The sequence below is a fragment of the Rana temporaria genome, chromosome 1 (genome assembly GCF_905171775.1).
Source record: "Rana temporaria chromosome 1, aRanTem1.1, whole genome shotgun sequence".
Taxonomy (NCBI): Eukaryota; Metazoa; Chordata; class Amphibia; order Anura; family Ranidae; genus Rana; species Rana temporaria.
The window spans coordinates 683,708,601-683,761,287 of NC_053489.1; the positions used below are offsets into that span (position 1 = coordinate 683,708,601).

Genomic DNA, 52,687 nt, shown 5'->3' on the forward strand with positions numbered 1-52,687 from the left:
TGGAGGGTATGACAGTGAGCAGTATGTACAGGAGAGGAGTGTGAGGGGTATGACAGTGGACGGTATGTACAGGAGAGGAGTGTGGAGGGTATGACAGTGGGCGGTATGTACAGGAGAGGAGTGTGGAGGGTATGACTGTGGGCGGTATGTACAGGAGAGGAGTGTGGAGGGTATGACAGTGGGCAGTATGTACAGGATAGGAGTGTGGAGGGTATGACAGTGGGCAGTATGTACAGGAGAGGAGTGTGGAGGGTATGACAGTGGGCAGTATGTACAGGAGAGGAGTGTGAGGGGTATGACAGTGGACGGTATGTACAGGAGAGGAGTGTGGAGGGTATGACAGTGGGCGGTATGTACAGGAGAGGAGTGTGGAGGGTATGACTGTGGGCGGTATGTACAGGAGAGGAGTGTGGAGGGTATGACAGTGGGCAGTATGTACAGGATAGGAGTGTGGAGGGTATGACAGTGGGCAGTATGTACAGGAGAGGAGTGTGGAGGGTATGACAGTGGGCAGTATGTACAGGAGAGGAGTGTGGAGGGTATGACAGTGGGCAGTATGTACAGGAGAGGAGTGTGGAGGGTATGACAGTGGGCAGTATGTACAGGAGAGGAGTGTGGAGGGTATGACAGTGAGCAGTATGTACAGGAGAGGAGTGTGGGGGGTATGACAGTGGGCAGTATGTACAGGAGAGTAGTGTGGAGGGTATGACAGTGGGCAGTATGTACAGGAGAGGAGTGTGGAGGGTATGACAGTGGGCAGTATGTACAGGAGAAGAGTGTGGAGGATATGACAGTGGGCAGTATGTACAGGATAGGAGTGTGGAGGGTATGACAGTGGGTAGTATGTACAGGAGAGGAGTGTGGAGGGTATGACAGTGGGTAGTATGTACAGGAGAGGAGTGTGGAGGGTATGACAGTGGGCGGTATGTACAGGAGAGGAGTGTGGAGGGTGTGACAGTGAGCGGTATGTACAGGAGAGAAGTGTGGAGGGTAGGACAATGGGCGGTATGTACAGGATAGGAGTGTGGGGGATATGACAGTGGGCAGTATGTACAGGATAGGAGTGTGGGGGATATGACAGTGGGCAGTATGTACAGGAGAGGAGTGTGGAGGGTATGACAGTGGGCAGTATGTACAGGAGAGGGGTGTGGAGGATAGGACAATGGGCAGTATGCACAGGAGAGGAGTGTGGAGGTTATGACAGTGGGCACTATGTACAGGATAGGAGTGTGGAGGGTATGACAGTGGGCACTATGTACAGGAGAGGGGTGTAGAGGGAATGACAGTGGGCACTATGTACAGAAGAGGGGTGTAGAGAAAAGCACAATAAACACAAACAATTTGAGAGGGGCTCAGCAGATAAACAGCAACTGAAGCTGTTGCTGATAAACACGAAAAGATTGTTGTAGAGAGTACCGTTGGGTCTATGAACTATGAGCATGAGGATGGGGGGTACTCAATAATATGTAGTTCACCACACTGCAAGTCATACAGAACACTGAACAGCACAGTGAATAAGGGGGAGGGGTTAGCGTGTATAGTGTTATAGCATCAGCTATCGTTCCCTGAAAACACTGTGTAATTTTAAATGGTATATCGTATACAGTGTCTTGAAGAAGTATTCATACCCCTTGAAATTTCCCACATGTTGTCAGGTTACAACCAAAAACGTAAATGTATTTTATTGGGATTTCATGTGAGAGACACAACACAAAGTGTCACATAATTGTGAAGTAGAAGGAAAATGATAAATTGTTTTCAACATACAAACATGTGAAAAGTGTGTCAATACTTTGTAGAACCTGCTTTTGCTGCCATTACAGCTACAAGTCTTTTTGGGGGGTCTCTACCAGCTTTCTGCACATTCTTCTTCTTTGTAAAATATCTCAAGCTCTGTCAGATTGGATGGAGAGCGTCTGTGATCAGCAATTTTCAAGTCTTGCCCACAGGTTCTCAATGGGATTTGGGTCTGGACTGTGACTGGGCCATTCTAATACATGAATAGGCTTTGATCTAAACCATTCCATTGTAGCTCTGGCTGTACTTTAGGGTCGTTGTCCTGCTGGAAGGTGAACCTCCGCCCGGTCTCAAGTCTTTTGCAGACTCTAATAGGTTTTCTTATAAGATTGTCCTGTATTTGTCTCCATCCATCTTCCCATCAACTCTGACCAGCTTCCCTGTCCCTGCTGAAGAAAAACATCCCCACCACATAATGCCGCCACCACCATGTTTCACGGTGGGGATGGTGTGTTCAGGGAGATGTGCAGTGTTAGTTTTCCCCACACATTGCGTTTATTGTTGAATTTTGGTGTCATGTGACCAGAGCGCCTTCTTCCACATGTTTTCTGTGTCCCCTCCCCCACATGGCTTCTCACAAACTGCAAACAGGACTTCTTATGTCTTTCTTTCTCCAATGTCTTTCTTTTTGTCACTCTTCCATAAAGGGCAGATTTGTGGAGAGACCACTAATAGTTGTCCTGTGGACAGATTCTCCCCCCTGAGCTGTGTTACCATGGGTCTCTTGGCTGCTTCTCTGATGAATGCTCTCCTTGCCCGGCCCGGTCAGTTTAGGTGGACGGTCATGTCTTGGTAGGTTTGCAGTTGTGCCATACTCTTCCCATTTTCCGATGATGGATTGAACAGAAGCTCTGTGAGATCTTCAAAGCTTAGGATATTTGTTTATAACCTAACCCTGCTTTATACTTCTCCACAACTTTATCCCTGACCTGTCTGGTGTGTTCCTCGGCCTTCATGATGCTGTTTGTTCACTAAGATTCTCTAACAAACCTCTGAGGACTTCACAGAACAGCTGTATTTATACTGAGATTAAATTGACTTTATTTACTAATTAGGTGACTTCTGAAGGCAATTGGTTCCACTATATTTTAGTTAGGGGTATCAGAGTAAAGGGGGGGGGGTGAATACAAATGCCCCTCCCCCCACACTTTTCACATATTTATTTGTTAAAAAATGTGAAAACCATTTATCATTTTCCTTCCACTTCACAATTATGTGACACTTTGTATCGGTCTATCACATAAAATCCCAATAAAATACATTTACGTTTTTTTTTTTACTCAAATGGGAAAACAAAACGGTTGCTGTAACTGCTTTTAAGGCGACAGCTAAAGTTCAGCTTTTATTTGTCACGTCCGTCCAAATCTGTCAGTCCGTCCACCACTACCCTCTCCCCAGACTGACAACGCTGCCGGCCAGCTTGGTGTGGACTGTTAGGCCTCGTACACACGACCGAGGAACTCGTTGTAAATGAAACATCGTTTTCCTCGGCGAGTTCCTTGTCAGGCTTGTCGAGAATCTTGTCAAGCTTTCTTTGCGTACACACTTTCAAGACCAAATCTCGTTGTTCTCAAACGCGGTGACGTACAACACATACGACGGAACTATAAAGGGGAAGTTCGATTCCACTGGCGCCACCCTTGGGGCTGCTTTTGCTAATCTCATGTTACTGCGTGTTAAGTAAAAGTTTGGTGAGAGACGATTCGCTCTTTTCAGACTGTTACAGCGTGACGAATGTGCTATCTCCATTACAAACGCTACTTTTACCGAAGGTCCGCTCCCGTCTCATACTTTATTCTGAGCATGCGCGCGTTTCGAAGCATACACACGAACGTGTTTCTCGTCGTAAACCAGCCCGACGAGAAACGCGACGAGGAAATTGAGACTCCCGAACAGGGCCGATCCTGACCTCCCTGGGGCCCTGAGCAAAATGAAATGTCACATTAAAGTTGAGAAGCGGGTGGGGGGGTTTTGCCGAAAATGACATCACATTAAAGTTGAGGATCGGGGGGAGGGGGTCTTCTGTTGTCGGAAATGACATCTTACATTCAAGTGAGAAGCGGGAGGTGCTGACTTCTTACCTCTTCTCCCATACAGCCAGCGAGTTGAGAAGCGGGGTGAGGGGCCGAAAATGACTTCTCACCAGGCGGGGCCTCTAGTAATTTGGGGGGGGCCTCCGTAGCTTTGCGGGGCCCTAAGCGGCTTGCATAGTGAGCCTATAGGGCGGATCGGCCCTGCTCCCGACGAGGAAAAAGAGAACTTGTTCTCTTTTTTTCTCGTCGAGATCCACGACTGTTTTCTCGACGAAAAACATACACACGACCGTTTTCCTCGGCAAAGAAGCTCTGCCACCAACTTTCTTGATGGATTCTGTCGAGGAAAACAGTCGTGTGTACGAGGCCTTAGGTCAGGGGGTGTTAAAACGGGTAACAGGTGGGGTGAAATGGGGTCTGGGAATCAGGCTGGCAGGCAGATCGGGGTCTTTGGCTTTTTTTTTGTATTGGTTGCTAAAGGCCCTTGTCCCAGCACTGTCTACTGTTTTGCATGTATCATACATCCTAACATTGCAACTATTGAATCTGATTTTCTTCTAGTCTCCAGCCGCCCCAACATAATGAAACTTCCAGCAATGGAATACAGCACAATACAACTGAAAATTCCATACAACTGGGAAAACATCACAGTCTTCCAGGTAAGGCACTGTGTCTAACCAAGAGGCATGGACCCCAATGAGTAGACATGGGCGCCGCCAATAAATTTGTTTACGTTCCATTTCGTATTTGCTGTTAATTCGTATTTCGTAACTCGTGTCCGAAATTCTATTTGGATTCGTAGGAAATTGGAATTTTCGTTAACTTTTCATAACAATTACGAACGTTCACTGTGATGAATTTAAAAAGCAAAAAATACCTTTCTCAATATGGCAGTCATCAACTCATTACTGCTCATTGTGAGGGGCTCCCACCATCCCTGTGCTGTGCGAAGGTTCATAATTGTTCACAATGAATACCGTATATACTCGAGTATAAGCCGGCGTATACCGCGCACTTTTTTCCCCTTAAAATCAGGGGGAAATCATGGGTGCGCCATATGCGCCGATCCCCGCTGTCTAGAGCCGAGCCGAGCATTCGGCTAGGTTCGGCCACGCTCGGCTCCGCCCGCCGCAGCCTAGAGCCGAGCCAAGTGTACTGCGCACTCGGCTAGGCTCAGCCACGCTCGGCTCCGCCCGCAGCCACGCGAGAGGAGCCGAACACGCAGGAAATCCGTCTCCTCTCGGCGCCAAATCCAAAAACAAACACCGCTGCAACCCCGGGGAAGGTGCGGATGGACACGCTGGACAGAGACGGACATGCTGGACGGAGACGGACACCTGGATGGAGGCCACAGATGGAAACCCACAAGGCTTGATGGCAGGGCTGGACTGGGACAACAATTTGGCCCTGGACTTCATCCAGACCGGCCCACTTTAATTCAATAAAATGCTGCCCCCACCCCCCGAAAAAGGCCCCTACATCCATTATTGTATATCATGAGAGGGTGAGAGAGAGGGGAATGAGAGAGAGAGGGAGGGTTGAGGGAAAGGGGGTGAGAGGGGGTGGGTGAGAGAGGGGGGTGAGTGTAAGAAAAAGAGAGTGAGTGTAAAAGAGAGGGGGTGAGTGTAGGACCCCTTTTTACACTGAGGCGTTTTTTAGGCACTTTTGGGCTAAAAATAGCGCCTGTAAAGCGACTTCCGCTGCAGTCCCAGTGTGAAAGCCTGAGTGCTTTCACACTGGGGTGTTGCCAGGGCGTTAGAAAAAGTCCTCTAAGCAGCATCTCTGTTTTAAAAAATGGCCCACTGAGCCATCGGCCCACCGGGAAACTCCCTGTAGTCCCTATGGCCAGTCCATCCCTGCTTGATGGACTCCGCGCAAGGAAGCCGCAGACGGACACCCACAAGGCTGGATGGACCCCGTGCAAGGCCGCAGACGGACGCCGGACAAGGCCGCCGATGGACGCAGGGCAAAAAAAGTTTTCTTTTTTTTCCTTAAACTACCTTTCTAAGCTTGGGATGCGCGTTATACGCCGGCGCGCGGTATACCCCAAAAAATACGGTATATATACTGTTCTTTCAGTCTGGAAACTTGAGAATGTCCATGGCAACCAAAAAGTGTCCCTTTAAGTCAAAAGCGATTTTAGACCAGCTAGAAAACAGCGATAATAAATTAGAATCACTTGCAGAATTGAGCGATAGCGATTTGTGGGGAAATTCTTCATCAAACATCAAGACAATTCTGCAACTGAGTAAATTTCTGTGTTTTTGATTTTATTACATTATTGAATAATTTTTATTACTATTATTATATTATTATTTGTTATAATTATTTATAGTTATTTATTATATTATAATTTATGATTTTTTGTTTCAAACTTTATCATACCCGAGATGTCTACTAGACTTCCAAAGAATAGAGCCCCTCGCAAAAGCCAGGGGGGCCCATAGTCAGTAGGCAAGCGACTACCCTTGCTGTCCCCTCCAAAAGCCCCTGTCTGGGTTTGGTCTGTCATATGTAGTACAATATGGTTCTGTATATAGTACTGTATAGAAATGTAACGGAACCCCAAATGGGACAGGGGTTAACGCCATTTAAGATATTCCATTCCGAACCCAAGACAGCTTATCGACACTCCACAATCAGGCGACACGACCCATAATGATTCCCCCAGAAATGAGACACACAGCTCTGTTTGAGGTTCAAAAATGAATAGACACTTTAATGAGAAAATCAAGCTCTTTATATACAGTCAGTAACCAAGAATGAACAATGACTCAACTCCACCCACAACAGTATACAATGTTTCCTAACAAGCCCCCTCAATACACATTCCTTTAGAAGACATCATTTACATGAGATAATTAACTAATCATTTACCCAGACAAGGTGACTCTGAGATATGGCGGGGAAGGAAGGGGGGAGTTGTTCATACAGTCCTGATCAAAAGTTTAAGGCCACTTGAAAAATGGCAAAAAATCATATTTTACATTGTTGGATCTTAACAAGGGTCCAAGTAGAGCTTCAACATGCAACAAGAAGAAATGAGAGTGAGACAAAACATTTTTTGAGCATTCAATTAATTGAAAATAACGAATAAACTGAAACAGACTGTTTTTCAGCTGATCAAAAGTTTAGGACCACACCTCCAAAAAAAAAACTAAACCCCCCCCCCCCCAAAACAGAAATCCAACTTCCAAACATAAACTCAGTAATGAGTAGCTCCGCCGTTATTGGTTTCTGCATGCTTGATGCCTCGCGTTTCCATGAGGTGAGTGGGAACATTTCTACAAGTGGTGAAGACAGCCGCATGAAGGCCATCTACTGTCTGGAACTGTTGTCCATTTTTGTAAACTTCCCTTGCCATCCATCCCCAAAGGTTCTCAATTGGATTTAGATCAGGGGAACACGCAGGATGGGCCAAAAGAGTGATGTTCTTCTCCTGGAAGAAGTTCATTGTCCTGCGGGCATTGTGTACTGTAGCGTTGTCCTGTGTCGTTACCACACAGACGAGGGGCCCTCAGTCATGAGGAATGCTCTCTGCAACATCTGGACATAGCCAGCGGCCGTTTGACGCCCCTGCACTTCCTGAAGCTCCATTGTTCCACTGAAGGAAAAAGCACCCCAGACCATTATGGCGCCCCTTCCACTGTGGCGCGTAGAAAACATCTCAGGTGGGATCTGCTTGTCATGCCAGTAACGTTGGAAACCATCAGGACCATCAAGGTTACATTTTTTCCCATCAGAGAATAAAACTTTCTTCCACCTTTGAATGTCCCATGTTTGGCGCTCTCTTGCAGAGTCCAAACGAGTAGTTCTGTGGTGTTCAAGGAGACAAGGTTTTTGAAGACGTTTTTTGTTTTTGAAGCCCTTCAGTCTCAGATGCCCTCTGATGGTTATGGGGCTGCAGTCAGCACCTGTAAGGGCCTTAATTTGGGTCGAGGATCGTCCAGTGTCTTGATGAGAGACCCTGCTTATGCAGTTCAGCAACCCGACCACATTCAAAAAGGGAGAGTTTATTTGCCTTTGCCATCACAACGTGTGACTACCTGACAGAGAATGACAATGAATCCACATCTTTGCACAGATTTGGCCTTTTAAAGGCATGTGGTCCTAAACTTTTGATCAGCTGAAAAACAGCCTGTTTCAGTTTATTCGTTATTTTCATTAAATTGAATGCTCAAAAAATGTTTTGTCTCACTCTCATTTCTTCTTGTTGCATGTTGAAGCTCTACTTGGAACCTTGTTAAAGCGGGAGTTCACCCGGAATTTTTTTTTAACATTAGATTGGGCCTAATTACGGGAAGCAGAATGGGGTGTTTTGTTTAAAATCAATGCAGTACTTACCGTTTTAGAGATAGATGTTCTCCGCCGCTTCGGGGTATGGTCTTCGGGACTGGACGTTCCTATTTGATTGACAGCCTTCCGAAGGTCGCATACAGCGCGTCACAAGTTGCCGAATGTCGGTGCGGCTCTATACGGCGCCTGCGCACCGACGTTCGGCTACTTTCGGAAACTGGTGACGCGCTGTATGCGACGGTCGGAAGGCTGTCAATCAAATAGGAACGCCCAGTCCCGCAGCCCATACCCGGAAGCCACGGAGAACATCTATCTCTAAAACGGTAAGTACTGCATTGATTTTAAACAAAACACCCGATTCTGCTTCCCGTAATTAGGCCCAATCTAATGTTAAAAAATTATTTTTTTGGGTGAACCTCCACTTTAAGATCCAACAATATAAAAATATGATTTTTTGCCATTTTTTAAGTGGTCTTAAACTTTTGATCAGGACTGTATAACAGAAAATGGACAAGCTGCTTCACAAACTTGGGGACACATGGACTCCTAGGAGGCTTTTCAGATTGTGCTCTGGGTATAGAGTATACTGGATAATCAGCTTAGTTTTATAGACTTTTGAAAATACAGGATTGCATGAATCTGATATTCCTTCCAGGTGAATATCTCAGCCAGGAGAGCGTACAATCATTCCTTCAATGTGAATGAGTCTATCCAGTTCCCACCCAATCTGAGAGAATATCAAATCCGCGCCCAATGTGGAACCAACTACACCATCACCCTCCGAGGACTGACATCAGCCGGAGACGAGGAGATCACAGCATGGAATACTGAAACTGATATTGGAGGTGACTTTATAAGGGACTGTATGATGATTGTATACATTTTCATTCATTGTTATTGTCAGGACTTAAAGGATAAGTTAATAATTTATGACCTATTAAATCCTTATCCAGGATGCAGCAGCCCCCGTGAGCTCCCTCCCGAGCCTCCAGTGTGACAGCGGTCTGGGGATCTTCTCCCCAAACCTGCTGTCACAATTTTAAAAAAAATATGCCCTTGTGTGGGACTCCGCTCACCCAGCAGCGTCATTCGTTCACAAGGTTCATTGACTGAATGCACTACAATTACTGTCGGCCATTGCGGCTGTCGACTTGTAGTTCTCTATGAACTACAAGAATAGGCATGCGCACAGGGTGTGCCAGGTGTGCCCAGGCACACCCTAATCACCCTTTTTAGGACAGATTTCTACTGCCTAGGTTCCCCCCCTCCTTCTCCTTGCAGCGCTGCCGGCTTCTCTACTCTCCTCTTCCTCTGGCTGTTGCTGCAGGGATGTTTTAGGATGAGTAGGGTAAGGGGCTTGTAAATATGTAACTTACCGGCCCCTTCCCTTACTTCGCGAGTGATCGGTAGTATGTGTTTGAGCTTTGGGGTGCACACCCTAATGCAATAGGCTACGCACACCTATGACTACAAGGACGCTGGTGAGCGCTCTAGTAGACCATTGATTCTTTCTGTCATTCAGTAACTGCCTGCCCATACGAGGTATGGGTAGACAGCTACACTGACAGTCTGCAGAAGCCTTGCATTGAATCCACGATCTGCTGATCACAGGTGCAATGCTTTACAGGCTCCTAATAAAAAAAAATATATTATTAAATTAACATTTTTTACCTGCAAAAAACATATGCATTTCCTATTGGTGAACTCAGCCTTTAAAATAAAAACAAAATGTTATCTTGTTGTCAATGCGAGGATGAACTTTTTTTTTCTTATTCAGCCGGCGGGTGGAGCTTTAGGCTCTTTTTCAGCAACTCCATAGAAATAAAACTTTGTTGTATACAGAGCTCAATAGCTCAAATTGAAACTTGCACTCATATGAATAGGCCAGAGCATTGGCTGATCATCCCTAACTTCCTGCTAATATAGAGATATGGAGAGTAGAGAGAGAAGGCAAAGAGCTGAAACTACACTGCTCCGATCTGTACATGGTGGTGTGTCATGGCGGCTGTACCTGTGACCATCAGGATGTCTTACGACCACTATTACACCTCACCGAATATCTATGAGGATGGGGGAAATTATCATAGAAATCCAGTGTCTTATATATAGGAAAGTACCATGACTAAGTGGTTAAGTGCTGTACTAGGGTAGTTCTTCTGGGCTGTGTGCAAACCCCATTAGGGACCTCACACATGTTGAGTTTGTATGTTCTTTGTATGTTATTTTTTTTCTGGATGATTAAATGTGTCACCCATTGGATGATAACAGACTTCCATCTGTACAGCCATAGAAACCAGTGGGGGAGGGGAGTGGGGGAAACTGGCAGAGCTGTGGGGAACGAGAGGGAAACTAGGGGAGAGCACAGGGGGGCAGGAGAGAGGACAGGGGCCCAGGGGGTGCATTAAGAAGCTGGACAGGAGGGGCAGCAACATATAGAGGAAACAATCCCCTCCCTCTTGCAGCTGCTGAATGCAGGAATGGAAGATTGAGAATTGGGCATTCAGCAGATGTAGGAGGAAGGGGATTGGTTCCTCTATATGCTGCCGCCCCTCTTATCCAGGTGTACAGGAGATCCATAGGGGCCCCCTGGGGTATGTGGCTGGGTTGACCCCTGTAGGTACCAGCACCCACTGCTTCCTTATGAACCTTTGACAGAGGAAGCTGTAATATATCGAAGCGGCAGAAGTACCGTATCTATATATGATGCTGGAATTCCACGTAAGAAATTTCAAAAGGGAAAAAATGTAGGCGTTCATCCAAATACCAGAACAGCCAAAGTTCAGTGTGAACCTTTGGCTCATACCTATTTGGATGGCGCTCTGAGTAAACTAATGAGCAATTCTGAGAATTTGTGTCTGATTCAAGTTATTACAGTTGACCAAATCTCTTTATGTTTATGACGGAAATCTTATCTCTGTATCATTATATGTAAGTTTCGGTTCCCCAGTTTGAGTGATGATAATGAACTGGTCATTTCTAGTAGAGAACTGAATTAACAACATAGATTTAATATTATTTTTTCCTTCTCAGATCCTCCTCGTCACCTGGAGAATACACTGGGAGAGGGTTCCACTTTACAGCTGTATCCGGTCCTTGATGTGAATGGACCAATCAGGTTAGAAGTTAGTGCTTGTCTAGAAGTGTTACCTGCTGCCTAGTGTATGAGACTTAGTTACTTTTCTTTAAAAACAGTAGAAAAGCCCCGTCCCCTACCAGCATGCTGCAGAGAAGGACCCTTGGTCTCTGTAAGAAAGCAGTGGTCTCTCTTTAGAGGTTTGATACGCCTCTTTGCTGAGTCAAAGCCAGAGATCTCCAATCAGCAGAGAGCATGATCTTTGCACATTGTAGAATTAAAGCAAGAGGGCCCGTCTCTGCAGCATGCAGGTAGGGGACAAACTTTTCAACTAATGCTCCATACACACGGTCGGGATTCCAGGAATTCTGACAGAAATAGACAGAGAGTAGGTTCTCTATTTTTCCGTCAGTATTTGCGATGGATTTTTTCCTATTGGAAACTCCGACCGCGTGTATGCGGCATTAGGGTTTGGCTACTTTCTAAAGAAAATGTAGTGTAAGGCTTTGCACACCTCTTTGTTTTCATGCCCCTGGAATGTATTTTGTTGATTCCTTGATGGATTTATAACATTTGTTTTATTATAAAAAGGAGTGGAGACACCTCCAGTGTAGATAGGAATAATTGTCCTCATATTGGTATGAATGAGAGCAATTCCCATTTCAAATGGTCATACAAGATGATGGTTGTATTTGTTGTTTAAAATTTGGAGAATTACTCTCTGATTGGATGGTCTGGGCATCAACTGTGGGAAGGGTGAGAAACTTTCTGGGCCTTTATACAAGTTGACTATTGTACATCAGCTTAGGGACCTTCTCGTCTGATAACACCATGGTCTTTACCATCTCAGATAGGAAGACCCTAGCCATAGCTAGGAGATACTGGAGTTATCCTCCCTCCCAGTCCTTTCCCTCTGGGAACAAGAAGTAATTACAGCGCTCTAGTGCTGCACTAATAGATGAGCAAGCCATTTGAATTCCCCTCCACTTGGGTTGGTAACCCCACAGATATTTACAAAGTCTACTTACAGGTCAGTCCTTAACTTATTCTTCATAGTAGGGTTTGCCACATGCTAATGAGCCATAGGCTATGTGCAGGGTTACTTCTGAATCCAAGGACAGGTTTCCTTCTTAGTCCAAGGACAGGGTTCCCTCTGCGTCCAAGGACATGGTTCCCTCTGAGTCCAAGGACAGGGGGAGGAGTAGAAGCAGATCCTCTCCTCTAAGTGGTTGTGCGGGCAGCAAGGGGAGGGGAGAAATGTCAGAACTGGCTGTGATACGCCCAGCTCATCTCTCTCTCTCTATCTGGAGCTCTCAGTGAGCTCCGATCCCTCTGCTGATCTGTCCCACTCGTGGCCAGTTTTCGCACTCGCGGCCGGATCTCGGCCGGCGCTGTGCTGGTGGTGGGGGGGTTGGGGGATCCCTGTTATAAGGTAATCTAGGCGCCTCTAGGCGCCACCTCTTGCAAACCCTTTGGTATGCCCTATGGCCAGTCCAGGCCTGCTGCGAGCTGTGATGGCCGCACGGTGCCCCTGTTGCCCATGCACATATGCAAACTTTTACAGGTACATGCAATGATCAAAGCATTGCTATAGATCCAAGTACATTATAACCTCTAACATTTTGATTGGTTCTTAGTCCAAGAAAATATTGGTCAGTGGATGTGACTAGCATTGAGCTTTAAGGTTTGTGTATTTAAAAAAGTTAATTTCAATACATCTATAAATATTTATAAGACCATGTCACAAATGTCAGATCTTTGATTAAGTTCCTTCCATCTGCAGTTCCTATGAAATCATTGTCTACATGGGCCAGGATGGGAATTTAAGCAGTAATTGTAAACAGTACAGTAACACCCCGTACAACTCCAACTGGAATCTGAGTCATTATACAGCGGCTGTTCTACCGGCAAACACCATCACCGAACCCAGAACCTTCATTCTTGGGGACAACCACCATTATAATGGGTTCCACAATGCTCCTCTTATCCCCAAGCACAACTACACCGTCTACATTCGGGTCACCAGCCGCTGGCAGAAGGTAAGTTGCTTCCCGACATTATCATGCCAGGAATTTCTGGCGGTGTCCTTGCATTACCAAAATCCTCCACATATGAGATGTATGTGATATCATTATAATTACGTAAAGCACAAGAAAGATAAGCATCTCTCTTGCCATAAATAATCAGCTGGTATAATGGTGGCCTTGTCGTGGAGATAATGCTGTACGCTATGTGCACCCCATATCTCCTGTGCTAATAAACACACATTTCCTCTAATGATATAATGCATCTTTTACCTATCACTCTATTTCCCTTATATCCCCAAGTAAACAGACATCACCACAGCTTACGTCTCAGTTCCATCAGCATGACTCCCCTCTGCCCAGCATGCTTGGCTTTTTATTCGTAAATGACAAAAGCTATGACAAACAGGAAGTAATGACTCCAGCAGCCAATCGCTTCCTCCATGGGAAGTGACATCACAGGATATGACCTAACAAGAAATCCTTCCAACAGGATGAGTTAATACAAACAACCAATGAATAATGGCTAAAGGAGTCCTATGGGTGTGTCTGAGCAGAGACAGGGTGTATTGCCTTTCCTTGATTCCACTAAACAAAGGAAGCCGCATGGCTGAACAAACATTGACTCTGTTTCTGACCATAACAACTTAAAGACTCCTGTATTTCCGCTGATAGGGATCCTTTATTCTGCGTTGTTCCAGAGAACAACGCATACCCGGATTATACTACCGTTTCTTGTGGATGGGAGGCTATCTGCAGATGCACGCTACGAATCTTGACCTGTGCTGATCAGACACAGCAGAGACAAGAGCGTACATCCACCTATAACCGATAATAACCGATAATGTCCTTGCAGAGCGAACATATCCCCTCAGACGATCGTCTATGCTAATGCACAGGGGCCCTTTCGCTGGAGGACATACCCCCACTCTGCAAACACCTCTCTCCAAGCCCAGGAAGTTTTCCACTACCAGACAGGACTCAACCAGCGTCAGTCTACCCCAGTCAGCTCTTTAGAGTGGGCTGCGGGAGTACTTAAACTGGGCGACACAATGACAATACAAATTAACCGGTTTAGACCCGGACCATTATGCAGGTTAAGGACCTTGCCCCTTTTTGCGATTCGGCACTGCGTCACTTTAACTGACAATTCGGTCGTGTGACGTGGCTCCCAAACAAAATTGGCGTCCTTTTTTTCCCACAAATGGAGCTTTCTTTTGGTGGTATTTGATCACCTCTGCGGTTTTTATTTTGTTGTGCTATAAACAAAAATAGAGGGACAATTTTGAAAAAAAATGAAATATTTTTTACATTTTGCTATAATAAATATCCCCAAAAAATATAAAAAAAAACATTTATTTTCCTCAGTTTAGGCCGATACGTATTCTTCTACATATTTTTGGTAAAAAAAACGCAATAAGCGTTTATTGATTGGTTTACTGTATTTACTGGCGTATAACACTCACTTTATTACCCTGAAAATGGAGGGTAAACTGTGTCTGTGTGTTATACGCAGGGGGCTGTGGAAAGTTATTTTCCTGAAACTTCCCTCTTAAAGTTAGGGTGCATGTTATACGCCTGTGCGTGTTATACGCCGATAAATACGGTACATGTGTAAGCTGCTGAGGCCTCGACAAGACACACCAGTATTATCTGCAGTCCTAACGCTGTACATTTTGAGAGCCTCCATAGTAGGAGTACATATACAGTATAATAATGGATAGATAGAGGGCAGGTTTGCCTGGAGTGAGCCCACTCCTTCAAGGCGCAGGATCGCACTGGACACCCAGCAGAAAGCACAATGGCAGTGAAGGTGTCCAGTGTGTCCCCCCACCAAATAACCAACGGTACAAACAAATGGCAACTGCCCCCAGGGCTGCAGAGGTGGGGGCGCCGAAGCTCCCCTCCCTTCTCCTTGTCTGTGTCCAGAGGCGGAGCGCATGTAGCGGGTGCTGCAGTTCCCCATACCGCTTGCCCTCTCCACTGGCAACTGACAAGAGCGCATACCTCCCGCTGTCCCTGGAATCCGGGCTGGGTACCACAGCGGAGCCTAGTACCCGAACACGTTATTTCATTTTGTCCGGTGTGCATGGAACAGTCTCCTGTCTGCCCCACCCCCTCTGCGTGTGTCGGCTTTTCTCCCATAGGCGGTGTGATGAGAGGCTTCTGGGTTGGCCAATCATCCGTGCACTTCCAGAAATGCTCTACGAGTGCCACCCTCCAAGTAACCAAAGATGCCACATATGCCCCGCCCCCTGTAATGTGCTTCTGCTCCCAGCACGCCCGAGCTACAGGGATCTATTGGACAAGTACTGATCTATGGGGACACCTGCTGTGGGGGGGCTCTGATGGGGGACACCTGCTGGGGGGCTCTGATGGGGGACACCTGCTGGGGGGGCTCTGATGGGAGACACCTGCTGGGGGGGGGCTCTGATGGGAAACACCTGCTGGGGGGGCTCTGATGGGAGACACCTGAGGGGGGGCTCTGATGGGAGACACCTGAGGGGGGGGGCTTTGATGGGGGACACCTGCTGTGGGGGGCTCTGATGGGAGACACCTGCTGGGGGGGCTCTGATGGGAGACACCTGAGGGGGGGGGGCTTTGATGGGGGACACCTGCTGTGGGGGGCTCTGATGGGAGACACCTGCTGGGGGGCTCTGATGGGGGACACTAATGAAGACTTCTTAGGGGAGCATCTCTGTGTTTGAGTCATAGCCAGATAAACATTTGTAAAGGGGAGGAGTTAGTAAGATGACCATGCCCATGTGGGGGTGCCAGAAATATTTCTACGCCTGTGACCCTAGGATCTGCCCTGACTGCCCCCAACCTTTAACTGAGAATGAGAATGTGTATTATGGTGATCTATTCTTTCCTTCAAATAACTCTTCATTGTATGGAGGGAGATGGAAGAAACCTCACTGGCTGCTGAAATATAAACATGTAATGTGTGACAGTGGTGTTGCCTTAATTCTAACAAATGAAATAACCAAAAAGTCTTCTTCTTCCTCTTCTCCTGCAGGTAGAGACGTCATCTTGTGCTTTTGCTGGCTTCATTGGTATGTTGGTTCATAGATCCTCTACTGAATATTGTAACATTACTTATTGTATACAATGGCTCCCTTACACTGCTGGAGATATCTGTGTTGGAGGGGCGAGCCCCACCTAGAGAAGAATCATGAGGTGTCCATTAGTTATGGCCTCCTCAGAAGGGTTAACATGTCCCATCAGCTCCCAATATGGGGGTGTTTAGTCTTACAATTAGTCTTATTTCTCGATACAATAGTGTATATTATTGTCGATGCATTTTATATACTGTATATATAGAATGAAAATTGCAGAAATTTGTATATTTTAAAACCTCAACGGCGGATGTACAGTGCCTTGAAAAAGTATTCATACCCCTTGAAACCTTCCACATTTTGTCATGTTACACCCAAAAACGTAAATGTATATAATTGGACCAACACAAAATGGCACATCATTGTAAAGTGGAAGGAAAATTATAAATGTTTTTCAATTTTTTGTTACAAATACATATGTGAAAGTGCGGGGGGGGTGCATTTGTATGACGCCCCTTTTACTCTGATACCCCCAACTTAAAACTAGTGGAACCAATTGCCTTCAGAAGTCACCTAATTAGTAAATAGAGTCCACCTGCGTTTAATGTAATCTCAGTATAAATACAGCTGTTCTGTGAAGCCCTCAGAAGCTTATTAGAGAACCTTAGTAAACAAAAAAAGGCATTATGAAGGCCAAGGAACACACCAGACAGGTCAGGGATAAAGTTGTGGAGAAGTATAAAGCAGGGTTAGGTTATAAAAAAAAGTCTCCCAAGCTTTGAAGATCTCACGGAGCTTCTGTTCAATCCATCCTCGAAAATGGAAAGAGTATGGCACAACTGCAAACTTACCAAGACATGACCGTCCACCTAAACTGACCGGGCCGGGCAAGGAAAGCATTCATTAGAGAAGCAGCCAAGGGGCCCATGGTGACTCTGGAGGAGCTGCAGAGATCCACAGCTCAGGGGGGAGAATCTGTCCACAGGACAACTATTAGTGGTCTCTCCACAAACCTGCCCTTTATGGAAGAGTGACAAGAAGAAAGACATTGGTGAGAGAAAGACATAAGAAGTCCTGTTTGTAGTTTGTGAGAAGCCATGTGGGACTCGAAGTTCCCTGTATTAAGAGAGTTGACTCCCATTGCTTTCAGATAACAGACACAATCGGTAGTGGCCGCTGCTCCATCGGTCGGGGGGTGGCAGACAGACCTAACCACAGACCCACCCCCCCTCATTGCTCCAGCCATCCTACCCACCACCCCACACTACCCCCATCACTAAAAATGCAAAACTGTTCAATATGACAATAATGGTAAGCAGTGGATTACTTACCTTCGAGGTGTGGGTGTCCTTCAGCTCTTTCTTCTTAATTCCACTGCCTCCCCTGATTCTAGACTTAGTTGACAACACAAAAGCTGTGTTCAGTGTAAGAGAAGAGGGATCTGCTTGCTCCGGTGGCGGCTTCCCCCCTCTGTATCCTCCATGTCACGGCTGTCACTTCTCCTCCTGGCCAATTGGGTCTTCGGACTCCCGGGCCAATGTGGTCTAATGCCTCGTACACACGAGCGGGTTTTCTGATGGGGAAAAAGCCAAAAACCGCAGGACAAAATAAGAGAACCAGCTCTCTTTTTTCCCGTTGGGATTCCCAGGCAGACTTTTTTACACCAAAAAACGTATTTTGCAGTTTTCCCGTCGGAAAAACTCAGGTGGAGCATACACATGGCCGGGATTCCCGGCCAAAAGCTCCCATCAGAGTTTCTCCGTCAGAAAACCTGCACGTGTGTACGGGAGAGCAGGTTCTCGATTTTCCTGTCAGGATTTCCGACGGACCTTGACCCTTCGGGAATCCCCACTGTGTATACGAGGGTTTAGGACTCCCAGCCAATGGGGTGTCAGGACCCGCTTTGTGATTGGACGGGAGGAGAAACAAGAAGACCAGGGTGGAACAGGGTGGGCTCAGGGAGCCTTAAGCTCTAATGATGTGCTTCTAAAGAAAAAAAAGAGAAAAAAACATTAAAATTCATGGCCCGGATTCAGAAAGAATCGCGTATCTTTAGGCGGGCGTAGCGCATCTCATATACGCTACGCCGCCGTAACTTAGAGAGGCGAGTACCGTATTCAGAAAGAACTTGTGCCCTAAGTTAAGGCGGCGTAGCGTAAATGGGCCGGCGTAATTCAAATGAACAAGGCAGCGGGCGTGTTGTATTGAAATGAGCCGTGACCCCATGCAAATGAGGGGCCGAACAAACGGCGCATGCCCGCCCGTGGACGTATCCCAGTGCGCACGCTCAGAATCACGTCGCAAATACTCAATGCTTTCAATGTGAACGTAACCTACGCCCAGCCCCATTCACGTACGACTTACGCAAACGACGTAAACCATGTAAAATTCGACGCTGTTCTGACGTCCATACTTAACATTGGCTGCGCCTCATATAGCAGGGGTAACTTTACGCCTACAAAACACCTTACGCAAACGACGTATATCAAGGCAGCGGCGCAAGTACGTTCGTGAATCGGCGTATCTAGCTCATTTGCATATTCTATGCGTAAATCTATGGAAGCGCCCCTAGCGCCCAGCGTAAATATGCACCCAAGATACGACGGCGTAAGAGACTTACGTCGGTCGGATCTTGGCCAAATTCCGGCGTATCTGATTCTTTGAATCAGGTGCCGAGTCCTTTGTGAATCTGGGCCCATGTGTCCGGCACCCCTCATGAGCGGCCGCCACTGGTCACAATGTATCTGAGGAATGAAAAAATGTATTTTCTATTCCACAGCTCTGACTGCAGAGAAGACAGACGGGTCCTTCGTAAGGTAAGTGCAGAAATCTCTACACCAGACACCAGAAATAATAATATTTTATTGGTCAAATTGATGACAGATTGCACACATTGGGGGGCATTAACAACGAGTGGTGCCGGCAAAAATCCTAATCTGAGAACAGAGCAGATCCTTTGGAACACAAGACCCCTTATTAATTAAGAGTAATGATGAGCTGAATGTACCTGGGTTACTCCAGAACAGGTTCACCAAACTTTACTGGACATGTACCAAAGCAAAAGAAAATCCTCTTTGATGAGGAGCCGTGATTTTAATCCTCCTTAGACGTAAATATAAAACATGTAAAATACCTGGACCTGGGGGTGCCCTGACCCTACCTGTGAAGTGGCCCATCTGTACAAATATACAACCTACCACAGCAACACTGATATTTACAAAGAGAAACGTGTGTTTAAATTGTCTGTAAATGACAGTTCTATATATTTTATTCTATAAACAAAGCTGTCAGGTACTCCCTTCATCTATTCCAGTCCCTTATCCTAGATGAGGGTCTGGTATTCATGCTGCGATGGAACCGTCCCACTCTTCGTTTGACCTTCCAGGCCGAATGCTCAGACAAGGGACTGGTATGGATTTGGGGGGGTCCTATGCATTTTTTCTTGTTCTTATTTTTTTTGCATGAGGTCCTCCAAAAATCTTTACCAGTCCCTTGTTTGAGCATTCAGCCTGGAAGGCCATGAAAAGGAGGGATAGGTGGACATCCTCCATCATGAACCAAATGAGGCCACAAGCCCTCAACATGGGGAGGGTAAGTCAGCAGGGGGAATCCTCCTGGCAAAGCACCTTGTCCCCATTCTAATAAGAACAAGCCATGCTTTCCCACAACCTTGGTCCTTTGATTGTTGGTGGGCTTAGCAAAATCTGAAATTCTGCTTTAAATATAAAGGAGTCCCAAGATAACCACTCCCCCCATGTGAATAAGTAGGGGGATAGCCTTATCAGACAGGGAGAGTAAGGGAAACAGTGGGTGAATAATATTACGGTTTTAGTATTTACATTATTGCCTGCGCACCACCTGACATTTAAAGTGTAAGTTTCTTCTGCTCAGAGATAATGAAAGGAAGAACTAACACTGTACACCCTCCCCACCACCCTGACTGATCAAAAGCTGGTACATGATTGATGTAACCAATCAGAATCACTCTGGTCAATTCCGGTAGCCCTGCAGAAAAAAGGGAATGAAGAGGGAGGATTTGTGTGTCCGCACAAGTCTGATCGGTGGAGTCCATACAGGCTGTGTGAGGGGTGGGGGAGGCTGGGGGGACTGTCAGCACAAGTCTGATCGATGGAGTCCAGGCAGGCTATGTGAGGGGTGGGGGAGGCTTGGGGGTCTGTCAGCACAAGTCTGATTATTGCAGTACATGCAGGCTGTGAGGGGTGGGGAGGCTGGGGGGACTGTCAGCACAAGTCTGATCATTGGAGTCCAGGCAGGCTATGTAAGGGGTGAAGGAGGCTGGAAGGACTGTCAGCTCAAGTCTGATCGGTGGAGTCCAGGCAGGCTGTGTGAGGGGTGGGGGAGGCTGGGAGGACTGTCAGCACAAGTCTGATCATTGGAGTCCAGGCAAGCTATGTGAGGGGTGGGGGAGGCTGGAAGGACTGTCAGCACAAGTCTGATCGGTGGAGTACAGGCAGGCTGTGTGAGGGGTGGGGGAGGCTGGGGGGACTGTCAGCACAAGTCTGATCATTGGAGTCCAGGCAGGCTGTGTGAGGGGTGGGGGAGGCTTGGGGGACTGTCAGCTCAAGTCTGATCGGTGGAGTACAGGCAGGCTGTGTGAGGGGTGGGGGAGGCTGGAAGGACTGTCAGCTCAAGTCTGATCGGTGGAGTCCAGGCAGGCTGTGTGAGGGGTGGGGGAGGCTTGGGGGATCATTGGAGTCCAGGCAGACTATGTGAGGGGCGGGGGAGGCTGGAAGGACTGTCAGCTCAAGTCTGATCGGTGGAGTACAGGCAGGCTGTGTGAGGGGTGGGGGAGGCTGGGGGGAATGTCAGCACAAGTCTGATCATTGGAGTCCAGGCAGGCTGTGTGAGGGGTGGGGGAGGCTGGGGGGACTGTCAGCTCAAGTCTGATCGGTGGAGTACAGGCAGGCTGTGTGAGGGGTGGGGGAGGCTGGAAGGACTGTCAGCTCAAGTCTGATCGGTGGAGTCCAGGCAGGCTGTGTGAGGGGGGGGGGAGGCTTGGGGGATCATTGGAGTCCAGGCAGACTATGTGAGGGGCGGGGGAGGCTGGAAGGACTGTCAGCTCAAGTCTGATCGGTGGAGTACAGGCAGGCTGAGTGAGGGGTGGGGGAGGCTGGGGGGAATGTCAGCACAAGTCTGATCATTGGAGTCCAGGCAGGCTGTGTGAGGGGTGGGGGAGGCTGGGGGGACTGTCAGCTCAAGTCTGATCGGTGGAGTACAGGCAGGCTGTGTGAGGGGTGGGGGAGGCTGGAAGGACTGTCAGCTCAAGTCTGATCGGTGGAGTACAGGCAGGCTGTGTGAGGGGTGGGGGAGGCTGGGGGGACTGTCAGCAAAAGTCTGGTCAGCGGAGTTCATGCAGGCTGTGTGAGGGGTGGGGAGGCTGGGGGGACTGTCAGCAAAAGTCTGGTCGGCGGAGTTCATGCAGGCTGTGTGAGGGGTGGGGAGGCTGGTGGGACTGTCAGCACAAGTCTGGTGGGCGGAGTTCATGCAGGCTGTGTGAGGGGTGGGGGAGGCTGGGGGGACTGTCAGCACAAGTCTAGTCGGCGGAGTTCATGCAGGCTGTGTGAGGGGTGGGGGAGGCTGGGGGGAATGTCAGCACAAGTCTGGTCGGCGGAGTTCATGCAGGCTGTGTGAGAGGTGGGGGAGGCTGGGGGGACTGTCAGCACAAATCTTATAATTAAAGTCCAGGTAGGCTGTTCTCCCAGCACATCCAGAAAACTGCATACACGGGGGTGCTCTCATGCCTAGTTTGGTCAATTTGAAACAGGAGAGCAGAGAGAGCAAAGGAGACATTTTAACACAAGTGCATGGTACAGCAGGCATATATCAGTAATAGGAAATGTTGGGTTTACATATTCTTTAAACATCCTCTGACATTGTTCTGCTTCTTCCTCTTGTCCTCTGATTCCAGCGTGTTGTCACTTTCTTCTCTGGGGCTCATTATCACAATGCTGATTTTGAAATTTCTGGCTCTGGTGGGACTCGCTGTGATCCCGCTGACCCCCTGGATGGGGATGGGAAATCCAGCGGTGAGTATCTGACTTCATACAAAGTAACACACAGAACACGGTGATGTCATAAATCATCTCTTGTTGTCATATTTATATCATTGGTTCCCATTCATTAATCTCCATAACACTGAGATCAGATATAACTGGAGGACATTTAGTTTGCTCTGTGCCCTGCCGATCACACAATTCAATGTCAGACTTCCTTTGAGGCCAAAGTAATTCTCTATATCTTGAATAAAAGATTCCGCGCTTAGTGTAATATGAACTGCTACCTCCCTGTAAAAATATTTCACCAAAATTAAAACTCACAGAAAAAGGGGGGGTTTGGCGCTGTTCTTTGGAATAAATACGTGTATCGAGCAGGGTGGGAAAAGGCCCTGCGTATATGTGATAATTTAATAATGTGCTGTATGTAAACACCAAAAAGCTCCCAGATGATGTCCGTATGACGAAACGCGTAAGACGGGACTTACTTGATATGCAATACGTTACATCCGGTACTTCTGTTTTTTTGCAATATGATCCTTGAAACGCACGCTCGGATCACAGAGATCATCGTTTTTTTGGTCCTTAAACCAGTTGCAGCTCCCTTTTTTAATTATAAGAATTTTAAATACAGTTGCAAGAAAAAGTATGTGAACCCTTTTGGAATGATATGGATTTCTGCACAAATTGGTCATAAAATGTGATCTGATCTTCATCTAAGTCACAACAATAGACAATCACAGTCTGCTTAAACTAATAACACACAAAGAATTAAATGTTACCATGTTTTTATTGAACACACCGTGTAAACATTCACAGTTCAGGTGGAAAAAGTATGTGAACCCCTAGACTAATGACATCTCCCAGAGCTAATTGGAGTGAGGTGTCAGCCAACTGGAGTCCAATCAATGAGATGAGATGGAAGGTGTTGGTTACAGCTGCCCTGCCCTGTAAAAAACACACACCAGTTCTGGGTTTGCTTTTCATAAGAAGCATTGCCTGATGTGAATGATGCCTCGCACAAAAGAGCTCTCAGAAGACCTATGGTTAAGAATTGTTGACTTGCATAAAGCTGGAAAGGGTTAAAAAGTATCTCCAAAAGCCTTGCTGTTCATCAGTCCACGGTAAGACAAATTGTCTATAAATAGAGAAAGTTCAGCACTGCTGTTACTCTCCCTAGGAGTGGCCGTCCTGTAAAGATTGCAAGAGCACAGTGCAGACGGCTCAATGAGGTGAAGAAGAATCCTAGAGTGTCAACTAAAGACTTACACAAGTCTCTGAGATATACTAACATCCCTGTTAGCGAATCTACGATATGTAAAACACTAAACAAGAATGGATTTCATGGGAGGAAACGTTTAGTTTAAGTTATTGCTGCCAAAGGAGGTTCAACCAGTTACTAAATCCAAAGGTTCACATACTTTTTCCACCTGTTCAATAAAAACATGGTAACCTTTAATTCTTTGTGTGTTATTAGTTTAAGCAGACTGTGATTGTCTATTGTTGTGAAGATCAGATCACATTTTATGACCAATTTGTGCAGAAATCCATTATCATTCCATACCATTCTTGCAATTGTACTAATAAACACAGCTTTGCAGAGTCATGCTATGTGGAATTTCTTTCTTATATTGAAACATATGTGGATATCCAGCTGTAGATTACGCTCCTGAGGGTGAGATAGTAGGAGTCTAAATAACACCCCTACACCCGTGGGTGGGTCATTTTTGATGTGAGAATCGCATTGTGAATGAGGAGAATATTGCAGCAGAGGGACACCAGGATCCGGAGTGTACTTCTACTAAACGCTTTTACCCTTGCAGGGGTGAAGCGCTCTGGTGAGTGCACAAAGGAGAGCACAAGGGGGAGTACAAGAGGGAGCACATGGTGGAGCACAAGGGGAACCATGAGGGGGAGCACAAGAGGGAGCACAAGGAGGAGCACAAGAGGGAGCACAAGCGGGAGCACACGAGGGAGCACAAGGAGGAGCACAAGAGGGAGCACAAGGGGGGACACCAGAGGGAGACAAGCGGGAGCACAAGGGGGAGCACAAGGGGGAGCACAAGAGGGAGCACAAGGGGGAGCACAAAGGGAGCACAAGGGGGAGCACAAGCGGGAGCACAAGAGGGAGACAAGCGGGAGCACAAGGGGGAGCACAAGAGGGAGCACAAGGGGGAGCACAAAGGGAGCACAAGGGGGACCACAAGGGGGAGAACAAGGGGGAGCACAAAGGGAGCACAAAGGGAGCACAAGGGGGAGCACAAGAGGGAGCACAAGGGGGGACACCAGAGGGAGCACAGAAAATTCAATGCCAGCGTGAATTATTTTCATAGACTGTCACTATTTGGATGAAGCACATGTCACTTTCTGAAGATCTTTTGAATATGGACATTTATTAATTTAAATTCTTATACGTAGAGTCTATACTATTATTTATTAATCAATTCATTTTGCTAGCACTAGTCACTTTACATCAATTATAAGTTTTCAGTTGATGCTCTTTATTAGCACAAGTTACAATTGATGTTTTTTTTTTGCCAGCACAAGTCACTTTTACATTAATCATGTTTACAGCTGACATCAGCACAAGTCTCCTTATATTCAATCACTTTTTGGTGTTTACATATAGCATATTATTAAATTATCACATATAAGCAGGGCCCCCCCCCCCCCCCCCGCTTGATACATGTATTTATTCCAAAGAACAGTGCCAAATCCCCCTTTTTCTGTGAGTTTTATTTCTATACATCTTGTCTTCAGGGGTGTACTAACCATTCGGGTACTCGGCACTGCCCGGGGGCCCCATGCTACTTGGGGGCCCCATCAAGGTTTCCAGCCTCAGTAAAACCAGGGACAGTATGTAAAAGTCTGTGTTTTTAAAAAAATCCCAAGATTATAGCTGCCCTGCCTCTCCAGTACCTTTTCACTGTGTGTGTATGTGTATTCTGTGTGTGTGTGTGTACTGTGTGTGTATACTGTGTGTGTGCTGTGTGTCTGTGTGTGTATACTTTATGTGTGTGTGTGTATACTGTGTGGCCCCATAATCTTCTATTACCTGGGGCCCCATGAGTTGTCATTCCGCCCCTGCTTGTTTTATTTTTTGGGAAATTGGGAGCTTCTAGCTGACATGGGAAAGTATAAAGCTGGTCATATTTGGGTAGATTGTCCAACCAAAGTTAAATGGTTCCCCCCACAAAAATGTACGCTGTTAGAAATCTGGTTTCCATCACTCCTTCAAAATTTATTTTCACTGCAATTAAATACAAATGCTGATTTGACCCCACTAACCAATAGACATTTGAATAATGGCCTAAAATAAGGGTTTCCAAACCAAATTCTTCTAGTGTTTGGCCATCTTAAAGGCGTAATAAGCCTTCCTACTTGTCCCTTGTGTTTCTCACCTCCATAAGAAGTATGTTGATCATGTAGTATCATGGTGTCTTTCATGAGATTTACATTGGTCATGTAGTTTTATGGTGTCTTTCATGAGATGTACATTGGTCATGTAGTTTTATGGTGTCTTTCATGAGATGTACATTGGTCATGTAGTTTTATGGTTTCTTTCGTGAGATGTACATTGGTCGTGTAGTTTTATGGTGTCTTTCATGAGATGTACATTGGTCATGTAGTTTTATGGTGTCTTTCATGAGATGTACATTGGTCATGTAGTTTTATGGTGTCTTTCATGAGAAGTACATTGGTCATGTAGTTTTATGGTGTCTTTCGTAAGATGTACATTGGTCATGTAGTTTTATGGTGTCTTTTGTGAAATGTACATTGGTCATGTAGTTTTATGGTGTCTTTCATGAGATGTACATTGGTCATGTAGTTTTATGGTGTCTTGCGTGAGATGTACATTGGTCATGTAGTTTTATGGTGTCTTTCATGAGATGTACAATGGTCATGTAGTTTTATGGTGTATTTCATGAGATGTACATTGGTCATGTAGTTTTATGGTGTCTTTCATGAGATGTACAATGGTCATGTAGTTTTATGGTGTATTTCATGAGATGTACAATGGTCATGTAGTTTTATGGTGTCTTTCATGAGATGTACATTGGTCATGTAGTTTTATGGTGTCTTTCATGAGATGTACATTGGTCATGTAGTTTTATGGTGTCTTTCATGAGATGTACATTGGTCATGTAGTTTTATGGTGTCTTTCATGAGATGTACAATGGTCATGTAGTTTTATGGTGTCTTTCATGAGATGTACATTGGGCATGTAGCACCATGGTGTCTTTCATGAGATGTACAATGATCATGTAGTATCATGGTGTCTTTCATGAGATGTACAATGATCATGTAGTATCATGGTGTCTTTCATGAGATGTACATTGGTCAGGTTGCCTCATGGTGTCTTTCATGAGATTTACAATGATCATGTAAGTTCATGGTGACATTTTTTGCCTTGTAGACTCAGCCTATAGTAGAGTAAATCTTCACATTTAGTCATTTATGTTTGTGTTCAAATAGGAGGTATGCAGCATGGCACTGCACAGGTTAACACAAGAACTCTGTCTGTAGTGTGAGAACTGACAGCTGTAGTAGATCCCTTTTCTCATTCTGATTAATTGAATCAGGATAAGACACCTTTGGCTGACATTCTATCCAAGCTTAACCAGTTCCAGGCTTTGGACATGCTACACACACCCAAAAAGACATCATCATTGTACACAGGGCGTGTGTAGCACATCCAGTCTGTCTGCCCTACTGGGACCCCTCGCACTCCTCAGCAATTTTTGCTGGGACTGTTCTGCACACAGGACAGCTTTTGGCAGCTGAAGCTGTAAAAATCAGGGGGGTCTGACTGTGTTTATCAAACCACTTCTCAGACTAGAACAGAAAAGATACAAAGTAACATAATGTCACTTTTGTATCATTCTGTTCATTCATCTGCAGATCAAAGTAATGAACTTTATCTGCAGGTGATGTCAATTAAAGCAACCTAATAAGTAAAAAAAAAAACACTGGTTAAAAAAGGATAAAGTGTGCTTTGTTTCGTTTTTGTAGCGTTTTATTGTCTAAAGCAGGGGTCTCCAAACATTCTAAACAAAGGGCCGGTTTATTGTCCTTCAGACTCTAGGAGGGCCAGACTATGGGCAGCGGGAGTGGAAATGTTCCTGGCATCAGTGGGAGTAAGCATTGCCACATTTGCTATTAGGGGGAGGAATAGTGCCCAGTCCTTGGTATCATAGGGAGGAATAGTACCTAATTTTTGGTGTCCGTGGGAGAAATGGTTCCCCACTGTTGGTGTCAGGTGGCAGAATAGTGTCTCTTATCAGTGGGAGGAATAGTGCCCCAAGGTTTTAAAAAAGGCCAACAGAAGGCCACATCCGGCCCTTGGGCCACAGTTTGCAGACCACTGGTCTAAGGATTGCGTAAAAAAAAAATATTGCAAGAAAACACTATGAAAAGGTGCAGGGCTAGGAAGTTCCATCCTAGGAAGTAGTCTATGGGAAGCATCCTAACATTCCTCCAGCCTGGTCTAGATCAGAGTCTGGCTTTGAGTCCTTATTGGGCAAGTCTAACCCTGGTTGTTCTATTTCAGAAACTGTTGGTATCTCATGTCTTAAAGTGGTTGTAAACCCTACAAAAAAATAAAAACCCTGCAAGGGCATAGTGAGGGGAGGAGAGCCGAGGAGAAGAGGAGAGCCGTGGAGCCTGGAGGGGAGGAGAGCCAAGGAGGAGAGGAGAGCCAAGGAGCCTGGAGGGGAGGAGAGCCGAGGAGGAGAGCCAAGGAGCCTGGAGGGGAGGAGAGTAGAGGAGGAGAGGAGAGCCAAGGAGCCTGGAGGGGAGGAGAGCCGAGGAGGAGAGGAGAGCCAAGGAGCCTAGAGGGGAGGAGAGCATAGGAGGAGAGGAGAGCCAAGGAGCCTGGAGGGGAGGAGAGCCGAGGAGGAGAGGAGAGCCAAGGAGTCTGGAGGGGAGGAGAGCCAAGGAGGAGAGCCAAGGAGCCTGGAGGGGAAGAGAGTCAAGGAGGAAAGGAGAGGGGAGGAGCCTGGAGAGGAGTAGAGCCGAGGAGGAGAGGGGAGGAGAGGAGAGCCGCCCGAGCAGGGATATGGCGTGGTGGCCGCATTGTAATTCCCACCTTCTGCCTGCAGTGCCTATGATGGATGTTGCACGTCCTGCAGTCCCGGCATTGGACCAGTGGGACGTCTGTCATAGGCATGGCACAGGCTCCAGAAGGCTGGACCTGCTCAGTCGCACTTGGCCACATTCGGCGGCGCTCGGGATCAGATCGGTCCCGGTGCTCGCCACTCGCTCAGGGCTTACAATGGAAACCTGCATGCATGAGACTCTGGGCTTTTTGGGGACCCATTCGGGGCTCCAACCCGCCAAACCCCCCCTCCCGACGCCCCAGGCACCTGCTGGTATTTGTGTGCTGTGTTGCCCATCCCACACTTGGACTGTTTATGGACATCCCATGGTAAAACAAATCATATCAGTAAAATGCGAGTACGTTATAGGACACAGGACCCTCCCCTCTGTATCTTTTCCCTTAGTGATTGCTACAAAACTGAGGCTAGTTAATAGGGGCTTTCTCTTTTGTCCAATCACCTGAAGGTAGCTGCATATAACCCCTGGAGATGTAGTCTGTACTAGTCTGTAAGTCAGCAATTGTATCATTTATGTTCATTTTGTTCTTTCTGACATTTTCCATTTCTATGTATTCAGGAGAAGAAAGAAAAGAAAAGAAGAAATATTTCTACAGAAGATGATGAGGATGATGATGAAGTATATGAGGTCCTGGAAGAAGCTGAGAATGGAATCTAGAAATGAACTATTATATACATCGGTGTATGGTGGGAGCTGATTGGACGGCAGTACTGAGGTCCTGGGTTCAGTTTCACCTCTAAGGAAATATGTGAATGAAGTTTCTATTGTCTCCTGTGTTGGGTGTTTCTTATACCAGCATTTTATACTGACATAGGGCCAGATTCACAAAGAGTTACGCCGGCGTATCAGCAGATACGCCGACGTAACTCCGAATCTAAGCCCGTCGTATGTTTAAGTGTATTCTCAAACTGAGATACACTTAAACATGCCTAAGATACGACAGCCTGCGCCGTCGTATCTTAGGGTGCAATATTTACGCTGGCCGCTAGGTGGCGCTTCCATTGCGGTCGGCATAGAATATGCAAATGAGTCGTTACGCCGATTCACGAACGTACGCTTGCCCGTCGCAGTAAATTTACGCCGTTTCCGTAAGAGATACGCGGCGTAAAGATAAACATGCCCCCTAGGTGGCTTATCCAATGTTAAGTATGGCCGTCGTTCTCGCATCGCAATTTGAAAATTTTACGTTGTTTGCGTTGTTGGCTGGACGCCATTTACGTTCACGTCGAAACCAATGACGTCCTTGCGACGTCATTTACCGCAATGCACGTCGGGAAATTTTAGGGACGGCGCATGCGCAGTACGTTCGGCGCGGGAACGCGCCTAATTTAAATGATCCACGCCCCCTACCCGGATCATTTGAATTAGGCGGGCTTCAATGGGGAATTTACGCTACGCCGCCGCAACTTTACAGACAAGTGCTTTGTGAATCAAGCACTTGCCCGTAAAACTTGCGGCGGCGTAACGTAAATGCGATACGTTACGCCGCCACAGATCTACGTGAATCTACCCCATACTGTTTATACTGTGGGTACTATGAATAAGGCCGAGTCAGTTCAACTACTTGTCTACCGGGCACTTTTACCCCCTTGCTGCCCAGACCAATTGCACCAAATACACCTGACCCCTACACTCTGTGTATTACTCACTTTTGATCCTACACTGTGTACATTATGTACACCTGACCCCTGTACTATGTACATTATGTACACCTGACCCCTGCACTATGTACATTACTCACACTTGACCCTTTCATTAGGTATATTACACACAGCTGACCCCTGTACTTTGTACATTTCACACACACCTGACCCCTGCACTCCGTGTATTACCTTCTCCTGACCCCTATACTATGTACATTACACACCTGAGCCCTGCACTATGTATATCACACACACCTGACCCCTGCATTTTGTATATTACACACCCGAGCTCTGCACTATGTATATTACACACCTGAGCCCTACACTATGTATATTATACACACTTGACCCCTGAACTATGTATATTACATACAGCTGACCCCTAAATTATGCATATTACACACACCAGACCACTGCACTATGTATATTACACATACCTCACCACTGAACTATGTATATTATACACACACCTGACCCCTGCATTATGTATATTACACACACCTGACCCCTGCATTATGTATATTACACACACCTGACCCCTGCATTATGTATATTACACACCCAAGCCCTGCACTATATATATTACACACACCTGAGCCCTAAACTATGTATATTACACAGACCCGACCCTGCACTATGTATATTACACACACCCGGCCCCTGCACTATGTATATTATACACACCTGACCCCTGCACCTTACACACACCTGACCCCTGCACTGTGTATATTACACACACCTGACCCCTGCACTCTGTACCTTACACACACCTGACCCCTGCACTCTGTACCTTACATACACCTGACCCCTGCACCTTACACACACCTGACCCCTGCAATCTGTACCTTACACACACCTGACCCCTGCAGTATGTATATTACACACACCTGACCCCTGCACCTTACACACACCTGACCCCTGCACTATGAATATGACACACACCTGACCCCTGCACTATGAATATTACACACACCTGACCCCTGCACTATGAATATTACACACACCTGACCCCTGCAGTATGTATATTACACACACCTGACCCCTGTACTATGTATATTACACACACCTGATCCATGCACTCTCTGCATTACCTTCTCCTGACACCTGCTCTCTGTACTTTACATACTTTTGACCCCTGCTTTCTGTATGAAAACTTACGTTTTAAGCACCTCCCATGATGTTTGCAGAGCACATACAGTCAGAGGGCAAAACACACACAGCCAGAGCATACACAAAAAGAGGACACACACTGTGAGAAACAGTCCCTGTCAGTCCAGGGAAGAGTCGTGAATGATATAGATACATTTGTGGCAGTGGGGGGGGGGGGTCTGTAACAGTGTCAGGACCTGGATCACCTGCTGGTGGCACTGTGGTTCCCAGAGCAGAAGGTTGTAGTTCCAGTGTCCACCAGCGGGTGTCTCCCAGCAGCCAGCAGATCCCAGTAATCAGCCTCCGCCTGATGCTGGCTGCTGGGAGGGTATTTAGTCCCTCCTTTACTATTCCCTTATGCTCCAGTGTTTTACATGTTAGCCAGAGACTGCTTGGTGTTGATCCTGAGCCTGATCTTTCCTTGTACCTGCTCCTTTTCTTCTGGATCCCAGTCCTGGTTCCCCCTTCCTGACTGATCCTGACACCTCCAGTCTTACCCTGACGAGTCCCGTGTTTCTCATTGTGTATATATTGTATTATAGGTGACTAGCATGTTAGGTATTTTGTTATTGGTTTATGGATGACTTGATGTTTGCTGTGTATTCTGTGTGTTCTGTGTATTCTGTGTGTTCTGTGTATTCTGTGTGTTGGTATTTGGATGGATTTTATTTCACTGTAAATAAATCTTTTTGAAATCACATCGTCTGGTCTCCTGAGTGCCGCTACACAGATCTGACCATCCCTACTGCTGATCCCTGACAAGCTTGAAGCTGAACACTGCAACACACACAAAGCACACACATAATACACACACACATAATACACACACACAGAGCACTCACATAATACACACACACACAGAGCACACACATAATACACACACACAGAGCACACACATAATACTCACACACAGAGCACACACATAATACTCACACACATAACATACACATAATACACACACACAGAGCACACACATAATACTCAGACACATAACATACACATAATACACACACACATAACATACACATAATACACACACAGAGAGCACACACATAATACACACACACACAGCACACATAATACTCACACACACAGAGCACACACACACACACAGCACACATATAATACACACACACAGAGCACACACATAATACTCACACACATAACATACACATAATACTCACACACATAGAGCACACACATAATACTCACACACAGAGCACACACATAATACTCACACCCACAGAGCACACACATAATACTCACACACAGAGCACACTCATAATACACACACACAGAGCACACACATAATACACACACACACCAGTGTTGCCAACCATCCGTATTTTTACGGACAGTTCATAAAAACGGGCACTTTTTCCCCCCGTTCGTAAATGTCCGTGGTTGCGGGAATGTGCCAGTAAAAAGAGCCGAGATCGGTTCAGCTTGGAACTGCGCATGGAGATTGGAGGCAGGGGGCAATGGAGGCAGGGGGAGATTGGAGGCAGAGGGAGATTGGAGGCAGGGGGAGATTGTGGCACCGCAGAGGGGGGTGTTGGTGTCAAAGGGGGATGGAGGCAGGGGGTGATGTGACTAAATAATTTGCCCTTATTATATCAAAAATAACAAAAATATGATTTTTTTTTACCTTAATATCTCCCTTAAATCACATTGCTATTTGCCCGGCATACTTGTTTGTAGCCTAAATACTGAAATTTGCACCTAAGTATTAAATTTTTTAACTTTTGTGAAATGCCAGTAAAAACGTGGCTGCACCAGAAAATTTCGGGTGTCGTGCCAGTAAGTTTCAATCTGGTAGGTTGGCAACACTGACACACACAGAGCACACACACAAGGTGTTTTGGGGTGGAGGAGGGCTGAGACCACTCCAGCAGGTGAGTCGGTTGAAAGTTACAGTGTTGAGGAGGCTGTTGGTGGATCTCAGGGGTGCCCCCTAGTCTGGGGGGGGGGGGGGTATCTTGCCTTGGGCCGGGGCTCGGGTGCTTGAAGAATCCTGCTATAACACATGGGAGGAGACTTTCCTGGAGGCACGGGAGCAAGAGAGGACAGAGTAAGTAGATCAGCACTGTTGGGGACTGGAATGGGGGAGACTGCTCCCTGAAGACAGCGATGAGCTTAAAGTGGTTGTAAAGTGTTACTAAACCCATGACTAAGGTATAACAGATGGACTTGTTCTATAACCCAAATACAACCCCCATTAACCTTACTATAGTAACTGAGACCACACCAGTGTTGGAGTTAAAACAAGGCCCTAGCAGCCTAATTTATTAAACAAAAAAAAAATATATATATATATATATATATATATATATATATATATATATAAAACAATATATATAAATAACATAACACTATAAATACCATAATAACATAAACTCTGTTAATAAACCATAATTTAACTATTGTTGGTCTCGGCAGGCCCTCAGTACCCATATCAGGGAAAAAACCCATAGAGCACTGCGGTAGCAAACCGTGTATAGATAGGCCTCCTGCCGAAAAACTGTCCCAGAGACAGCCACTGACCGCAGTGCCCCATTCCCACTTTCCAGCTAACCTCCGTTAGCTGGAAACCATTATCGGGACCCATAACAACGATGGGTCCCCAAGACTCCTCCTTTTACCATATCTTCTCTCTCCTGCCAAAACCAACACCCGCCACTGCCACGACATCCATGAACACGATCCTGTAAAGACAAAGCAGAGAAACACACAAAACCAAAAACAAGCCATTGGAAAACACAAGCCAATCAAACCATAAAATTAGGGAGGGTGGGTGGGAACTTTCTCCCGCGCTGTGCTTGCCTATGATGGGATGGGCCAACCTTTTATATGCCTCTCACCCCTCCCCTAGGCAACTCCCCCTTTAAACTCCTGACCATTTTACTTCCCCTGTTAACTCTGTCATGTCCGCCCTGCGCATATGCCATTGCATTCTATTGCTCCGGGCTTCTCTGTGTGTATATGCAGAATAGCATGCATGTTATACTCACTGTGGAACTTAAGGGGTTAATCCTCTGTATTGTGTAAAGAGGCTTTTTGATCCGGTATGGACAGATCATCCCCCTCTCTGGACAAGGCCAGATAAGACACAGCCAGAGTAGTTCTGCTGCACATGCTCAGTTTGGTCTCTATTGTTGGAGAGAACATTTCCTGGTTGATCAGAGCTAGCCAGGTCACATGGTTTTGACATCACACATTTGGGGGTGTATACAGATCCTAAATGACAGCCCAGCCCCCTCCTCCTCCATGCCTAATAACTAAAAAAGAACACAGTGGGTGGGATGTCACATCTTGATCGATGGATGATCTGCCTCCCATCGTAGCGTAAATACGATACGCTACGCCACCTTAAAGATGCGGAGCCCTACCTGAATCCAGCTATAAGACTTGATTATAGCCAACCTTACTGAGCAACATGAGAACACAGGCTGTAGTGAAATTCTCCTCCTACCTGAACATTTAGAACTCGGGAGGACCCTGCAGTTTATCAGGTGACCATGGTATACAGATCAGCCAAAAAGGTATATAGTGGCATTATTTTAATGTAAAAAGAAGATTTTTTGGATGAACTATTTTCATATTACAGGGTTTAGTAACACTAAATCTAGTATTTTTGATATTCTGCTGTTTAGTGTTTGATGTTAGCATATTCCTATTTTCTTGGGAAATAAATGAAAGATATTGTTTTACTAAGCAGTGTGTTTATTTTCATAGATAACCTTATGTCTTTGTGCCTATCAGAGTCTTAATAGACTAGCTAATTATAGGCTTAGAGACGTTAATACAAAGTTAATACATATATGCAATAAAGGGAATCCATAAACACCTTTCAGAAGAATAGTTATATAGTTTATATTAGATTGCATATTATTGTAGGAATTTCTTCACACTGCATTAATCCCCGTCCATGGAGCGGTAAGTCAGGAGGGTACCCTGCGGCTGAATGCTCGGAGGGACACTGCCAGGGGTTTCTGACACTTCCTGGAGCCGAGGAACGCAAGGGCAACCGATCGTGACATCACTTCCTGGATTTGTGATGGGATTTCGTAGGCGACGCGTTTGCAGAGCATGCGCTCCTTCTTCAGTGCCATCTTGGATGAGGGCTTAAAAGAAAAAAGGAGCAGGCCTCAGGGTCCTAAAGTTCGGCGGCGGCTCGGAAAGTGATCGGATTGTACAGATGGTGTAAAAACATTTATCAAATCAACATGTATATAATATGTATACAATGTTTTTTTATTTTATATATATATTTTTTTATATTATACATTTTATTATTATATACATGTCACCTCCCTACTGCCTGTTTTAGCCCCCTAATTGCCACACCACAACCACGTGCATTGCATGGTTGTGAATGGGTCACGTTGGTCAGGTCGCAGTGCCGCTGAACGCCACAGGAGGTATAATTCCTGGCACAGCCATGAAGCAAAGCATGAAGCTGAAGGGGGAGTGTTTGTGGGAGAGGGAGAGCAGTAAAAAAGTTACTCAACCATGTGGTTTTATTCCCTCCCCCACCTCGTGTGTGAATGAGCCCTGAGGTTGGATATTATCCAGTCTTAGTAAGCTGACTGAGTAGGTGCAAAGGGCTCCACCTTGTGGTAGGCAGAGCGATCACTGATTTTTTCGAACCTTTGTGTGTCAGAAGGAATTTCATTCAATGGGCTAGATTCATGTAGGGGCGTGCATTGTTACGGCCGCGCAGCGTATCGTATTTACGCTACACTGCCGCAACTTACAGGAGCAAGTGCAGTATTCAGAAAGCACTTGCTCCGTAAGTTGCGGCGGCGTAGCGTAAATGGGGCCGGCTTAAGCCTGCGTAATTCAAATGTGGAAGGGGGGCGTGTTTTATATTAATGTGTGATGACCTGACGTGATTGACGTTTTTTTACGAACGGCTCATGCGCCGTCCGTGTACATATGCCAGTGTGCATTGCTCCCAAGTACGCCGCAACGACGTATTGGTTTCGACATGAACGTAAATTACGTCCAGCCCTCTTTACGCGAACGACTTACGCAAACGACATAAAAAATGCAAAAATCGAAGTGGGAACAACGTGGGAACGACGTGCGCCTCATAGAAGCAGGAGCAACGTTACGCCAAAAAAGCCTTACGCAAACGACGTAAAAAACTACCGCCGGGCGCACGTACGTTTGTGAATCCGCGTATCTAGGTAATTTGCATACTTTACGCCGAAAACAACGGAAGCGCCACCTAGCAGCCAGCGTGAGAATGCACCCTAAGATACGACGGTGTAAGAGACTTACGCCAGTCGTATCTTAGGCTAATGTCAGCGTATCTTGCTTTCTGAATACAGAAAGAAGATACGCCGGCGCAGCTTTGAATTTACGCGGCGTATCTATGGATACGCCGGCGTAAATCATTGCTGAATCTAGCCCAATGTTTTTTTTGAGGTACAATTTAAAAATAAAGCTGTGAGTGCGCTGCCTACCACAAGATGGCGATCTTTGCACCTGCTCTGCTGCACACGCACTAATAGCCAACCTTACTGAGCAACCCGAGCATTGCCGTATCGTGTTTTTTTTATTTTACAACATACGTCACATTTAGATTTACAAAGAAGGGACACTGCCTGCCACAATATGCTCGGTGAGCGGGTGCAAAAAGCACCAGGTTTTGGCTGCCAATCTATATGAATTACAGTCAGGGTCAGTGAATAGGCGGCTACTAGGGAGATGGGGGGGGGGGGGGGGCAGGCAGCAATTGATCATATGTAGGGGGCACCTGATTTAAGGGGACATTTTGGTAGGGACTTTGATGTAAGGAGAACTCTGGTGGGGAAACTTGATGCATGAGGGAACTCCGGTGGAGGCCCTAAAATAAGGGGGAACTCTGGTAGGGACCCTTATGTAAGGGGGCACTATGGTGGGGACACCTCATGTAAGAGGGCACTCTGGTGGGGACACCTCATGTAAGGGGGACTCTGGTGGGGACCCTGATGTAAGGGGTGATTCTGGTATGGACCCTGATGTAAAGGGGCACTCTAGTGGGGACACCTGATGTAAAGGGGACTCTGATTGGGACACCTGATGTAAGGGGGCACTTTGGTGTGAACACCTGATGTAAGGGGGGACTCTGGTATGGACCCTGATTTAAGGGGGCACTCTGGTGGGGACACCTGATGTAAAGGGGACACCTGATGTAAGGGGGCACTATGGTGGGGACCCCTGATGTAAGGGGGCACTCTGGTGGGGACACCTGATGTAAAGGGGCACTCTGGTGGGGACACCTGATGTAAAGGGGCACTCTAGTGGGGACACCTAATGTAAGGGGGCACTCTGGTGGGGACACTTAATGTAAAGGGCACTATGTTGAGGACACCTGATGTAAGGGGGCACTCTAGTGGGGACCCCTGATGTAAGCGGGCACTCTGGTGGGGACACTTAATGTAAAGGGCACTATGTTGAGGACACCTGATGTAAGGGGGCACTATGTTGAGGACACCTGATGTAAGGGGGCATTTAGATGGGGATCCTAATGTAACGGTGCACCCTGATGAGTTCTCATGATGAAAAGAGGGACTCTGATCATTACTCGTGATGTAAAGAGGACTCTGATAGGAACTTCTGATATAATGGGGCACATGTTCTGTTTTTATTTACCCTCATCTAATGACAGTCTGTAGGTGGGGTGCAGCCAGGTGCAGCGGCAATAACACACACAGTCCAAGTGGGATGAAAGGTGGGAAGGCAGCCCCGCCTGGAACACTCAGAGGTCCAACAGAGTGTAGAGATCAGCCAAACTGGCAGCACCTGTTAGAAGGGGTAGATTGCAGCCTGGAGGTCTCGTGCCCAAGCAGGAAGATGTCCAGAGGCATTGCAAGCCCTACACTTTCCCTGCTGCTAGTTCTGTCCCTACCAGGCAGGGTACCTGTCCCTACTCTGCCCACTCGCAAAATGCATGCCAAGCGTGGTAGCCAGGGTCTTAAATGGGCTCTGCCTGACCCAAGATGGCTGCAAGAATCACATCGGCTGGCAGTCTCTATCTCCCGGAGGCTGAGTGGAGGACTGAAGGACAGATGAGCATGTGCTCAGAATCTAACTCAGAATCTGCACCCCCTGAGAATACTTTGTATTTCCCCTTTTAGCTGAGCTGCCTTATCAGTAATTCAACATCCTCCGTCTCTCTCTTCTCATATTTTACACATATTTCTATATTGTAGAAAGAGGAACTTGCTGGAAGTGTGAAGACATTATCACAATGCTCCGGCAATGACAACTAATAAATATTACTCTTATTTAAGCCGAGTTCATGGCGGACTTCACCAACCGGCAATTCTAGGAAATGTTTGATATACAGTATAGATTGTACTTGTGTTGTGTGGAGGCCGTCCAATCATTTCCAATGAGATCCCAACACAGCTCAGTGTACAATGGACCGGCACTAGCTCTGACCATGCAGAGACACATATAAACACACACACACATACATACATACATACATACATACATACATACATACACACACACACACACACACACACACATACATACATACATACATACATACATACACACACACACACACACACACACATATACATACATACATACATACACACATACATACATACATACATACATACATACATACATGCATACACACACATACATACATACACACACACACACACACACACATACATACATACATACATGCATACACACACATACATACATACACACACACACATACATACATGCACACACACATATAAACACACAGGGCCGGATTCAGATACAATCGTGTATCTTTTGGCGGGCGTAACATATCTCAGATACGTTACGCCGCCGTAAATTAGGGCGCAAGTTCCGTAGTCTGAAAGAACTTACGCCCTGAGTTACAGCGGCGTAGCGTATGTTGTCCGGCGTAAGCCCGCCTAATTCAAATGTGGATGATGTGGGCGTGTTTTATTTAAATTACATGTGACCCCGCGTATTTGACGTTTTTTTCGAACGGCGCATGCGCCGTTCGTGAAAGAATTCCAGTGCGCATGTTTGAAATTACGCCGCAAATCGTCATTGCTTTAGACATGAACGTAACTTACATACAGCCCTATTCGCGAACGACTTACGCAAACAACGTAAAATTTTCAAAATTCGACGCAGGAACGACGTCCATACTTAACATAGGATACCCCTCATATAGCAGGGGAAACTTTACGCCGGAAAAAGCCTAACGTAAATGACGTAAAAAAAATGCGCCGGGCGGACGTACGTTTCTGAATCGGCGTATCTACCTAATTTACATATTCCTCGCGTAAATCGATGGAAGCGCCACCTAGCGGCCAGCGTAAATATGCAACTAAGATACGACGGCGTAAGAGACTTACGCCAGTCGGATCTTAGCCAAATTCCGACGTATCTTGTTTTCTGAATACAGAAAAAAGATACGCCGGCGCAGATTAGAATTTACACGCCATATCAATAGATACGCCAACGTAAATTCTTTTCTGAATCTGGGCCATAGCCTTTTAAAAATTGGCAGTCCTTTACCTTATCTCTTAGGCCCCGTACACACGACCGAACATGTCTGCTGAAACTGTTTCAGCAGACATGTTCGGTCGTGTGTATGGCCGATCGGACAGGATTCCAGCGTACATTTGCCCGCCAGACCGTTTTCGAGCGGGCAAATGTTTCTAAACTTGTTTAGAAACAGCCCGCTGGAATCCTGTCCGTCGGACATGTTCGGTCGTCTGTACAGACCTACCGTACATGTCCGAGCGGCCGCCATCCCTCGCATGTGTCGAATGACTTCGACGCATGCGTGGAAGCATTGAACTTCCAGGGCCGCGCACGTCGCCGCGACGGCGCGGCCTCCTCACCGCGTATCGTGTACGCGCGGATTTCTGTATGATGGTGTGTACAGCCATCATACAGAAATCTCCGGGCGGGCATGTACGCTGAAAACGGTCCGGTGGACCGTTTTCATCGTACATGTTTGCCCGTGTGTACGAGGCCTTAGGGGGAGGCAGAGAGCAAAACACACAGGGCTAGATTCAGGTAGGGGGATGTAATTTTGTGCGGGCGTAGCGTATCCTCTTTACGCTACGCCTCCGCAACTTAGACGGGCAAGTGCAGTATTCACAAAGCACTTGCTCCGTAAGTTGCGGCGGCGTAGCATAAATCAGCCGGCGTAAGCGCGCCAAATTCAAATTGAGAAGAGGTGGGCGTGTTTTATGTAAAGAAAACATGACCCCACGTAAATGACGTCTTTAACGAACGGCGCATGCTCAAAATTCTGCCTCAAATCGTCAATGCTTTCGACATGGACGTAATTTACGCAAAGCCCTATTCGCGAACGACTTACGCAAACGATGTAAAAAAATTCAAAATTTGACGCGGGAACGACGTCCATACTTAACATTGCGTACACCTCATAGAAGCAGGAGTAACGTTACGCCGGAAAAAGCCTAACAAAAGGCATTTATCAGCATTCCAGATTCACTTTTATTCCCGAGATTGTGAGCGGGTGTGTAAGCGGGTTGGTGGGTGGGGCTAAGCAACAATGGTGGATGTGACCAAAGGGTGTTTTAAAGCATGGAACTTCCTTTAAGCCTTAAAGGATAGGTCCAAACCCTTCGGAATAGTTGCCCGGTGGGAGCTGGTTGCACAACGTTGTCTGCCTTCCCGTTACACTGGCTGTGCACCTGGCTTCATCTTATCCACCATTCCAGTGATACTAACAGTGTAACCTACACTGGAATTGTAGAAAGGTGGGGGCCAGGTGCACACACCATACCCCGGACACTGACAGAACACCTGGCTGACACCTACCCGTAGTGCCACCCCCGTAGGGTCCGCTGGGAATCACTGGTTCTTCCCAATAGTGCGGAGCCTGCCCACCACCGCAAGCACCAGTCCATTGCACCCCTAATCATTCACCAAAACAAAGTGTCAAAAATAAATAGACAGGAGCCAGTTTTTGAAGATTCTTTTATTTAAAAAAAACAAAAAAAAAACGACCCCCCGATGTAGATCCATCGTCAGTCATGCCGCCCGCCACACCGCCGGACCTGAATGGAAAAAATTCACGCTCCGCCTGCATCGAAGGTTAACCGCTGAATGCCTGCACTGCCGTTTGACAGTTCTTAAATAGGTAAGAGGTGGGGCCACCTGTGTCACGGTTATGTAGTAATGTTTGTCTGTCAGCTTACCTCTCCATGTGTTCAGATTAAGAGGCCAACCGCTCTCACCTGGCTGCTTAAGTAATGTCTCCTCTAAGCATGGCTCCACCCCAGGCCCTATCAGGGAACTCTATATTAACCTGTGCACTGCAAGCCAGCCCTGCTGATCAATGTTGTGTGTTTAGCTTTTGTGTGTGACTTGTTTTGTCTTCTACGTCTGATTCCAGTTACCGATCTTGGCTTGTTCTCCACTATCCCTGCCTGCTTGTGACCCTGACCTTTGGCGTGTTCTCAACTATCCCTGCCTGCTTGTGATCCTGCCTTTGGCGTGTGCTCGACTATCCCTGCCTGCTTGTGACCCTGACCTTTTTGTGTTCTCGACTATCCCTGCCTGCTTGTGACCCTGACTTTTGGCGTGTTCTCGAATATCCCTGCCTGCTTGTGACCCTGACCTTTGGCATGTTCTCATCTATCCCTGCCTGCTTGTGACCCTGACCGTTGGCGTGTTTTCGACTATCCCTGCCTGCTTGTGACCCTGACCCTTGGCGTGTTCTCAACTATCCCTGTCTGCTTGTGACCCTGACCCTTGGCGTGTTCTCCACTATCTCTGTCTGCTTGTGACCCTGACCCTTGGCGTGTTCTCGACTATCCCTGCCTGCTTGTGACCCTGACCCTTGGAGTGTTCTCGAATATCCCTGCCTGCTTGTGACCCTGACCTTTGGTATGTTCTATGTTTATCCTTGTCTGCTAGTCGCCCTGACCTTTGGCTCATCTCCTTACTATCTCTTGTTATCCTGGGCTGCTGCTTCCTCTCTATCCTCCTGTAGCCTACTGTGAGCTGGGAGACCCTGGGGGATGCGACCTAGTGCCAGTTGCAGCGCAGTCCATCCTCGCCACTAGAGGCTCTGGTGAACACCTGCTGGCTCTTAAGACTCCGCGCCCTGGGGCATTTTATGCTCGAGCTCCCTGTGGGATCTGTGTTAGTGCACCAGTGGACCTGCCTTCCATAACCACCCAGAGTTCCATCTTCAGCAGTCAGCCGTAGGGTCCACTACCTTAGCGGTGCACCCCTGACCCCAAAGGTGTGCATCTGTCACCTGAACTCAGGTGACCTGACAACCTGGTGATATCACTTGGTGGCACCGCCCCCCTTGTGACGTCATCGACCGATCATCCCGTCAAACGCCCCGCAAATTCGGGTGTTCGTCGGGGATGTTCAGGCCAAACTTTTGCTCGGCTCGAACTGTTCGCCCAACTGTATTTAAGAGGGGCTTTGGGAATAATTTGAATGGGAACAATCCATGACATCAAAGCTCTTCTGAAGATTATAGAACTTGATGAATGAAATGGGGAAGCCCTTCTTTATTATTAGGAAATCCCACGATTCAGATTTGCCGGCTCAACAAGGTTACAGTAAAAGGGAAATAAAAGCAGACGTTGTGCAAATCTTCTCTTCTTTTTCTCGGATGCAATCTCTGAATTCTAAAAATAATGAAACAAATGACATCATTTATCAAATAATCTTATTTCTATCTTCCGGATTTTATATGATGTAATAGCAGGAATTTGGAAATGTTTATAACTTCTCACCAGGCGCAGGAAATCCCTGACCTCAGGTGAATGGGCGTCCTGATATATTACTTTACTATACATACAGGAACACCGACCTATCCCTGATATTATTATCATTAACCACTTAAGGACCGGACCAATATGCTGCTAAATGACCCAAGGGGTTTTTACAATTCGGCACTGCGTCGCTTTAATAGACAATTGCGCGGTCGTGTGACGTGGCTCCCAAACAAAATTGGCGTCCTTTTTTCCCCACAAATAGAGCTTTCTTTTGGTGGTATTTGATCACTTCTGCGGTTTTTATTTTTTGCGCTATAAACAAAAATAGAGTGACAATTTTGAAAAAAATTCAATATTTTTTACTTTTTGCTATAATAAATATCCCCCAAAAACATATATAAAAAAAAAATGTCCTCGGTTTAGGCCGATACGTATTCTTCTACCTATTTTTGGTAAAAAAAAATCGCAATAAGCGTTTATCGATTGGTTTGCGCAAAATTTATAGCGTTTACAAAATAGGGGATAGTTTTATTGCATTTTTATTAATTTTATTTTTTTTACTACTAATGGCGGCGATCAGCGATTTTTTTTCGTGACTGCGACATTATGGCGGACACATCGGACAATTTTTGGGACCATTGTCATTTTCACAGCAAATAATGCATTTAAATTGCATTGTTTATTGTGAAAATGACAGTTGCAGTTTGGGAGTTAACCACAGGGGGCGCTGTAGGAGTTAGGGTTCACCTAGTGTGTGTTTACAACTGTAGGGGGGTGTGGCTGTAGGTCTGACGTCATCGATCGAGTCTCCCTATATAAGGGATCGATCGATGCGCCGCCACAGTGAAGCACGGGGAAGCTGTGTTTACATACGGCTCTCCCCGTTCTTCAGCTCCGGGGAGCGATCGCGACGAAGCGGCTATAAACGAATAGCCGCGCCCTCGTTCTGGATCGCTCCCCGCGGGAATCCGACCGCCGCATGTAGCAGGGGGGGGGGGGGTCCCGATCGGACCCCGACCCACGTGTAGGCAGGGACGTACAGGTACGCCAATGTGCCTGTACGTGCCATTCTGCCGACGTATATCTACATGCGGCGGTCTGGAAGCGGTTATACAGGATTTATATAAAGCCAACAGTTCTCACCGCACTCTACAATATAAAGGGAGACGGTACAAAGACAATACGATCTCAAACGTGCCGTTCATGCGAGACGGCCCAAGAATTTCCAGGAACTGGAGGAGGAATGGGGGAGCTTTACCATCCGAGAAGATAAAGAGCCTCGTCCACAAATACCACAACACACTTCAACACGTCATTGATGGTAAAGGGGGCAATACACGGGATTAAGGCCGCGTACACGCGATCGGTTAAAACCGATGAAAACGGACTGAAGGACCGTTTCATCGGTCCAAACCGATCGTGTGTGGGCCCCATCGGTCAGTTATCCTTCGGTCAAAAAAAAAAGAGAACTTGCTTTAAAATTTGACCGATGGACGCCTAACCGATGGGTCAAAACCGATCGTTAGTATGCAAAAGCATCGGTCAAAAAGGCCGCACATGCTCAGAATCAAGTCGACGCATGCTTGGAAGCATTTAACTTCGTTTTTTTAGCACGTCGTTGTGTTTTACGTCACCGCGCTCTGACACGATCGTTTTTTTAACTGATGGTGTGTAGGCACATCAGACCATCAGTCTGCTTCATCGGTTAACCAATGACAACGGTCCTTCAGTCCGTTTTCATCGGTTTTGACTGATCGTGTGTATGCGGCCTAAGACCTGGGGTATGTAAACTTTTGATCAGGGTCATTTGGGTAGTTTCTGTTGCCATTATGATATAAAAAGAGTAAACACAGATGATTGATAATAAAGGGCAACACTAACCATGAGTGAAGGAAAAGATTTTGTGTTACCATTTATATCCTCTGAAAAATGGTCAAGAAATCATAAATTCTGCCAGGGTATGTAAACTTATGTTTCTCTCTATGATCAATGTTTATAAACAATGTTACTTTGTATCTCTCTCCCCGTCTGATCAATGTTTATAAACAATGTTACTTTGTATCTCTCTATCTCCCATCTGATCAATGTTTATAAACAATGTTACTTTGTATCTCTCTATCTCCTGTCTGATCAATGTTTATAAACAATGTTACTTTGTATCTCTCTCTCTCCCGTCTGATCAATGTTTATAAACAATGTTACTTTGTATCTCTCTATCTCCTGTCTGATCAATGTTTATAAACAATGTTACTTTGTATCTCTCTATCTCCTGTCTGATCAATGTTTATAAACAATGTTACTTTGTATCTCTCTATCTCCCGTCTGATCAATGTTTATAAACAATGTTACTTTGTATCTCTCTATCTCCTGTCTAAACAATGTTTATAAACAATGTTACTTTGTATCTCTCTCTCTCCCGTCTGATCAATGTTTATAAACAATGTTACTTTGTATCTCTCTATCTCCTGTCTGATCAATGTTTATAAACAATGTTACTTTGTATCTCTCTCCCGTCTGATCAATGTTTATAAACAATGTTACTTTGTATCTCTCTATCTCCCGTCTGATCAATGTTTATAAACAATGTTACTTTGTATTTCTATTTCTCCTGTCTGATCAGTGTTTATAAACAATGTTACTTTGTATCTCTCTCTCTCCCGTCTGATCAATGTTTATAAACAATGTTACTTTGTATCTCTCTCTCTCCTGTCTGATCAATGTTTATAAACAATGTTACTTTGTATCTCTCTCTCTCCTGTCTGATCAATGTTTATAAACAATGTTACTTTGTATCTCTCTATCTCCCGTCTGATCAATGTTTATAAACAATGTTACTTTGTATCTCTCTCTCTCCTGTCTGATCAATGTTTATAAACAATGTTACTTTGTATCTCTCTATCTCCTGTCTGATCAATGTTTATAAACAATGTTACTTTGTATCTCTCTATCTCCTGTCTGATCAATGTTTATAAACAATGTTACTTTGTATCTCTCTATCTCCTGTCTGATCAATGTTTATAAACAATGTTACTTTGTTTCTATCTCTCCTGTCTGATCAATGTTTATAAACAATGTTACTTTGTATCTCTCTCTCTCCTGTCTGATCAATGTTTATAAACAATGTTACTTTGTATCTCTCTATCTCCTGTCTGATCAATGTTTATAAACAATGTTACTTTGTATCTCTCTCTATCTCCTGTCTGATCAATGTTTAGAAACAATGTTACTTTGTATCTCTCTATCTCCTGTCTGATCAATGTTTAGAAACAATGGCCCAGATTCAGGTACATTTGCGCGATATTTGCGGGGGAGCAGGGCAACGATTTTGCCCTGCGCCCCCGCAAATATTTTGCTCTGCCCTCGATTCACGGAGCAGTAGCTCCCTAAATTGCAGGGGGGCGCCGGCAAAATTGCCCGGTGTAAGCGCGCGCAATTTAAATGATCCCGTAGGGGGCGGGAATCATTTAAATTAGGCGCGTTCCCGCGCCGATCGTAGAGCGCATGCTCCGTCGGGAAACTTTACCGACGTGCATTGCGGCAAATGCAAATGCAAAAAACTACGTAAATTTGAAATTTCGCGACGCGGGAACGACGGGTATACGTAACATTGGCTGCCCCTGCTAATAGCAGGGGCAGCTTTACGTGAAAACCGCCGTACGGAAACGACGTAAACTGCGTACGCAGGGCTCGCGTAACGTTGTGAATCGGCGTTAGTATGCAATTTGCATACTATACGCTGAGCACAACGGGAACGCCACCTAGCGGCCATCGCAAGAATGCAGCCTAAGATATGCGGGCATAAGAGCCTTATGCCGCGCAGATCTTAGGCTGCAGTCGGCGTAACGAGGTTCCTGAATCACAATGACTTTTTTCACTTCCTGGTTGATTGAGGTACTGTTGATGTAACCAGAGCCTCAGAGATGCATTCTGGGAAGTTCCTGTCACATGTTCCAGGAAGCTGACCCAGAGTTCCAGGACATAAGGAGAGATTTATTTATCTGCCCTTAGTGAAAATGGCCGCCCCCAACAAGAATGGGGAAGAAAAGAAAAGGTATGCAAAGAGTACAAAGCCTGCAATTATCTATGGCCCGGATTCACAAAGCACTTACGGCAATGTATCTCGAGATACGCCGCGTAAGTGAAACAATGCGCCGTCGTATCTGTGCGCCGTGCCCACAATCTGAGATACGCCTGAAAATAGGCTTCCTACGACCGACGTAACTTGCCTACGCCGTCGTATCGTGGGCGCATATTTACGCCGGGCGCATTGGCCGCTCCCATTCATTTTCTATGCACATATGCAAATGAGGGAGATACGCCGATTCACAAACGTAGTGGCGCCCGGCGCATCATATACACGGTTTGCGTAAGTCGTACGTCCGGCGTAAAGTTATTCCCCATATAGGAGGCACAACTCATGCAAAGGTATAGACCAGGGAACACAAGCCGTCGTATCTTTTGTCGTTTACGTTGTGCGTGAATATGACTAGGCGTAGGTTACGTTCACGTCGTAGGCAGTGATCCGACGTATCTTAGACAGTTGTTTCGACGTGATTCTGAGCATGCGCACTGGGATGCGGCCACGGGCCGTTCATTTTAAGTACTTCTATGGTGCTTGGCCCATCATTTGCATGGGGTCACGCCTCATTAGCATGGCTCACACCCACTTCCACCTACGCCGGCTTACGCCGAGGAAACCCAGCGTATCTTTAACCACTTGAGATCCGCGCTATGGTCGAAAGACGTCCACAGCGCGGCTCTCAAGTGCCGAGTGGACGTCTTTAGACGTCCTGTTGTTGTTGTTCCCTGTGCGCGCCGCTGGGGGCGCGCAGCGGGGAAACAACGTGCCCGGCGCATCGCTCGGGAGCCGATGCGAGTGCCTGGCGGCCGTGATGTCCGCCAGACACCCGCGATCGTCGGTGACACAGCAGGACGTGGAGCTCTGTGTGTAATGATGGGGTGTAAACACAGAGCTCCACGTGCTGTGAGGGAGAGAGGAGACCGATCTGTGTCCCTTTACATAGGGACACAGCATCAGTCACCTCCCCCAGTCAGTCCCCTCCCCCCACACAGTAAGAACACACCCAGGGACTACATTTAACTCCTTCCTCACCCCCTAGTGTTAACCCCTTCCCTGCCAGTCACATTTATACAGTAATTAGTGCATTTTTATAGCACTGATCGCTGTATAAATGTGAATGGTCCCAAAATTGTGTCAAAAGTGTCCGATACGTCCGCCGCAATATCGCAGCCCAGACAAAAAAATCGCGAATCGCCGCCATTACAAGTAAAAAAAAAAAAAAAATCATAAATCTATCCCCCATTTTGTAGGCGCTATAACTTTTGCGCAAACCAGTCGCTTATTGCGATTTTTTTTTTTTTTACAAAAATACGTCGAAAAATACGTATCGGCCTTAACTGAGAAAAAAAATTGTTTTTTAAAAAAAAATTGGGATATTTATTATAGCAACAAGTAAAAAATATATATATATTTTTTTTAAATTGTCGCTCTTTTTTTGTTTATAGCGCAAAAAATAAAAACCGCAGAGGTGATCAAATACCACCAAAATAAAGCTCTATTTGTGGGGAAAAAAGGACGTCAATTTTGTTTGGGAGCCACGTCGCACGACCGCGCAAATGTCAGTTAAAGCGACGCAGTGCCGGAAGCTGAAATTTCGCCTGGGCACGAAGGGGGTTTATGTGGCCAGTAAGCAAGTGGTTAAGAGCGAGTGCTTTGTGAATCCAGTGCTTGCCTCTGTGCGCTGCGCCGGCATAGCGTAAAAGAGATACGCTACGGCGGCATAAATATGTGCCGCCGATGTATGTGAATCTGGGCCTCTGTGTCTAGTATTGTAGGATGCAATTTCTAAACATTTCTAAAGCTGCCTTTGCATACCTTCCAACATTTTGAGATGGGAATGAGGGACAGCTACCAGCAAAAGTATGTAGGCATAGGACACACCCCCCTGCCACGCCCCCTTAAAGGAGAATTGTACAAAAAAAAGATTGGTTAAACCCACAAGTGCTTATTTTTTACCACTATTATTCCTTTATATTGGCTTTTGGAATTTACAAATGCAGCAATTTAGGAATCAGATGAAAGGTTTAGAATTGGAAAACACTTTTTGACAGATAAAAAGTGCATTTTATATACAACTATAGAGATCAGACCAAAATGAGGGACAAATGAGGAGGAATGAGGGACATTGCTCGAAATCAGGGACAGTCCCTCGAAATCAATGACAGTTGGGAGCTATGCCGTTGTTGTCAATTTCATGATAGGGATAGAGATCCTCTTTAGGTGTTAACCCCCTTAGCGGTATTCCCGAGCGTGACTCGGGGTGGATTTTCTATGCAATTATCGGTAACCCCGAGTCACAATCGGGGTAGCTGTGCAGAGCCTGCAGCGCGCGCTGGCTTACCTTTTCCTGGCAGGGTTACTGTACTTACCTTGTCCCTGGATCCTGCGATGCATCCCCGCTGTGTTAGCGAGCGGCGTCCTCCATTTGATTCACACAGTGCCTGCGTGCCGCCGATCTCTGTTCCCTGCGACGTTACGATGCACGGGGGCGGAGACCGGCGCTAAAATTAAAAAAAGTAAACAAACACAATACATACAGTATACTGTAAACTTATAGATTACAGTACTGTATACACCCCCCTTGTCCCTAGTGGTCTGCCCAGTGTCCTGCATGTACTTTTATATAATAAAAACATTTTTTTTTTGTACCTGCAAACTGTATATTGTCCATAGCAACCAAAAGTATCCCTTTATGTCAAAAGTGATTTTAGAGCAGCTAGAAAACAGCGATAATAAATTATAATCACTTGCAGAATTGTGCGATAGCGATTTGTGGGGAAATTCGTCATAAAAAAATAAAAGTAATGACAGCGACAATTCTGCAATTGAGCAAATTTCAGTGATTTTGATTTGATTACATTATTGAATAATTTTTATTATAATTACATTATCATTTGTTATAATTATTTATAGTTATTTATTATATTATAATTTTATGATTTTGTGTTTCAAACTTTATCATACCCGGGATGCCTACAAGACTCTTGCTTGGTCAGATTTAAGTGAGTTATTCCAAAGAATTACAGGCCTACAGTATAAAACGCAGAATTTCCATGCAAAATAATTGTACCGCTTTTGGCACGTAATTCCAGACAGAATCACACCGCCAGGGAGGTTAAATAAAAATAACTTTTTGATATTTTTTTTCCATTTTTGTTAGTTTTTGTTTTTTTGTGTTAACAAATTACACAAAAATCTTAAAAGCTTTTATTTTATTTGTAAATCACTTTGCTTTAGTTACTACTAGAAATGCAATTTTAGTGTCATCATTGGCAGGACAAATTATTGAAGACGTTGTCACTTTTTACTTGCAGTATCACTGGTCAGTTTATAAATGTTGACCAACCAATGACACAAGATTCACGCAACCGTCACCCAGTATTCTCACAAATTAATCTAAATAGAGCACGTGTGAATCGTGTGTGAACAGAATGATTAAGGCTGGGATCACACTAGTGTGAATTGGATCCGGATTTCACCGCATCCAAATTGCATGGTAGGAGAGTGTGACCCGATCTCTATGGAGCCGGTTCACTTATTTCTGCAGCGGCTCTGGTGCGATTTGCACAGGAGTTCTGTGTGTCTTTTGGTCTGTTTCAGGTCCAAATTCAGCCAAAAAAATTGGGCTGAACTCAGACCTGAAACGGTGAATGAGGACGCACCGGACTCCTGCTGTGAGCCACTGTGTGCTCATATGAGAACCCAGCCTAAAGTGATCGTAAACCACATGAGAAAAAGACGCTTTCCCCAACTTGTTCATTCCCTGACTTAGTTGGGGTAGGCGGTACACATTGGTGGGGGTGGGTCAGCCACGCCCTGTGATCTTCGACCTTTGGGATCCCGCCTTCTGACCTTTGAGGGAGGTGCCTGTTCCAATTCCTGAGTCCTAGCCATATTCTTCAATGGAAAACCCTAACCCTAACCCCAACCCCAACCCAAACCCCAACCTCAAACCCTAACCTTTGGGGGAGGTCCCTGTTCCAATTCCTGAGTCCTAGCCATATTCTTCAATGGGAAACCCTAACCCAACCCTAAAAAAAATATATTTTATTTTTTATGAGGTGATCCACAGTATAAAAAGTGAGAAATCCACCCCTCCCCCACATAACACATCCTGGTAATATACAATGAACTGTGGATCACCTCATATTACAGTATGATAAACATAACATATGATAAACATGTCCGAGCTAGATATGTAAATAACATGTCACTCAAAGCAAGGAGAGAGGAAAGGACTTTTTATTTAGACAGGGTTCTATCTGGAAGTCTGTTAATTTTCACTGAACAATAAAAGAGGATTGCTCAGAGCTGAATTAACTCTGTGTGGCAAGACTGGGAACAGATGATAGGAAATCTTATACTCTACATTGTGACATCAAAAAAAAAGTGGGTTTACATCCACTTTAAGTACAGGGCAGTTTAGGTCATAATGTTCTAGTATACATTTCATACTAGCACATTATGAAAGACTTACTGGAAAACAAAGCCCTCCAGTGGCGCGCTGTCACTTCTGACACTTCTTCCAACCTCCCCCGGTCTTCCTTTTGGGTTTGTGGACTCCGGCTGTGTGAGTGGCCGGAGCTTCGATGATGTCACACCCGCGCTTTAGATTGGTTCCGGCACGGTGCTCTGAAGGTCTGTATGATGTTCCTTCAGAGTGCATGGACCAGTGACGTCACCAGCTGCATCTAAAGTAAATCTGACCTAAATGGTGCGAAGATATTTACTGTACCTATAAGTAGGCCTTATTATAGACTTACCTATAGATAAAAATCATACAAGGGATTTTACTCCAACTTTAATAGAAAACTGTTACTAGTAAAATTGTCCATAAAAAGCTTTTTTGTTAATAAATCAAATAAAAACATTTTTGCAAAATGTATATTTTTGAAAGAAAGACATTTTGTCCCAGAGTCCAGTTTGATGAGTAGGAGGGGGGGGGCATAGTACTTCTCCCATCTCTCCTCTGCAATGTTTTGACCATTTGGAGGTGGTGTGACGGGCGTCACTTTGGGTGGGGGGCTTGTGGAATCCAGCTTACCTTAGAGAGGTCTGGAATCTCAGTGTCCAGCACCCCTGGCCCCTCCTATGTGAAGGTTACCCTGTGTCAATTAGAGGCACAGGGTGACCGAGAACCCCAGTTGGGTCTGCACTAGTCAGACTCACCGTAGTCTGCCTCGGGAGCAACCGATTATGGGATGTATATGTCTATGTGGATTAGCTGTGAGGGGGGGTGTATTTCTCCAGAAGCCCCTCCCAAAGACGGTCTACTATTGGAAAGTTGAATACACCTGTGTCATGCTAGTGGTGGAGGTAAAGTTCACCCCGCACTGTGTCATTATGCAAAGAAGGGGGGATTGTCCCCTGAGTGTATATCTCCATAACTGGAGTGTATATCTCCAAGCAAAAACAGGTGCAAACAGGACTGTAAGCTAACCATTTTATTTAGTGACAGGAGCTTTGACTGGCGATCAGAGAGCTTTAACAAAGCCTGTCCGAAGCCTTGTTTTGAAGCAAGTGTAAACTAGCCCTAAATGATATTTATCTGTAATGTGTTTCACATAGGATTATCAGATCCTTCATTGCTTCAGCATGTGGATTTATGAAATGGGGATCCTGAGGTGTACAGGTCATAGAGAAGTTATGATACCGACCAGGGG

The 52,687-nt window shown here is 46.0% G+C and overlaps 1 protein-coding gene across 1 annotated transcript; it reads left to right on the forward strand.

Annotated features, from left to right (window-relative positions):
- Window positions 1-4,400: 4,400 nt before the first annotated feature.
- Window positions 4,401-29,220, forward strand: LOC120925096 (sushi domain-containing protein 1-like). The gene is made up of 8 exons (XM_040335971.1): window positions 4,401-4,489; window positions 8,782-8,971; window positions 11,157-11,241; window positions 12,983-13,238; window positions 16,243-16,279; window positions 19,062-19,098; window positions 22,212-22,329; window positions 28,972-29,220. Exons 1-8 carry the CDS (start codon window positions 4,412-4,414, stop codon window positions 29,068-29,070), a joined length of 900 nt encoding a protein of 299 aa, XP_040191905.1. The 5' UTR covers window positions 4,401-4,411; the 3' UTR covers window positions 29,071-29,220.
- The last annotated feature ends 23,467 nt before the right edge of the window (window positions 29,221-52,687 follow it).

Excerpts from the sequence above, each read along its gene's own strand:
- LOC120925096 (XM_040335971.1), top strand. The coding sequence starts at position 4,412 with ATGAAACTTCCAGCAATGGAATACAGCACAATACAACTGAAAATTCCA. Across the intron at positions 11,242-12,982 it reads GATGTGAATGGACCAATCAG|TTCCTATGAAATCATTGTCT; the intron begins GTTAGAAGTTAG and ends TTCCATCTGCAG. Across the intron at positions 16,280-19,061 it reads TGCTTTTGCTGGCTTCATTG|CTCTGACTGCAGAGAAGACA; the intron begins GTATGTTGGTTC and ends TCTATTCCACAG.